The 72,089-nt window shown below is 43.3% G+C and overlaps 1 long non-coding RNA gene and 1 other non-coding gene across 4 annotated transcripts; both read left to right on the top strand.

The window, feature by feature from the left end:
* Positions 1-3,664: 3,664 nt before the first annotated feature.
* On the top strand, positions 3,665-36,232 carry LOC122215540. Of its 3 annotated transcripts, XR_006200432.1 has the most exons (6): positions 3,665-4,268; positions 16,887-17,198; positions 23,332-23,470; positions 34,831-35,002; positions 35,534-35,755; positions 35,833-36,232. It is a non-coding gene; the product is annotated as an uncharacterized LOC122215540 (long non-coding RNA). The 3 variants fall into 3 exon arrangements; XR_006200430.1 differs by having other exon boundaries at positions 35,534-36,232; XR_006200431.1 differs by lacking the exon at positions 16,887-17,198 and having other exon boundaries at positions 35,534-36,232.
* Positions 36,233-48,519: 12,287 nt separating this feature from the next.
* LOC122216758 lies at positions 48,520-48,650 on the top strand. Its single transcript, XR_006201100.1, has one exon. It is a non-coding gene; the product is annotated as a small nucleolar RNA SNORA27 (small nucleolar RNA).
* The last annotated feature ends 23,439 nt before the right edge of the window (positions 48,651-72,089 follow it).

The raw sequence follows: 72,089 nt of genomic DNA on the forward strand, positions 1-72,089 counted from the left end.
GGATATTGTTATTATTGTACATACGGGGGGGGGGGGGGGAGAGTTCATTTTTCCAAGATTTTGCCTGATTGCCCCAGAAAGAAAACATTTTCATTGTGTGGTCATGATTGGGAACACATGTGAACCACACCCCGTGTAGCTCAGCCCCTTTCTGTCCTTAGTCTGTCTCCCTCACTCCCTCTCTCTGTTACTAATTAGAAAGAAACCAAGTAGAATTTGGTGTTTCCTTCCCAGTCGTGGTAGGGGCGCCTGTAGTGGATTAATTACCTCAAGCAGTTCTGGCTTCCCTGAGGAACAATCAGCGATGGGGCTTGGGGTCCGGTGGCTTAGGGAGGCATGACAAATTTAAATCTCCACCCGAAGGGAACAGAAATTAATTTTAATAGGAGGCAGTGTGGTCTGAAGTTTAGTGGAGGAGGATAAGCAATCAAAAGTTATGTTTTCTGTCTTAGCTCAACCACTAACTTCTTGTGAGACTTGGCTCTGTTGTAGAATTTAGCTTGTGGGGAAAATAAATCTACCTTTCAGCTAAGCGGCGCTGATGGTGGGTAAGGACAGTGCTGACGTTTAATGAGTTGTTACTGGTAAGTACCAGGCATGGTACTTACTGTTTGTGTATATTTTGCCTATTTGACGTATAAAATACATACGGGTACACACAGCACACGTGTGCACACACAATACATGTGCACACAACACACACACATGCACACACAACAGATGCACACATAACACCTCCACATAACACATACATGCACATGCGATGCATCGTGTACACGTGATACACACATGTGCACGTGATACATAGAAACATGTGATACATGCATGTGCATGTGGCACCTATAATGCATATGCGTGCAAGGATGTGCGTGCATGATGTGTGTGTGTGTGTGTGTATGTAATATATATACGTATATAATAACATACGTGTATGCATTTAACCCTCACTGATAGATAGGGCTGTGATTATCTCCATTGTATAGTTGAGGAAACAGGATTACTAAATGATCTGTGGTTTTCCCAAGGACCCAAATCGGGAAAATGAGAGCCCACCTGTCACATTCAGTTCTGACATAAGCTCAAGTCCAAGACCCTAACGCCCCATCCTATCGTTTATTCATGCAGAGGTACACTCATCCATCTTCCAATTACCTCCGATAAATCAGGAATTGTATCTGAAGGGTTAATAAAATGGTTCAGTTGGCTGAGAAATCCATCCCTCAAACACCCTCATTACTCTGTATTACTCTGCTAATTTACTTTGGATATGATTTTTGGCTTTGAGGTTCTAATAAATGAAGCTAATTTTTAGAAAGTTTCCAGAAAACAGCTAGTTCCCATCCCTATAAACATAGTATTTTCCCCTGAAGGAGTAAAGGGGCACAGAGCTGGAGCAGATTCTGCACAAGATGCTCGGGCTGAAATCAGGAGGGCAGTGGAACGGGAGGGTGGTGGTGGGCACGACAGTGCTTCAGGGCCTTGCCCGACTTGAGGAAGGACCTGATGTCCCCTGGCAAATCGGAGGCGGAAGTCAGAGCGGAGTCAGGCTGGTCATCAAGAAAGAGGAACCATACAAAGGTTGGTTTGGGTCTTGTCTACAAATGATTCCTTTGCTCCCACAGTCACTTCTGATTGGCTTACAAATGAGTCCTTTGCTCCCAGAGTCACTGCTGATTGGCTCAGCTCTACATGCAAATCCACCGCATGGCCTTGGCCACCAGCTGCTTTCAGTAGAACATTGTAGCTATGTGTCTTTGTGGTATTACCATGGCTCCCGATCTGGAGCTCCAAATGGCTAGTGGCCAGATTCAGTCTCCCTAACCCCTTCTGTAAGAACAACTCCCAGTTTCCTGTTTTTTTTTTTTTAAGTTTATTTATCTATTTTGAGAGGGGAGGTGCATAGGGACAGAGAGAGAGAGAGAGAGAGAGAGAGAGAGAGGGAGAGAGAGAGCGAGAGAGAATCCCAAGCAGGCTCCATGCTGTCAGCACAGAGCCTGATGCAGGGCTGGATCCCATGACCCTGGGATCATGACCTGAGCTGATAAAAGAGTCAGACACTTAACTGGACTGAGCCACCCAGGGGCCCCTCCCAGTTACCTCTTACTCTGGAACCTTGCAATACGAGTATTATACAGAGCCTCCATTTTCCTCAACGTGCCCACTCACACACTCAGAAGAACTCAAACAGAACATTATTAAGGGATAAGGAATTCCCTGGGGACAGGAGGGAAACGAGGTAATTTCTTTACTGGTGGATATTGCGTGCCCCCATTAAACAGCAGCAAGAACCCCAGAGAAGAACGTATACTTAACAGTCTAAAACACAGCTCAACACGGGGAAGGCAGGCTTGTTTCAATCATCTGCCCCTTGTTCTGTAATAAAAATGTATTTTTTTTCCAGAGAACAATTTAGTGTGGCCAATAAAAGCCCAGCTAATTTCTAAATCAGCATGGAGCCAAGTCAGCCACCCAGGAGCTCTCTCCTAGGGCAATATTTCTGAGGCGCACACAATCTATACTAAAGCGATCAGCTTCCCTCCATCCTGCCAAGGGGATACGTTAGCGAAGCCCAAAATATGACAAGAGGAAATTTATGTGCAACTTTTACACATAATATCTCATTATGACTCTTCCCAATCTTTCAATTTTAAAAATAAACAGCCTTTGTAATGATTTTACCAGGGGAACATCTAAACTAAGATTAAAAAGGAAAGAGAGAAGGGTTCAGCTGCTGTGATTTCTTTCCTTTCTCCTGGTCTTCATGGAAATTCACTCCTTCCCTCTTCTTTCCTTCTCTCCTTCCTCCCCCCCTCCTCCTTTCCTCTTCTCCCTCCCCTTCCTTTCTCTCCGTTCTCTCTCTTTCCCCTCATGTAAGGAGAAGTAGAAATTTGGGGATCTGACATCTCACCTAAGGGCACGAGATCTCCGTTAGAAGCCAAAAGGACTCTGACTCTTGGGTAATTGAGAAAAGTTTCCACTTAGAATTCAGCGTCATTTGCCCAAGAGTCTGGTGTTAATTTGTATCCTATCCCCAGATTCTACTGTGTCAGTGTCCTCCTCTCTCCTGCTCTTCTGTCTCACAACAAGACTGCAGACAGACACGCCCACGAGACACAGGAGAGGCCATGGGCCTCCTGTGTTACATACCCCTGTGCTGTCTGCTCTGTTCATGCTGGGCCCAGGACTCCTGGCTTGGCATCCCCTTGCTTTGTGGGGCAGCCAGAGGAGCAAGAAACAATGGATTGTGGTCACTGGGTGGGGCCCAGCTCTTTAGAAAGACCCATCATTTCTTCCTCTGATATTGGCCTGCAGCTTTATGACTTTGCCCATTTTTATTTGGTGGAGACATCCAGCTCCTGGGCTCTCTCCTCCTTGAACATATGTATTTTTCCCTTCTGCCTGAGCCCTGGGGCCTGTATCCTTGGACACCCTTATCCCCCAGAGCATCTCCCAAAAGTAGGGCTCGGAGGCTGGTTGTTTATATTCAGTAACTTATTTGTTCAGGCATTGTCTACAAAGAGGAGACTCTGTCCGGGCTTGGAATCCATAGGTGGATTAAACAGCATAGCTGCCCTTTAAGAATTCCCTTTAGCTGGGGACACAGAGTCATAAACAAAAGTCATTACATCATGAAAGTGTCAGAATGGAGGGTGGACTGGGGTGGGGCAGGTGTGACCAGCTGTGCTTGGGAGTGTCAGGGGCAGCCTTTATTCGGAAACTATTTGCCTTGAAGTCAAACCTGGGTATAGGACTTTCTGATGAGCACTGAAGAAATATTAATGGAACTTTCCAAACACCATGTTTCCTTAGCATCTATGGCTCTGAGTTCTCAATCCGAGCTGGACTCCTGTGAGATGGGATTCTACTTCAAGCTGGCAAAACATGGTTTCCTGTGTGTATAGGAAGGAAGCGCTCTTTTAAGGGCATCCCAGGCATCAAACAGATCCGGTCAAATTAGAGGCAGATATACTGAGGCAGAGTTGCTGATGGTTTGATCCTTGACTTGGAGGTTTAAAGGCGTTGGCTGAAGCCATGAGAAGAGCAGGCTGGATAATGGATGTTACCCTGGGCCTCTGATGGAGGCTCTTAAGTCCTACAGCGTATTGCCTCTCTGCTCACTTCCCATTTGTCTTGTTCCTTGCTTCCAGTAGACTTGTTAGCTATGGTTAATTGAGCATGTCACATGCGGACTATCATCAAGATGGTACTTGCGTCCATGACCTCCTTTAACCTCCTTGGAAGGAGACCTTCTCACCTCTGTGATACAGGTGAGAAAACTGGCGTTCATAGATACTCAACAACTTGGCCGTGGCACCATAGTCATCAGTGTCAAGGTGAGGTTCAGCTCTGGGGCTTCTAAAAGCCAGGAAGTACCCCTTGAGGCTGCTTGCCACTCTCTTTTGCATCTGAGCGCTTACTTCTGGTTGCCTCCTTTGGTTACCCAAGTCCTTTCCCTGCCTCCACCCTTCAGCCTGATTTTTCTGACTCCCCGCCCACCCCACCCCCACCCCCAGATCTTCCAGAAATGTCCCTCTGTACAACAGCCTTGCCCTTTTGTGAAGTTACTTCTCAAACATTCATGGAGTCACTACCACCTGCTAGGCTCTGGTGCAGGTGTTTTCACGTGTGGCTTGGTTTTAGTCCCCATGTTAAACTTGAGAGATAAACCAGAAGGCCAGCCCCCACCACCCATTACAAAAAGTGGAGGCTGAATTCATGGAGTCCAACTGACATGCAGAACATCACATCCATGTAAGTGATGAGACCAAGCCTTGCATCCAGCTCTGTCTCCCACCCCAGAACAAAATTCACTGCCACCACCTCTGTGATGCCCTCCCAGCTTTGTTTTGTTTCAGTGAACGCCATGGTGTGTTGCATTCATAGACAACATATTTTTGAACAGTGAATGAATAAATGAATTAGTATACGTTAGGGAGGAGAAAAGCACATGGAGTCTGAAATTGGACTGCCGGGGCTCAAACACAGACTCTGCCACTTGGTAGTCATGGGATCATGGATAGGTGGGCTTCTCCTCTGTCTCATTGGCTGGGATACGGCCACCTGCCTACCTATGACCAATCACTAGCGAAGTCATGAAACTGGTCCAAACTGCCTCTCATTTGAATATCTGCCATATTCTTTATCACAGGGACACAGTGTAGCTCTATTATTATTGTTATTGATTTATCATCATCATCATCATCATCATCATCATCATCATCATCTCAATTTTCATTCAAAGGTAATGCTAGCTGGAATTTTTCCCAAAATGGAAAAATAAGAACAACATGGAAGGGGAAAAGGAAGGAAAGAAGATAGTATAAAGTTAATATTTGATAGGCACTTACTAAGTTTTGGGCTCCAGATTTGTACATAGAGGCCATTCTCTAATTTAAACGTCCCAACCAACCAGCTTTCAAGAGGAGAAATAATGTAGATGCAGAAGGAGAATCACGGAGAACGTGTATAATCTGTCCAAGATCGCAGAGCTATGGAGTATCTGGCCAAGATGAGGACGTCTTCCAATTCCAAATCCAGTCCGTCCTTAGTCACAGAATTGGGAATTTTTGCTCTCTGAAGTTCAGTGCAAGGGCTTGGGGTCAGAATTCATGGTCTGGGTGAGACTTGGCCGGCAATAAACTTTGACTCCTCTATTCCAGAAAGCAAACAGATTTTAGGACCCATCACCTGGAAGTGCTCTCCTGAACTTTTACTTCCTTGTATTTCTACTCCACCAAGCTAAAAGGCAAAGTCAGGACAGTCTTGCTCTTTAAAAAAAAAGGAAAAAAGACTTTATTTGAAAAGCCTCAGAGAGAAGGAGTTAACTGTGTGTCTTCTTTTTTCCCCCTTAAAGCGTAAACAGCCCCCCCCCCCCACCTCTTTAAGTGATAAATTTGAGTCTACAACACAAAGTGGAGCACATTATGTAGAAAGTGCTTATTTTCTTCTGATGTTTGATAGGAATTAGGATTGGTAAAACCCAAACTCTGTTTCCCCTTTCACGCAGCCTGTCATTTTTGTCAAACAAGAAGCTGATTAAGTTTCAATCAAAAGAACAAAAGGCTCCAGAAAGATTCTTCTTGGAAAAGCAGTGGCTCAGGCAATTACCCCATGGAAAGTAAATTTAGTGTTGAGCTTGTGACTTAACTCTAAAGCTGGTGTGCTCTTTCTGTGTGGGAAACATGCTGACCAATCACATTTAATCCAGCCTCTAACACATGAGAGAACCTTATTAATGAATAGCATCAAAATCTCTGCATGTTCCGCATGCATGTTGGAGAGATTCCTCTTTGGTAGTGAATGTAATTCAGGTCAGTCATTGTAAATGGAAGGAGGAGGTGATTCTGTCAAGAGGAAACAGGATGAGTGGAAGGGAGAAAACAGTTGTGGTCGATTGTACAAATGGTCACACGTGATCTTCCTTCCTCTGTCCATGGCTTTGGTAGTGCCTTCCCACATTGTCTCTGGACTACCTTCATGACATGGGACCCAAGCAATGCTTGGAAAGTGAATGCACATTAGGTCCTCTCTGGCCACACTTGAGAATCTTGTGACCAAGGCCATATGAATGAGCCTGAGCTAGCCTATTGGGCTATGAGAGACATGTGATCAAATCAACCCCATAGCCCCAGCTGACTTTGTGCCAACCACTAGATGTGCGGCCATCTTAGACCACCCAGCCTCTGCCAAGCCAACCCTGACCAGAAGAGCCCTCCCCTACCCCTACCAGAGAGTCATGAATCTCGGGAAATCATGAGAAATGATAAATGTTTACAGTTACAGAGGTTTTAGGGTGGTCTGCTATGCAGCAAAAGCTAACCAATCCACTGATCTTCTCTTTCCTCTCCAGATTCTAGTCTTAGTCTGTTTACTATGACAGAGTATAGTTGTAATCAGAATTCAGAATGCCCTGTTTTTGAGATCTACCATCAAAGACTTTTAGGCATAGAGCCTATACTTAGTAAATTCAAAACGTTGGCCCCTTTGTTTACATGGCTTGAAGTTTTTCCCTTTCAGAACTGGTACATTTTGCTTCTGTCTTATTGTTTGACTATAACGCATCCAATTTTCTATTTAGATAGTGCAGCCCTGATGCTTCCAGATAGGAGATTGTTTGCTAAGTGGAGCAGACTGATGAGACATCAGGTACCCAAGTTGCCTCTGTCTTGAATTTGAATTTTCTCATAATCATTGTCCCCAACCCCACACCCCCAATACTTTTTTTCTTCACCTGCCGCAGATACCCCCTTATGTTTTGTTGAACTACATTGGAAGGGGTAAAGTTGCAGGAATGGGTAAATTCCCAAACTCTTTGGCCTTCTCTATTATGAGTGATTTAGACATGTTTCATGAGACAATAGTTCCTTGTCTGGTCCCAGGGACTCTGAGTTCTGGCTTGCTTTGATGAGTTACCTTTCCTGGTACAGACTGGTGTTAATAACCAGTTAAATCCAGGATCTCTCCCCATCCGGTCTGCATTTCATGAGGTCTAGCAGTCATCATAATCAAATGTGTACTCTTTGGCTGAAATCAACTTTCATTTCAGGGTCATTCCCTGGCCCTGAAAAAAAAAAAAAAACAACAACAACTTAAAGATGGTGAACTCAAGCAGGTCAGGAAAATCACCAAACCCACACAGCTTTGAGAGTTTTCTAGGTACCAGAAACTTCCTACATTTTCTGCAAAATGTGGCAAGACTCCAAGCCCCAGTGCCAGACCAGATGAGCCCATTCTCATACAAATACTGGAAGAAAAGCTGTCACATTTGTTTTCTTACTGGCAGCCAGCCCTGATGATCTCTGGTCTCACCACAGCCTGCTTCCCCAAATCAGCCAGGAAGACATGCCTGTTCACAATCCCCCTTCATTTCTAGCTTTATTCATTTTTTTAAGAAAGTCAAATAAACTTAACCTGGGGTTTCTCAGGGGATGTTTCGTGTTCTTGCAGTTTAAAGCACGGAGTGTGCCAGTAACAACATGGGAAGGACACCAGAGTTATAGCAGAATGAATGGTATCTTCCTATTAGTCTAATGGAGAGGAAAGATGTTGGTGTGGACGCATCTAAGACCTCTAGACTTCATTTCTAGGGCAGAAAGTGAAAACTCCAGTTATTCATACCAGGAACCCACTTTTGTTATGGGCATGACATCATGTTGTTGGTTGGGAGATGCTGCTGTTTGGGAGATGCCTGGAGAAATGGCGTACGGTGTCTGACCTTAGACATCAGCTTCTGTATGACCCGTTTGGGAAAGCTCAATTCTGCCATAGTTCTTTCAATTCTCTTATCAGATAATTTCTCAAAAGTGCATTATAGCCTGAGTCCTGAAACAAGGACAGCTTTAGTTGGCAAAGCCATCATAAGGGGACTGTGAGTCAGAGTTGCTTTGTCTCTTATGGAGGAAACCCGTAGCCATCTTCCTCTCTTTAGTTTTTGCTTTAGATGTAATTCTGTGGAATTCAGTAACCGCAATGGATGCGGATAGAGCTGCAAAGGGGCTGCACTGGTATGTTATTGAAGTTAAGCTGGTATAAACTCAAAGTAAAGTATTAGAACTATAGGGCGCTTAATGGTAACCACAAAGGAAATAGTTATAGAATCCACAAAAGGAAATTCGAATAGAATTAAAACATTTCACTATAAAAAATGAACTAAATGCAAAAAGAGACCGTAATATCAATAATGAGGGACAGAATGCTATAGGGTATATGAAAAACAAATTGCAGAATTATAGAAGTCCCTTCTTATCAGCTATTCATTTAAATGCAGATGGATTAAACTCTCCAAAAGACAAATATCCACAGAATGAAAAAAATGATCCAACTGTGTGCTGTCTGTAAGAGATTCCCTTTAGATCCAAAAACACACAAATGGTTGAAAGGGAAAGGTTGGAAAAGACATTCCTTACAAAGAGCAAACAAAAGAGAGTAGGGGTGGCTGTACCAGTATTAGACAAAACCAATGTCAAGTAAAAAAGTTAAAGAGACCAAGAAGGACACACCATATTAATGAAATTTTCAGTGTAGCTAGAAGATATATAAATTATAAACATTTGCACACCTAATAACTGTCCATCAAAACACATCCAGAAATTGAATGAGTGGAAGGGAGAAATAGACAGTTCTACAATAATAGCTGGAGACCCCAATACCCGACTCTCAATAATGGATAGAAGAGCCAGGCAGGAGAAAAGTAAGTAAATAGAGGACCTGAGCAATACAATAAACCAACCAGATACCCAACAGCAGCACACTGGACATTTTTCTCAATTGTACTTCTTGGGACATTATCCATGATTGATGATACGTTAAGTCACAAGTTAAGTTTTAGGACATTTTGAAAACTAGGTGTCGTACAAAGTATCTTCTCTGACCACTGTGGGATGAAGTTAGAAAGCAATAACGGAAGGAAAACTGGCCATTTTGTAAATTTGAGGAAACTAACACTCTTGAACAGCCAATGGATCAAAGAAGAAATCACAAGGGATATTAAAAACGCTTAGAGATGACCAAGAAGAAAACATTCCAGAACTCATGGGACACTTACATCACATACGAAAATGAATTCACAGTGATTCAAAGACCTAAAGGAAAGAGCTACAACTATAAACCTCTTCAGAGAAAACATAGGGCAAAATCTTCATACCACTGGATTTAACAATGATTTACTGGATATGACACCAAAGGCACAGGAAACAAAAGAAAAATATTGACAAATTGGGTTTCACAAAAATAAACTTTTGTGCATCAGAGGACACTATTAACAAAGTGAAAAGGCAGCCTACATAATGGTAGAAAATATCTGTGAAGCTTATATCTGATAAGGGACTAATTACCATAATACATAGAGAACTCCTAAAATTCAACAAAATACAACTAATCCAATTAAATGGCTAAAGGATTTGAATAGATGGTTCTCCCCAAAACATCTATAAATGTCCAATAAGCACATGAAAATATGCTTAATGTCAAAAATCATTAGGGAAATACGAATCGGAACTACCACGAGGTACCACCTCACACCCGCTAGGATGGCTACCATCCAAACAAAACAGAAAATAAGTGTTGGTGAGGATGTGAAGAAGTCGGAATCATTGTGTGCATTTTGTAGGCACGCAAGATGGAAAACAGTATGGTGTTTCCTCCAAAAATTAAAAATAGAATTACCATATGATCTAACAATTCTACTTCTGGGTATATGGTCCAAGAATTTAAAGCAGGGTCTCAGAGTTATCTTTACATCCACCGTGATAGCAGCATTATTCGTAACAGCTTAAATGGGGGAGCACCTCAAGTGTCCATTGATAGGTGAATGGATAAACAAAGTGTGGCATAGACATAAAATGTAATGGAAGTCTTAAAAAGGAAGGAAATGTTGACATTTGCCGCAGCTTGGATGAACTTCAAGTACAGTATGCTGAGTGAAATAAGCCAATTACAAAAAGACCAATACTGTAGGGTTTCACTTATGTGAGGTTTCTACAGTAGTCAGATTTATACAGAAAGTGGAGGGGTGCCTGGATGGTTCAGTCGGTTAAGCATCTGATTCTTGATTTCTGCTCAAGTCGTGACATCACATTTTGTGGGATGGAGTCCCACATTAGGCTCTGCGCTGACAGCGTGGAGCCTGCTTGGGATTTTCTCTCTCTCCCTCTCTGCATCTCCCCCACTCACACACTCTCTCTCAAAATAAATAAATTTTATACAGAAAGTGGAATGGTGGTTGTCAGAGACTGGGGAGAGGGGAAAATGGGAAGTTACCGTCTATTTGGTATAGTGTTTCTATTTTGCAAGATTCTAAGAGTTCTGGAGATGGATGTGGGTGATGGTTGCACAATGAGTGTCCTTAATACCACTGAACTATGTACTTAAACGTGGTTAATGTACTAAATACAGTATAACCTTGGATTTTAAGTAACTTGTTCTGCGAGTGTTCCGCAAGACGAGCAAACATTTCTAATAAATTTTAACTTGACAAACGAGCGATGTCTTGCAGTACGAGTAGAACGTGATGCCGAACATCACATGATCACAACTGAGCCAATGGCTCTCGAAATTCACTTTGATATACAAGTGCTTTGGATTACAAGCATGTTTCTGGAATGAATTATGCTCACAAACCAAGGTTTTACTGTATTATGTTGTATATATTGTACCATAATTAAAAAAAAAATTAATGACAGAGCACATTATCCTGGTCCTAGAAAAGAGCTCATAACAGTGAGTGAAAGAGTCAGAGATCAAGCTAAGGGGTCTGCAGTTGAGGACCCCTGAGTGCATAGCAGCAGCCTTAGAGGAAAGGCTGATGCATTTGCTATCCTTCTTGTAGGAACACTGGGGATGATGACAGTTCAATGGGTATGGACGGACCAGTCGTTCACCTTGGGTAGACTCAAGGGCCCAAGGCAGCCAGACTTTGAGTTGAGGACCTTCAGTTAAAGTGGTTTGGGAAGCACGAGTTAACAGAAAACTTACCCAACTGGGGCTAGGACTCTAATCCTCGATATGTATCTCCCACCCCTGTTTTCTGATGCTGTTGTCGAGCTATGTTTTGTTTCAGGCAGGGACAAAAAAATCCAGAGATGCATTAGCCTTGAGAGTTGGATATCCCAAGACTCTGTGAGTGCTTAAATAATAAAAAAAATGACTCTGAATGTCCTCATCACTGAGGTGTATGGAAGGGCTAGGGTGAAGCTAGCTGAACCAACCCAGCAGGGAATTGTTTTAGGAAAATTCAGTCTCCTACTACGATTGCTTGTATTTCAGAATTAATCCAAACAGTCGCAGAGACATCATTCATGGATGTGAATCAAAACACTATAATTTGCTATCTTTTCCCTTGAGGAAGATCCTGGTGTCTCCCAAGGGCTCTTTAGAATTAGACAGATTTCTTGACAGATTTCTTGAACTAACATGAAAAGTTGCTACCTTGGCCTCAATCATTTTTTTTTTTCTTTGTTTGCAGCAAACACATTCTCCTTTGTAGCAGTGTGGGTTGTTTTTTTTTTTTTTTTTCTTCCCTTGACCCACTGTGTAGGATGAGGGTGTTTTGGAGTCTGGGGTGGCTCTGAGTCCCCAGATGGAGAGCAGAGGGAAGTAGAAGTGGGTGGATCTTGTTCACTTCCTGCAAGGCTCTGCCGCTGGATGTGGACCAGCTACAGATTTGGAGTGACTACTACAATTTCACTCCAGCTGCCAGTGGATGAGGCAAAGTGTGTTCCCATCGTACCCCCACCCTGCCATCGCCAGGCTCTGGGAAACAAACAAACAAACAAACAAACAAACAAAGATAGGGAGGATGTGGAGCCATCAGTGAAGGAAATTGCATGTTATAACTTCAGTAATGGATACTATGGCCTAGACAGGCTGGAGAGATGGGTGAGAATTAGTCTCACAAGGATAAAGGAAAAACAGTTGCCTCCAGTTACCATCTAAGAGGGAATTAAGAACTGTATAAGTCAGGGATAGCCGTAACAATTATAAAGTCTGTAACATTCTGTATTTGCACCTGCCTTTTATTTTATTCAATTTTTTTTAAGCTTATTCATTTATTTTGAGAGAGTGTGAGAGAGAGCCAGGGAGGGGCATAGAGAGAGGGAGAGAGAGAAGGGATCCCAAGCAGGCTCTGCACTGTCAGCACAGAGCCTGACTTGGGGCTCGGATGAACAAACCATAAGATCATGACTTGAGCCAAAATCAAGAGCCAGATGCTTAGCCAACTGAGTGATCCAGGTGCCCCTGCCCCTACCATTTTTTAAAACAGATTTTCTCCCCACCCTTCTGAAGGCTGTGTCTGATTCCTTTCCCCCTCCTTCCTGTTAACCTGATCAAACAATGTACATCAGATAGAGAGGCCTCAGTGTGGTTTTCTGGCACACATTTCAGTATGGTACAGCGTAGGGAAAACCTGTATGGATCAGGTTGATGTGGATGTTCTATTAGAAGATAATGGAGGCTATGGTACTTCAGTGAAAGATGGCATTCATTCATGAATCCATCTGTCTATCCATTCTTCCACCCCCCAACGAGTGCTCATTAAACATTTATTATGTGTAGACAACGGGGGCGAGACCAGGGTTGATGTAGAGTCCTGCTCCTTCAGAGCACACATTACAGGAGGGGAGGCAGAATTATTATCAAATATGTAATGGACAGTACCAGCATCCCATTGGTACGAGTGCTATACAGAGAAATTAAGCTGGGTCACATGATCAAAAGTAAGGTTAGGCTGTGTGGTTAGGAAAGATCTCTCAGAGGAGGAGATATTGAAGCAAAGCTCTGCATGATGAGAAGAACCAGAAATGAGAAAAGTAGAGTAAAAGCTATAAGCCAGAGAGCCGTCCGCACAAAGGCTCTGAGAAAGGCACTACCATCCACGTTTGCAGCATTGAAAGAAAACTGATGGTCTGCGGCATATTGGGCAAAGAGAGTGGTTAGTCATGACATCAGAGGCAGAAAGGAGCAGAAATTGTTACGTGTTTAAAGCTCAGCTAAGGAATCTGGCTTTTGTTCTACGCCTGATTGGCAACCATTAACGTATATAAGCTTGGGAGTGGCGAGATCTAATTAGTGTTTCAGAAAGATCACTCCTGGTGCATGGATGTAGAATGTAAGAGGGTCAGGAGTAGGCAGCAGGAGAGTTACTGCTGCAGGCATGAGAGGGTCTGTGGAAGTTAGAGATGTATGGAAGGGGGTGGGTTATGGAGAAGTAGTGGACAAGTTGGCCGCCGGTGGTAGAAATTATGAGTTCTCTTTCATTCTTTCCAAAGAAATGTGTTGAGCACTTAACTTTACTATGTACCTGCTATGCAAAAGTCAGTAAGTTAACCTAACATTGTGTGTCAACTGTACTCAACTACGTTTTTTTAATTAAAAAATCAGTAAGTTAAAATCCCTGACCTGAAGGAACCCAAATTCCTAGTGGGGAGGACTGAGTGGCAAACAAATAATTAAAATACATTTTGATAAATACAGCAATCAAGGGGTATACGTGGGGGCTGTGAGAGTCCAAAGGAAAGACTGATTAGCTATTTTAAAATTAAATATGTCAGTCTTTTGACAGACATTATATTTATTGAATTCTATCCATTGGTCCATTGGGTTGGGTTAATGTGAAAAAGCTCAATAAAATTTATGTCAGTCAAATGTTTGCATTCATGTTCTTGACATAAAATTGACAACTCTGGACAACTCACTTTGGCTTCTTTCACATCTGTAAGATAATTTAAGTCATTACCACCTCAAACTTTGCACGCTGGTGTAGACTGTGGTAGTCGCTCCCTGGTTTCACCTGCTCAGTGACCTCTGGTTAAAGTGGGAGCTTTGGGACGCCTGGGTGGCTCAGTCGGTTAAGTGTCTGACTCTTGGTTTCAGCTCAGGTCATAATCTCTTCGTGCTGTGGGTTTGAGCCTCTTGTTGGGCTCTGCGCTTGTGTCCCGCAGCCTGTTTGGGAATCTCTCTCTCCCTTTCTCTCTGCCCCTCCCCCCACTTGTGCTGTCTCTGTCTCTCTCAAAATAAATAAAATTTTAAAAACTAAAAAAAAAATTTAAAAAAGCCGGGAGCTCTGGAAGCCAGCTTGGTGTAGGGAATGCTCATTTCCTCTCTATGGACCACTGGTGATGAGAGAGAGGTTGCACTAGTTCCAAAATGTCCTTTCTTTACAGTTTTGAAATTAAAGTCTGGTGTTCCATATGGTAAAAATAACTCTTTCTGGTTATACAGTTCTGGGAGTTTTGAAAAATGAGTGACATCTAACTACCACCAAAATCAAGATACAGAACATTAACAACCTCCACAAACACTCCACCCACCTCCAACTCCAGGGTCTGCTCTGTTTTCCGTTCCTGTAGTATTTGTCTTTCCCAGAATATCATTTGTCTTGGTCCATTCAGCCTATTATAGCAAAAATACCGTAGACTGCATGGCTTATAAAAAATGAATTTATTTCTCAAAATTTGGGGGGCCGGGGGGTCCAAGATGAAGGTGCTGGCACATTCATTGTCTGGTGAGCTCCCCCTTTCTGGTTCACAGATGGCCAACTCTCACTGTGTCTTCACGCGGAGGAAGGGGGTAAAGGGGCTCAGGGCGGGGGGGTCTCTCATAGAAAGGTGCTAGTCCCCTTTCTGAGGGTTTCATCGTAATGGCCTAATCACGTCCCAAAGGCCTTGCCTCCAAATACTGTAACATTGGGGATTAAGTTTCAGTATTTGCAACTGGGGGACACCCTTCAATCCATAGCATCTTCTACACAAAACCGTATAGCGTGAAGCTGTTTGTATTAGTGGTTGGCTTCTTTATTAATACTGAATAGTATGCCAGTAGATGGATATACCACAGTTTATCTGTTCTGCAGTTCAAAGGCATTTGGGTTCTTTCTAGTTTCTGATGATTATGAATAAAACCACTGTTCACCATAGCTGTTTGGTTTTGTTTTTGTTTTTGTAAAGTTTCATTTCTCTTGGGTAAATACCTATGAGAGAAATTGCTGTCATTTGGTGTATATATATACATATATATATATGTATATATATATATATATATATATATATATACACATACATACATATATATATGTGTATATATATATACATACATATATATACACACACACATATATACGTATATATATACATACATATATATACACACACACATATATACGTATATATACATACATATATACACATATATATACATATATATGTGTATATATGTATGTATATATATACATATATATGTACATATATACATACATATATACACATATATATGTATATATATACACATATATACATATATGCATATATATACATATATATGTATATATATATACATACATATATACCTATATATATATTTAACATCATAAGAAACTGTCTATTTTCCAAAATGGCTGTATTATTTTGTGTTTCCACTAGCAATTCATAAAAGTTCCAGTTAACCTGTAAAATTGCCAACACTCGATAGTGTCAGTATTTTTTTTTTTTCCATTTTACCTGTAAACCTTGTTATTCAGGTAAACTTATGTGTGTTTAGTCTTCTCTTTGCAGTGCTAGAGATACACAAATAATTAAGTCTCGGGGTCTCCCCTCAGGAACTTCCTTCCATGCAATGCAGACAAATATATCACACTCTCAAATGTAATGGGAGTGGTTCTGTGCAAATTCTGAGTAAGGTAAGATTATAACCTTTTAGGACAATAGGAAAGTCTTCAGAAAGCACATAAAGTTTAGGAAGGCTTCAGAATTTCATTTTGAAGGGCATCCTGGGACTGGGCCATGGGAGAGTGCATCCCCAGGAGAGGTAGGAATCCCATTAATGATGGAGACAGAGAAGAAACGGACTATATTGGAAGCAGAGGGCTGAGTGCAGGACAAAGATGGGGAAAAGGAGACTACACAGAACATGAGCAGGGAGGTCCGAATTAATCAGGGAGATGGAAGTGTGTGACGGCTCAGAGACTGTCCTGACTACCCTTCCCCCCAGCAGGGTTCTCCTGCCTCCACTGCCCTTGCTCAGAACACCCTGCTGGGCCACACCCTCGGGGCAGAGATGGAACCGGTTCGGTTCATCCGCAGCTAAGATCCTTCCTCCCTTCCCCCTGCTCCGCCTCCAGCCCCAGCCTCCAGTCCGGGTGGCAGCCAGTTTGGCAATTTGCATCTTCTTCCCACCCGCCAAGGACCTCCCCATCTTCATCTCCAGCTGGCTGCCAGGGCAGAGGCTCCCTAAAAATGGAAAATTAATGAGGCACCTCCCAACACCTTCTCCACCGGAGCAGTTGCCGCTGTGTTGGGGCCAGGGCAGGACCAGGGCAGGAATCTACCGTAGATCCCAGTCTTTTGTGACAAAGTGGCCCTGTAGTTCACAGCATCTCATTTGCCGTACTGCAGAGACAAAAGGGCAGTGCAGCGGGAGAAAGTCCACGGACTGGTGGTCTGATCCTGGGAGTAGAGGATCTTGTCTCACCCGGGAAGAAGACTGAGGCAGAAAGATGAGACCTGCATGCTGCGGCCATAAAAGTCCTGAGCTGTGAGCTTGTGTCGATGGGACCACAAGTCTGCCCCCATCATTGCGGGCACCTTGCAGCTGCTTCTGGCAACCAGGTTCTATGACCGCAACGAAGAACAAGGTGGTAACTTGCATCCTTGTCGAAAAGCGTGACTAATGTGAAGCTTTTGCATTTTCCTTTGTTTTGGCACCAGGTAAGAGAGATGGCTATTACTAGCTGATATTTGTCATGTCCTTGCTCTACCATTAAGCAATTTATTTTCCTCAAATAGCGGGTAAGATTTATTTCTCCATTTTAAAGATGTAAAAATTGAGCTTTAAAGAGGTCAACTAACTTGGTCAGGGTCATCTTGAGAAAGAGACACAAATGGGATATAAATCCAAAAGATCTGATTAAAGAAAATACGTTCTTGCCCTCTACGTGAAATCACTTCCTTGCGATGTACTCCAGTCACCTCTAAGGAACTATGCAGACTTTTTCTCACTTTTGAAATAAGGTTATAGTGAAATATCAAAATTAAATGACCCATCACATCCGGCTTGAGATGTTTTTGAGTGATGGTTGTCATGTTCATTATACCCTGGCTAACTGTGACATAATAAGAAATACATATTTGGTCTCTGCCCCTGGTTGTTGAAGCATAGCCCTTAAAAACCCTGGTAATATCTGGAATGATAGGAGTTCTAGGAGCATCTTTTGTTCTTATATTTGGTTTTTGACCCTGTTCCTGACAGAGCTCCCAAATCCCTTGCAATCTCCTGGATGCTAAGAGGGTCTTTTGTTCTAATGAGGTGACTCATGGTGGGCTTCTGGATGGGAGCTGGTCACCAGAAAGACCAAGCATGGTTAGAGACTTGGAATTTTCAGCCCTACTCTCTATTCTTTAAAAATTTTTTTAAGCGTTTATTTTTATTTTTGACAGAGACAGAGCATGAGCCGGGGAGGGGCAGAGGGACAGGGAGACACAGAATCCGAAGCAGGCTCCAGGCTCTGAGCTGTTGGCACAGAGCCTGACGTGGGGCTCGAACTCACACTGCAAGATCATGACCTGAGCCGAAGTCGAATGCTCAACCGACTGAGCCATGCAGGCGCCCCTACTCTCTATTCTTTGGGAGGGAGATTGAACTTCTAATCAGTTATGCCTATGTAATGAGGCCTCCGTAAAAATCACATAACTATGGGCCTTGGAGAGCTTCAGGGTTGGTGAACGCATCCACGTGCCAAGAGGGTGGTGCACCTCAAGTTCACAGGGACAGAAGCTCCTGTACTCAGGACCCTTCTGGACCTCACCCTGTGTTCTTCTTCATCAGGTTGCTCATCTGTATTCTTGGTAATATCCTTTATAACAAACCAGAACACTAGCTATTATGTAGGTTATTTAATTGACTGAGCTCATTGTCCAAGTCTGTGGCTATATTCTGCACAGTTTATGTCCATTTTACTGTATCAAGTTTTTCATGAGGGTTATTTAAGAAAAAATCTGCCATAATTGTCTTTCACATTATTTTTTATAAATTCTTAGACATCTTCTATCGTTTATTGCTATTGAAAAAGAAATCCTTAACAACAAATTATTGTAAATATCTCTTGCCGGTTGTAAGGACGCCAGCTTTTATATTAACTGAATGGTCAGCTATCTTACTGTATTCCTATTGTGTCCACTGGGTTCAGCGAGGAATACATAGACCACTTCAGGGTTGCAAGCAAAACTGATTTTGTAGAAGCGACTGATGGCTCACAAAACCCCAAGAAAAGCTGAAGGATGTAAAATCAGGATGAGAGGAAACACTGACTCTCAGGTTTGGGTTCAGAACAGTGAAGAAGGAATTGTCTCACCAGAGATTGAAATGACAAATAATGTGACTGTAATAAAATCAGTTTGATACTGACATAAGCCAAGGGGGATCAGAGAAACAGACTAGAGTGCCCAAAACAATTCCAGTACGTATGACCACTTAATAAATTAAAATACTATTTCAATCCAGTGGAAATATAATAAATGACGCCAGCCCGACTGGTTCTCCATCATAAAGAAAAAGTGAGGTATTCACTTCATGTTACATTTAAAAAAAATTCTAGTTGGGATAAAAACAAATATTTTTAAATGTTATGAAAAGTTAGGAGACAATATGTTAAAACCTAAGGGTTTGAGAAACCTTTATAACTAAAACAAAACCCAAAAGCGTTAAAGAAAAGGCAGACATTTGACTGTATAAATAGTAGATCTTTTAAAATATTTTTACATCAATACTAAAGCAAATAAAAAATAATAAATTCTACACATGCTAGATTAAGGGTTAGAATATATTAAAAATATACAAGTTGAGGGGCGCCTGGGTGGCGCAGTCGGTTAAGCGTCCGACTTCAGCCAGGTCACGATCTCGCGGCCCGTGAGTTCGAGCCCCGCGTCAGGCTCTGGGCTGATGGCTCGGAGCCTGGAGCTTGTTTCCGATTCTGTGTCTCCCTCTCTCTCTGCCCCTCCCCCGTTCATGCTCTGTCTCTCTCTGTCCCAAAAATAAATAAAAAACGTTGAAAAAAAAAAAAATTTAAAAAAAAAATATACAAGTTGAAAATAAAAACATATACAAATAAGCTGGAAAAAATGGACAAAATATATGAAAAGACAATTGCAAACAAATGGCCAATGGAAATCAAAGAATGGGTGCTCAATCTATCTATTAGGACCATGCAAAAACAATTAACAAGGTGGTCCTCTATATACCCATCAGATGAGAGACAAATGTTTATTGTGAATAGGGTTATAGACTATGTGGAGTTCATATATTGTTGATGTCAGTGTGAATCAGGAGTATAGCTTTTTTTGGACAGTAATTTCCAAGGATCTTTAAAAATTAAAAGTATACATATCTGTTGGCCCAACAATCCCACTCCTGAGAATCCAATTTATGGAAATAAAAATACCAACATGTAAGGACCCATACATGGAAGATAAATATTTATTGCAGGATTTTTAACCTCAACAAAAAATGGAGGTGAGGGAGTCAATACTATTCAGATGAAGAGATTATGGTACATTCACAATAGGGAATATTATGTTATCCCTACAATAATGCCTTAGATTCAGACCAAGTGATTCAAAAGGATTACCATAATCTATGTGAGGGAGAAAATCAAGATGTTGACAAGCCTTATGGACTACGGTCATTTTTTAAAATAATAGCAAAACCTTTGCTACTTATATCTATATTGGTACTTAACTCTGTATCAACAGTTAAAGCCACAGCTGTAGGCACTGGATGTGTGATCATTGAGTAGGGAAGTATGATATGTAAACTTCATTGTTAGCTCTCTGGGGCAGGACGGGGGAACAGGAAAAGAAAAGCAGGAGGCGCACATCAAAACTGAAATCTGTGTTAAAACAGCTAAAATAAGAAACAACTTAATATTTGTATATATGTATATACACATATATAAAGAGGTTCATGAACAGATGATCAGTAACACTGATTTTGGTTACCTTGGTACAGCAGGAGTTCAAGGAACCATTACATTTATTTTTATATTCACTTTATTTTTACTGTAACACGTATTTACAGAATCATAAGAAACCGTGAAGCCAGTTTCGCTGTTGAAAAATAAGGAAGAAAGTTATTTCGTTTCTTCCAGTTGTCTCCACGAGCCTTCTTGGCCACCTCAGTGTGAACCCCAAATCAGTAACTGCTCATACTTGGAAGACAAGTCCCTCTACATATCTGGGTGCACGTCAGTGGATCCTAACAAATCTTCACCTGATAAACTTTCTACTTTCCTGAGTTATCTGTGTGATGTCAGCTCATCGGACAGGACTTTCCTGACCATTTTATCCACTTGACCATCACAAATCATTCTCTAACTCTTCACATTGACTTTTTGGTAACACTTAATGCAGACTCCCCTTTGTTCTTTTTTTACTGCATGCAGTTGAAATCAAAGTTTGTTTCGCTTTCAGGCTCCCTGTGTTAATAATAATTTTAAAAGTTTAGTTCAGGCTATGTGTTTTCCTCTGGGAAAAAAAAAAATCTAGCTTTAGCTGTGACCCACAGGTTTTATTTTGAGGGTTTTTTTCCCCTCATCCTCGTTCAATTTTGTAAAAATAATTTGTGATTTACATTCCCCCCTTTAATCTGTTGTAGTTTGAAAATGTTTTTTAAGTAGAAACGAGCTAGGTGCATATTTCAGGGGTAAACATCATTTGTTACTGATTTCCATTTTTCGAGGGACAGGGAGGAACGTATCAGAAATCAGGGCCTATAAAATCTGTCCTTTGGAGATTTATTAACTTTTTTTGTGTGACTAGGTATATTAATTCTTTTTCTTGAAGTATTCCAAGGGCATAAAAAGGACATTTTTTATACTTGGTTAAGATAACACATTCTATTATATAAATGTATTAAATTGTACTATTGATTGTATTTCTCAAATAGTCTGTTTTTACCCACATGAATTTTTATATTCCAAAGTAGTTACACAGAAATTTTCCAAATTTATTTTAACAAATGACCATGTTTTGAGTGTTCTAACCCAAAGTTTACATTTTGCTGCAATGTTTTTTGCTATATAAGAATGTACATCCTCTGTAGGTCTCTTTGTGGGTTGTTCCATTTTATTATTATCTAATATCCTGTTGAATGCACATGACCTTGATTTCTTTGTCCTGACATCAGTGTTTTCTCTAACCCTTAGGTATATTCATATTTGTCTCATAACACGCAATAATTACATTTTTCTCCATTCTCTCTTTGTAATTTAGAAGCTCTATTATATTTTTAAGTCTGCTAATGATTCTCCCCCTCTAATCGTCACAGTGAAGCCTGTATTTCTCCCACTGATATGTCACATATCTACTCCCCCCCCCCCCCATGGACAGGAATGCTCTAGACAGTGTCACTTTTCACCTTGCTATGAAACCTTTGGAATTGCAGTGAACCCTGCCAATGACGAACATGGAGATGAGCTATGAGTGAGTGGCTCCTGGCCTCTGTCTAGCTCCGGCTCCCTGGCAGGGGCGGGTTAAAGTTCTTACGCTTTAACAGGGTGGGTTGTGGTTGGAACATAAGGACCTCGCGACCATTTGGGACATTCTCAATGCAGGCACCTTTCAGTTGGATACACTGTACTTCTCACCATCTCCACTTTTATGATTTTTGACAATACAGACCTGCAGATACCATTGTATGATACGTTTCATCAAATTCATAATACCAATCGTCTGCATTTTTCAACAGTTGAATTGTTTGGACCTCACTTCTCCTATTATGGTGGAATTGTATCATTTTTTAAATTAAACTTTAATTATCTGCTCTTTGCTACTCCCTTCGATCGCCTCCCCCCACTACTTGATTTGGCTGGGAGTTGGGTTTTGGTTTCAGGGGGACAGTCTATTAAAAGGTCTTCCGTTGCTGCTCGTGTCCTCTTTTCCAAGGCACCTTACTTAGTACCTAAGTACTAAGTACTTAGCTTAGCACCTAAACTACCAATTCATAGCAGCATTATCATCATCCAATCACCCACTAGACCATATTTATATAAACATATATATCATATCCATCTACTTTTTCATCTATCTTTACCTGCTAAATATTTAGTCATTGCCCGTCACTGTTTCTTTCCCTTTTATATGTTCCAATATGTTGAATGAAACCTCTGATTTTACTGTACTGACATTCAGAGGGCACAGTTATCAATGGACACAGATTACATTGTCAGAGACCTTTCCGGATTCAGTTTTCTGCCAATGCATGTATGATATTTTCTCACATGTACAATATAGACATTGTAGCTATTCCTCTTAAGAGTCTGTGGTGTTGCAGAATAGGTTCCCATGTTAAAGGGAAACCTGATATTAGGCAGGTTTACTCTGCTATGTAAAAATAATCAGCTATTTATAACTGGGAATGTTCAGGATTTATATGTGGCTCAGAAATTAGGAGTTTTAAAGGCTTAGATTTCTTTTCAGTAATTTTTTTCTTGAGACCCAGTGAGAACATTAAAACTGCAAATTTGTCTTCCTTTAACTCTAAGAAATTATCTTGTGTTTCTTTTAAAACTATTACTTTCCCTCTCCTTCCTTTTTCCCTCCTGTTAATCTGATGATTCCAATCAGATATCCTGATTCTGCCCTCAAAACTCTCATTTTCCCTCTTGAATCTATGGCTATGTGTTTGCTCCTTCATCAACTTCATCTCCAAATCATGACAAAGTTATACTGCTTTATATAATTTATTGATTTTTGAAACTGCAAAATCATTAGCTGCTGAAATTCTTTTCCCTAATTTTACCTCCTTGACAAATCTTCCATAGACTAAGCACCCCTTCTCCAAACCTAGGATGAAAATTGACCCCTAATACGAAGAAGGCCTTGATGCACTTACTCCCACAGTTGGATAGACAGACCCAAAGTGTCGAAACTTCACAGAATCCAGCAGAAACAGACCCCTGCTGTTGTTAGATTTTTTTTCCTTAAAGGTAAGATATATTATTTAAAATGGATAGAGGGATTCATTTTAACTCCTAAAACCTCCGTGCTCAACTCCAGTAGTTTCAAAACACTGGAGTAATAGAAGCAAACATTTTACGCAATAATTCAGGAAAGGTTAGGAGACGGATTCTTCTGGAGCATCATGAAATACAGGAGCTATGCCAACAGAAGTTCTCATTTCCACTCTTAAAGTGTTTTGGTCCCTCACCCAGAGACCAGACCTAAAAGAGGGCTGCTTTCCTCTCCTTTCCACAATCTCAGCATCTGATAAGCCCCTTCTCCACTTCCGTCCTTCATTGAGCTGAGGGATTAGACACAGCAGTAAGTGACAGTAACTGACTCCAGCAGGCATGCCAGAGGCCGGGACATGGGCGGTGGGGCCTCGTGTGCAGAAGGGGAGCCTTAGGATAAGTTCAGACCGTCAGGAAGAGCAAATGGCAAAACAGACCAGGTCCCTGCTGCCCAAGGTCCACACAACAGGAGACAGGGCTCAGACCCTCTGCCTGTGGAATGAGCTCAGAGAAGAGCTGAGTGGATCAGCCCTGTAGCTCCAACTCTCATTTCCTTCAAGCTCTGCCAGGGTTGGGTTATTTTGTTACAAGTCCATTACTGAGTAAACTTTCTCCAGGATTCCAGCAAGATCTTTCTGTCACTGACTTGAACCACTGTTCTTTCATTTCACAATAAAAAACCATTTCCTGACTTAACACACAAAGCTTTGAGAAATGGAATTATAATAAATCACAACTATAATTCCTCCCATAAAGTAGAAAAATAGTGATTTTTAGTGGAGACATCTGGCATGACCTTAACCATGTGATGAAGGTGAACATCACCAGTCATGTCATGTGGAGATCATGTGCCCCTGTGGGATCCTTGCCAAAAATCCATAACCATGAGGAGAATTAGACAAACTCAAATTGAGGCACTTTCTATAAAAGCCCATGATCCTTCAAAATAGTCAAGATCATGAAAAACAAGGGAAGACTAAGAAACTGTCACAGACCAGGGTGGACTAAGGATGAAATAAGTATAGTATGTTTCAGTTGGTTCCCAAACAAGAACAAGAACAAAGGACAGTAATTGGGGGAAATGTGAAATCCAAATAAAGCGACAATTAAGTGCCAATGTTGGTTTCTTAGTTTTGACAGATATACCACAATAATATATGATGGTAACTTTAGGGGAAACTGAAACTGAGTGAGAGGTATATGGGAACTCTGTACTATCTTTGGTAATTTTTAAATCTATAATCAGAATAAATTCATTTTTAAAAGACCCCCCCCCCAATCTAAATACTGCAGTTTACTGCTCTTTAGCCCTAGGCTAGATGCAGTTTACTTCTTCTTTAGATCCAGTTACCTAGAAGAGCAGGTGTACCAGGAATATGGTGCTGACCCTCAGAGATATGTATTGAGCACCTACTGTATGCCAGTGATATGATCGTTCAACCATAATGTATAGATATTACCCATTGGATGTGGCAAAACCATCATCACTGGGGAACAGTTTCCTAGAGCTTATTTCTTGTTCTGCTGATTTTCTATCCTTCATGTCTCTAGCCATCTGAATGCTTAATCAAGATATTGAGGACTCTCCCCCACCCACCCACCCACCCACTGAAATTTTCTTTTTAGTAGCTCTTTGAATACATTCAGTGACTCTCATTTGGGTAATGCACTGAGTTTGCTACCAGCATTCAAGCTAAATGGGAACAGTCTCTGAAATGGTATCTCTTTGCAAAGATAGAGTTGTTCAAAGGACATGGGACACAACTGGATGCACACCTTCATTCCTGCCCTCAATCAGGTCCAAACCGGATGGTGGGTAGAACAATGGGAGGCAGATAGCATCAATTTCTTCGCCAACAAAAAGTGCAAGAAATAGTATTTCCCCTTCCCCTGAAACCTGATGGGAATTCAAGAATCAAGAATGATCCTGGGGTGAGAGGAGAGGGTGTTTGGGAAAGGAAAGAGGAGAAAAGGCAGAAGCTGAGCCAAGGGTCCCGCTCTCTCTTGCCTTCTTCCTCTGCAGGGATGCATGTGGGGGAAGGAAATAGGCCATTAGCAAGTGTGTGCTCATTCCTGACAAATTTGAGATAATTCCCGTCAGCCATGGTCTCATCATTGTTGGATGGGCCATTGGAAGTTGAGTGTGTCCTCTCTGCATTTAAAGTCAGAGGAATGGATTTGGGTCACAGCCAGATCCCCTCTGGCTATCAATGTATCCCGCCTTGAACTGCAGCAAGAGAGAAAGAATTTTCTCTAGGACCCCACGCTTCCAAGAGCTAGGTAGGCATTCATATGTTTTCTTTGTAACAAAGTCTTTAAACATTATATAAAGAAGCTTAGGTCAATTTAAAAATCTCTGACCAAGTAACACCCGGTTTTCCAGAAACAGAAAACATGGTGATTGCTAACTTCTTCCTAAACATGACTTACTGAAAGCTTTCTTGGTTAGGTGTCAGAAGATCTAAATTCTCAAGCTTTGCACAAAGTAGGTACTCAGAAGTCAATGGGTCCTGATGGCTGTAAAAATCCATCTAAAAATATAATACAGGCTGTTGACTGAGAGATTAATGTTCACCGTCTGTCGGGTGGAGCATGACAAGGGGTATCACCTAGGTGGATGATCAAAACTTAGAGGTGAAGGACAGAGTAGGTAAATTTCCAAACAATTGAAACAAGCCAAGGAAGCATCTTGGAGCCATTACCTACATAAAAAGCAGGAGGGAAACACCACCACAAGTCCTACCGTTATTAAAACTACATTCTAACCTGCTAGCACACATTCATTTATACAGCATGCGGTTCAACGTCAGACAAGGCTGAGACAAATCAACAAATGTGTGATAATCTCATTATATTCTACACCAACAGCTACAGGGCCCCAGACTAGGGGTGCAGCTCAGTAGAAGGGGCTTTTTTTTTTTTTTAATGAGGCAGGTTTATGCCTGTAATGCCAAGGAGGCAGCTAGCATCTTGAATGGTTTGCTACTTAGTGTTTTATTATAGAAAACATCTCTCCTCTGAAAGATTATTTCTGAGGTTCATACCCTGGAACACAGGGCTTCTTCATGTCAGTAAATTTCTTTGAAGGGAGTCCAAGATTATATTTGCAACTAGAAAATAAAACAAAACAAAACCTTAGAGGGATGATTGGAGTCTGCCTTTTCTATGCTAACAACATTTTATGGGTTATATAAAAACTCAGAAATTGTACAAGTATCAAGAGCGAGCCCAGGGGAGACTATACCAGAGAGAAGGACACAGGAAAAAGTACAGCTTCTCTTCCAGTCTCCTGTGAAGGCAAATCCAATCGTGGGCAGGGCAGGGGCGGGGTGGGGGGAGCCTCTCCAGATGGGCTCAAGAACAAACCTCCACATCTTACTGATCCCCAAGAATTAGATAAGAACTCTCCAAAATAGAAATTTTAGAATATTTCTGTTTAATGTTCTATAAGGTGTGAAATCTAGGAAATCAAAATAAGCATACATTAAGTAAATTGATCAAAAGACAGAAAAGATAGTTGAGGGGGAAGATTAAAAGATGCATTATTTGCTTGATCTTTGCATTAAGGACCCATGGTAAAAGTGGTAAATAATAGATTTTATGATAAAAAATTACCTATATTGGAAGAGACAAAAGGGAAAGGGGACTTTGAAATTTAGATGCAAACAAACACTAAGGAGCCTAGTGCAGTATAGGGTATATATATATATATATAAAATCTATGGTGTGTGTGTGAGAGAGAGAGAGATGTGAATATAAATAAACTATGCATATAAGACCCATCAGAAGTAATATTTAAAGGAATATTAGAAGACATTCTTAAGTAAAAGAAGGCTGCTGACTACAATAATTCATTAATCCTTGTAAAAAAAAAAAGTTAACAACAGAGTAAAGCTCAGGTAACATACTGGTAATTCAAATATAAAGCATACATCCTACGTGGAAATGGGAATAAAAGGTAGCTTGATTTAAATAGACCCCGAGTCATGGTAGCTTGATAGTTGGATACCCGCCACACAAGTGTCTGAATAAACCAACCGCAGAGTTTTGAGGGGAAAAGATAATGGCCCCAATATCCCATACCCAATTACTCCGTGAGGGCAGATGAAAAACATTCTCAGACAGGCATGGGCTCAGAACAGAGGCAATCCGTGTTCTCTTGCTGAGAAAATTACTCTAAGTCACTCTACCTGAGCAAAAGATAAATCAATATAAACAACTCAAGAATGAGGAAGTTGTGGTAATAAGGGATTGATGGTGTCCCTTTGGGCATTGTACTTCTTAGCCCTTATTGAGTTCTTTCCACGGCTTGACTAATGGTGGGGCAGATAGCATGTGGCAATCTCTTCCTTTTAAGAGGGAAAGGCATTGCAGTTGTAAAACAGGACAAATGGATGTGCCTCCTCCCACCGGCCCCAGAGGGGAACAGAGAACTCCATCAGAACACGCCGGTCCTTTCCATCTGCTTCAACTGTGGTCAGCAAGGGCACAACTCGGTCAGCCCCCAGAGTGAGCCCCGGACACCTCTTGCTGGCTTTGGCAACACTCCTCACAGGTCTGGCTGCAGCCCACTAAAATGGAAAATGAACGAGCAGGGATGAATTCTACGTCCGCAATTCTCTTTCTCTAGCTTTTTCTTTTTTTTTTTTTTAATCAAAAATAACTCCTCTGGATTAAACTGATGCAGTCAGGACCTGATTTTTCTCTCCCATTACTGCTTTCTCCTTTACGTGTCATGAACAAATAAATGATTTGGACAGTTAAACTTTGTATGAGAATTGCATTTATACGTATAACGAAAAGCTCGTTTTCACACTGTCCCAAGTTTTCTTATGCAGAAAACCCTATCTAATCATTGGGAAAAGTTCTTGGTAGTGGAAAAGTGCGTATTTTTTTTAAATCCCGAACACTAATACCATTGTACCAAAGTTAACTGATCTTCAGTGTGAAACTTCCCTGCTATTTTCAGTGCAACTGGGATAGACTGCATTTTAAATGGTGGCGATGCATTTACAAGTGTTTCTTCCTAAAGACACAGGTCGCAGCCAGTCAGGATCTGTATGATGATCCGGAGATAAATAGTCCACACAGCAGGAATGTGAAGAAAACCCATATGTAGGAAGTCTCCTGCAAATAAGAGAAAGCATCAAGCCTGCCTTTAACCAGTTGGAAAGGCATGCAGACTTCTTTGCACTTTGCGATTCTTCCCTCAGCACTTAATTCTGTAATCATCACACAATCATGAAAATTAGGCATTGCAATTTCATCCCTGGGGGAAATATGTGGACGCTGGCACCCTGACAAGTGTAACAGTATAAAAGGAAAATTACCTTAGGCTTACACTCCTTTTCCCCCCGCGTTTCCAAGAAAGAACTAAATTTTTGAGGTTCATAGCAGAGAATTCTGCTGTGACTTCATCGGCATGGTCTTCCACCCTGTTGAGCGCTTACAAAACTCTACGTGTTCCAAACTCGGTTTCCTGTCCTGGAAGGTTAACCATCCACCCTTCATTTCCAAACATTCCACAGATGTATTCCGAGCCCCCCTCTATACCAAGCCTGTATGTAGTGACCTTTGGGAAGCATTACAGCCTAGCGGGGAAGAGTGGGCACTCCAGGCACACGTAGTCTGGGCTCCAACCCAGCTGTCACTTACTTACCGTCTTGGATGGCCTTTCCTGTGTTCCTTAACTTCTCTTATTTCTTCACTCGTGAGGGAAATACGAAAGCCAGCCTAACAGGTTATCGTGAGGACTACAGGAGAGTATGCGTGTAGGGTGCTTAACTTCTTATTATTAGCCACAGTAGCAATGTTAGTAGAAATAGTAGTCTGCTCAGGCTGGCATTAAAAAACACCTCGGGTGGGTGGCTTCAACACCAGAAATTTCTTTTCTCCCGGTTTTGGAGGCTGGAAAGTCCAAGATGAAAGCCTGTAAGATCAAGTACGGTTTCTGGCATGTTCTCTTCCTGGCTTCCGGATGGCCACCTTCTGTAGCTGGAGAGAGAGTAGTGGAGAGAGATTGAGCAAGCTGTCTGGTGTCTCTCCTTATCAGGGCACTAATCCCACCAGTTCATGGCTCCACCCTCGAGACCACATCTAACCCTGATTACCTCCCAAATGACCCACCTTCAAATACCATCATATTGGTGGTAAGATTTCAACATATAATTTTGAAGGGACACAATTCAATCCATATTTTTTATTATGATGATGATTATTATGATTATTTCCACTTTTCAGCAGCATGATGGATCATTTATATCCTTAAGAGGAAGAACACACATTTTTTAAAAGATGTCAGAACCTACATGGAAGCGTAACTCAAAAGAAATCACCGTTAGACCTTCAAGAAATGATTCAGCTCCTCATTTTAATGACTGTCTATCTCCAAGTATCCTGTATATTTGGGGGACCGGTTGTCTGCCCAACCAGGCTCTTCAGTGACCAACAGCAGGTATGGCTACAGTAAACATCGTAACATAAGGATTGTAGACATTTCTGAGGCAATATTTAGAACGGCCCCAAGCCATCCCTCTAATTTGGCTGAAATGTGTCCACAGCGTCAGGATTTACCAGTTGGCTTATACCATGTGCACACAGGAGACTCCAACAACAGGGCTCCCAGCTGGCCTAAGGAGAAACTTTCTTAACCCATCCTTGAAAAGAAAAAGCCAGCCTCTCACTCACCTCTGGATGGGCGTATCAGGGTTTCTGGAACACCCATCTCACTTTATGGAAGGAGGCCGAAGATTCCTGATATCTGGGAAGAATGACACACTGAGTGGGGATGGGCTGATGTCATGAGTAGGGCCGTGTCCTCCTTATACCCTTCAGGGGAAGGTAAGGAACCATACAACAGTATGCTGGACCGGGCCAGACAGTCGTTAAATACTTGGGCCTTTTGCAACCTGATTGTTGAATCTCAGCTTGAAATTGGTCACGATGAGAATATTTACACCATGAGAATCAGCAAATACTACAAGTCAGGACCTTTTTCTTCCCTAGAAGTGTTGGTGTATTAGCATACCACTGGACTTCAGTGCCTCCCATTTCAAAAAGTCCTGCACTGGGATATATCAATACAGATTCTTGGTTTCCACACAAAATTTAATGCATTATACTCTCACTCCTGACTCGGCATGTGTATTTTGGAAGGAAAAAAAAAAAAGAGTTGCCACAAACCTGGAAAACACATTTTGGAGGAATTTCTAAAATCCAACTATATACGTGAATGATCTTAGAATGACAGTGAGGAATGGGAATAAAACCAAATAATAAAGAAAGTGAGGGATCTTGACCAGATGACAAAAACATGCCAAGATCCCTGATATTTAAATTATCTTACCATCTGCACCTGAGGTATAAAGAGTTTGGGTCCGAAGTGAATCGAAGATATTTCAGTGCTAAGTGTGGTCCACGCACACGTCCCTGTAATCCTGCAAGCCAGTGATGGAAGGAGTCACATCTTACTAGTTTCGGCGCTCATCGTATTTACCACAATGCCTGGCACGGAGAAAGCATTCAGAACATGGTTCTAGAATATAGGAGCATGTGAGTGAAAGAGTGAATGGTGATAATAATAACAATAGCCCCAATAATAATAAAACTCTAATGTTTGAGCAATATTTGTTCCAAATACGCATTAGATGCCACCACTGACTTGTTTAGGAGCTACTAATGGCTTCCCATGTCACCCACACTCACCAGCCCTGGCCCCAAGCCCCTTCCTGCACAGTTGCCTACCTGATTCTCATAGTCTCGTCCTCCGCGTCTCATTCGCTTGACTCTGGCTATGCGTAACCTTCTCTCTTCTCCTTGAATGTCCCTGGTTCAGATCTTTTAGACCTTGACTTGGCTCGCTCCTTGACTCATGCAGGTCTTTGCTCAAATGTCATCTCCTCACGGGAAATTTCCCTGGCCAATCTACCTAAATGGAATTTCCATCACCTGGACAACGTTTGATCTCCGTAACCTGTTTTCCAAAGAGCCCTTATACTTTCTGGCATTTGCTGATTTAGTGGTTTGTTATTTGTCTTCATCTCTCTGAAGACTGAGTCTTTAGGGGCCTAAGGACTTTGTCCACCTTGTCTTGGTGCTGGAATGGTGCCCATTATAGCAGGTTCTCGTTAAAAACTTGATAACTGATAAATAAATGAGTGACTTACTTTATTAACAAAATGCAAAAGAGTGACTGGCCAATGCAGCATGGGCTCGAGGTGAGTCCTGATTTGCAGAGGTGAAAAACAACCCTGCTACCTGCTCCCCGAGGCAAGCTCCTGTTTCCACATTGTTCAGTGCAACAGCTTTTCCGTCTGAATCTCCTTGTAATCTAGCTCCCGAGCCACAGAAACAGGACATACCCACGTGTGCGATGCAGACATGCCTAAAAGCTAACTAAATGCATTCCTCACCCCCAATTTCATTCTTATTCCAATTCATGACATTAGCAAAGCCAGAAAATGGGATATCATACGGCATTTTCTGATTTTCCACACTGCCACTCTCAGAGATAATATTCAGAAATGAGAGCGATCATACTATGCCCTTGGTAAAAACATGTTGGTGCTTATAGGTTAAAACCCAGATCCCCGGGGAAGGCATCAAGACTACTACTGCTCTGACTCAGACCTACCTTTCCATTTTCGTCTCCAGATTTGTATCCTCTTTTCTTGCCATTAGCTAGAGTCTTTACTCCAAGCATGCTGAATCTGGGTTTTGGTTTCTTGGGTCCACCATGCTCGTCCATGCCGCCATCTTTATACTTTCTATAACCTCTAGATTGCCCTGTCTCTCCCCAGCCTGACACGTGGACCGTCCCTCCCCCATCCCAAAGCTGCCTCTGGTAAGAAGCCCTTCCTAACAACCACCAAGCTCACTTAGTTGACTTCTCCTGCTATGTTCTTTGGAAATACTAAATGGGCTCTGGTTCTAACACACTTTCCCTCTTGAAATAGCTCCAATAAGAGTGTTAATCTCTCGGGTACACATATTTAACCCTCATCAACGAACCAGCTAAGTATACAAAGAAATTCTCTACAAATGCTGAGAAGAGAGAGCCAAAGGCCTAATTAATTTTTCAACACTGAAGTCTGAGTTTTACAATTTGTCTCTTTTTTATGGTAATAAATTTTTCTAAAACAAGCAGGGCCTAGTGATTGGGCAGGGGGCCAGCAATTCCCATTTGGCAAGGAGTTTTCTTGACTCAGACTGTGTATACTGGGAGAACAATGCCACAGGTCAAGTGTCAATGCTAGCCCAGTTCCCTTCTAATGAGAATGGAGGCCTTTCGTGTGTGCTATCTGCCAAAAGATAGCTGTGGACGTCCCGCCGTCTCTCACTCCAGTCTCTACAAGCACTCAGGGCCCTAGCGTATGCCAGTGTTTTCAAATTCATTTCACAGACTTGAGGAATAGGTGATCTGGAAGTGAACTTAAGAGTTAGTTAGTTATTCAGTTAATCGTTTATTTAGTTATTCTATATGCAAGAAGTACGCATGCTTCCAACGCTAGCCTTTGATTCATTCTTGCCATTTACCCAATCCTAGCTGTTCACAAAGATCATCTAAATGTCCACCATCCTCTCTCTCTCTATTCCTGGGTCAAGTCCCAATATTTCAAGAGGTCAGATTTCTAACTGCAAGTTGCAACCAGGGTAGAAATAATCCCTGCCCTTTTCCTAAGGCCGTAGGTGATGTGTGCCCACTCAATGCTGTAGGTGATTATCTGGATTAAAAAAACTTCACAGAGAGGCATTGGTAAATGATCAGGAAAATACCCACTTGAGTCCAGTATAGCCAGGACTTTTGAAAGTTGAATTTCCTTTTTGCATCAACCATTAGTTTTATAGTCCTGGGTAGCAGCTTAAAATGACGTAAATGTATGATCTCATAGTTTCCGTGGGTCACAAGTCTGGTGTAGCATGACTGGATTCTTAGTTCAGGGTTTCGCTCAACTGATGTCAAAGAGTCAGCGAGGCTCCTCTTCTCATTTGATGCTCTGGGTCCTCTTCCAAGCTTACCAGTGGTTGGTAGAATTTATTTCCTTGTGGTTGTTGGAATGAAATCCCTGTTTCCTTGCTGGCTGTGAGCCAGGGGCCACTCTTGGCTGCCCACATTCCCTGCTGCACGGAACCCCTCCACCTTAAGCCAGCAGTGTCGCATTGAATACTTCTCATGCAAATCTCTGACTTCCTCTTCTGTGATGCTGGAGGAAACATTCTATTTTCAAAGGGCTCCTGTGGCTAGGTGAGGCTCATTGGATAATTTCTCGATCAGTTGATATGGGACCTCGATTATACCATCTGCAAAATCTCTTCACAGCAGCGCCTAAATTAGTGTTTGACTGAATAACTTGCAGTAGATATGTGTAAAGCAGGGGCCACAGATCTTGAAGGGCCATCACAGAATTCTGTCTACTGGTCCTTCTCAGAGCATTCAAAATGTGGCTTTCAGAGAGAACATGGACACTGTTCTCCTACGCCCACCTTGAGTTTTCTCTTATACACATCTTTGCCAAGGTGTTGTGCAGGCATCCTGACGTCAGCGTGTTGTCATTTCAGATGGCTTGATAGAATAGAGTGGGATGAATTTGGAGAGATAAGGCAGATACAGCAGAACCATGCTGGTCATATCAAAGAATCTTGACTGCACCTATAGTGTGGTGGGATGTTATTAAAGGGGGCAGGTAGGCATGTAATATGGGATGCAATCATACCATAAATCAGCTGTGCCGGAAAGACGAATGAGTGCATGTGAAGAGACCAGGGTGGAACTGCCACGGTGCCCGGGCAAGAAATGACGATGGCCTAAACTAGATAGGACGGGGCAGGAAGGAGTCCTTTCCCACTGGTACAGCCTGACTAGGCGTTCACTTAGCATCCTCTACACTTCCCTTTCATGTTACTCATTCCATTATGTGGAACTGTTGCTTAGCTTGTCTCACTCCCTCTCCTGACTGCACTGCATCCCTGACATGGCACCAGGCACATGTAGGCCATCGGGTAAATGATCACGAATCACCTAATGGGTTCTCTACACCGCAGCAAACCCCAGCACAAAGTCCAGCTGCCTCCTTTTGCAAACCTCTGCTGGCCTTGCTCCTGCTTTCTGTGCCTCAGTTGCACGGGTGTGCTCCACGGGATGCAGTGGCAGCTGGGTCCCTGTTGTCTTCCCTCTGTGCCCGTTCAACCCAAATTGGGGTTCTCTCCTCCCGGCTCCCCTTGGCTCTTGTTTACAAGCCAGGACTGCACCGTCTCCATCGCGATTCTGGCAAACCTGAATATTTTATTGCCTCCCCCTACCCTAGAGGCTATAACAGAGACCACTTTTATTCCACCAGTGAACAAGGACAGGAGTTTCCATAGCCCCAGAATCACCAGGACAGAACAGTTCCATTGAATAGACCATTGCTATCCTATCCCAAAACGCCCCTGTGAGTTCTGATGAGTCCAGTTGCAAATGCTTCCGGTTTCCCCTGTTCGATCTTCGATATGACCGCTCCTCCCTGCTGGGTAAGTCCTGTGAAAATTACTTTGCTCGTAGACTTAATTGACTTCACTTGAATTTTGCTTTCAGTCCTATTAGAAGACGAGCCATTTGCTCCCACACCCAACCCTCCCCCTTCAAATGAGCGTCAAGGGAACTGTTTGTGTTTTGTTACTAAGACTGTTGTTGGACTTGAGGCTCCGGTAAGAGCAGGACCCTCTTGAGTCTTGGCAACCAAATCCCACACGGCCTCACTCTGTTGGTTTTGTCCTCTCAGCCCTGTTCCCTTGTGGACAATTTGTAAAATTAGGAAATTAAGAAAACAGAGACTGGAAAAAAACCTGAGAAATGCTTAGTAAGGAAAATCCCTTCCTAGAGATGAGAAACCTCAACAGCAGATTTGCCAATGGAATTTGCACCGTAGATTCTCATCTAGGATGCCGTAAATAATGAACATTCTCTCTCTCTCTCTCTCTCTCTCTCTCTCCCTCTCTCCCCCCACCCTCTTCCTGCAAAACACAGTAGATGCTAATTGGATATTAATTTATTTTCTCTAGATGGCTGGGAAGGAAGGACTTCCTTTGGATTCAAAATGGCGATTGATGCATGAACATCTTCCATAAACACTGGGACTCAGTTGGAGACTCACTCCAAGCTCTTTCTTGCTGTAATTTTTCTTAGAACCCTGCATTGTACTCCATCCTTCCCTTTCCTGAGTTCATGGAATCCACGTTCCCAATCACAGAAGTATGAGGGCTGTTGCTTGAATGAGCTGACAGGTACCTCTTTTCATGCCATTAATGTGGCCCTCTTCTCCACGTGTGAAATATCACACTTGTAAACATTTTACCCACAGGTTTATTTGAAAGGAGAAGCTGTTTTCAGGAGAAGAAACAGGCCCTGGTTCTGATTTTCCCCATGAATGTTCTGAGTCAGCCAAAAGGATACCTACACCCAATGGGCATCAAGAATGGGAAAGAAAGGAATTCCATATAAACTTCTGTAAGGCAAAAAACAAAGACGGGTTTTATCTTCAGTGTGACCACAACTTTCACTTTAAATAAGTTTTACTTAAATCACAGCGTTTGAAATTTACATCCAGGGTCTGCCAGGCATTAGGCTCTCTGCTTTTATAGGAAGATAGTTCCCTCTTAACTGGCTCATGGGGTACAAAGGGAGGCATCTGGGTACCATGTGAGGCATAGCTTTAATGTCACCTCTCCCAGGCTGAGAAGTCAGCTCTGCACTCTGGCACGGGTCTTGATTCCACCTCCTTGGCTACAAGCTAAAGAAACAGTGATCACAAACTGCTCTCAGTCTGTGTCCTCAAAGAGACTGTGAGCTCTTTGAGGCAGAAGGCTGTATCTTATTCAGTTGTAGTCGTTGGTCCTGTCCCCCTTGTCTGCTACAACTGGGGCACAAAGACCAAAAATGAAAGAGAGAGGGGGGGGGGGACAGAGAGAGAGAGAAAGAGAGAGAGAGAGGAAGGGGGCAGCAGGAAGGAGCAGGAAGAGAGAAGAAGAGGAGGAGGATAAGATAAGGAAGAACAGGAGACAGAGACAATCCCTACAGAACATGCTGCTATAGGGGCTCCTGGGCGGCTCAGTCGGTTAAGCGTCTGACTTCAGCTCAGGTCATGATCTCATGGTTCGTGGGTTCCAGCTTCATGACAAGCTCTGTGCTGACAGCTCAGAGCCTGGAGCCTGCCTTGGATTCTGTGTCTCCCTCTCTCTCTCTCTCTCTCTGCCCCTCCCCTGCTCTCTCTCTCCCCAAAATAAATAATCAAAAAAAAATTAAGAGTATGCTGCTATACAGGATCGGAAGTAAGAAAGGCATAAAAACAACTCTACTACAAAATTCCCCAAACCACCAGCAATGTGCTGTTTCCCTTCTTCAAGCAAATCTGCTACAGAGGGACAGTAACTGGTGAAGCCATGAGACCACCCTGCCGTCCTTGTCACTACACATATCCTGAGGTCCGAGAGGGCTCAAAGATCATCATCACCTTCTCCACCCCAGGAACTGGGGCAATGGGAGCTGTGAGCCTGTTACTTCAGGGAGAGAGTGGCAGGGAGAAGTGATAATGATGTATGAAGTGTAACTGTTCATTTATGCTCATTTAGTGAACAAATTAGACACTTCACATATCTTGTTAATTTTTGCAACTTATTCTGAGAGTTGAGATTGAGATATTTTGTTGACATTTTACATAGCATGACCGTAAACAACTCCCATCATACCGAGAAACATTATTCTGAATTACGGAGGGTCCTTAACGTTCCCAGAAAGACCTCAGGTACCTATTCTCAGTTCCCATGAAGGGTCTTTGTGAAGGAAGGGTGGATCTGAACTATCAGAAATAGAAGAACTATTTTCAGAGTACATTCTATGGGCTGGGCACTATGCCAAAGGCACTTTTTTTTTCCCCACTCTAGAGCATTTGAATTGCCCCCAAACCCAATTTTCACACCCGAGTACCCGGGTCCCAATTAGAGATGAGCAAGTGGAGACTAAGTTATTGTCCAAGATCATGCATTCTGGTGAAGCTGATACTTGAAATGAGATCTATCTGTTTTCAAAGCTCATTCTCTTTCCATCACATCATGCAACTAAAAATAAAGAACCAACTGGAATTTAGTTGACATGTGCTTCTACATGACCCAGTAGAGGCAAAGACTGTTCTGGGGACAGGGACTTAGAAATTCTGAAAGTCCCCACAATGTTGATCATCCTAGATGATGCAACTTTACATGCCCATGACTTCACCATTGACATAGCCAATACGTACGGTGAGAACCAGCATTCTCCCATGTAACATGATGGAAACTCTACATGGGAACCTGGATTAGAACTGATCTTGACACAAAGTGATCCTGAGATAAAAATAGCTATCTCCCCACCCTCTCCGTTTTCCTTTTCCTTCCTCCCCTTTTCTCTTTTGCCTTTCCCTCTCCCCCTCCTCTTCGTTCGTCCCCTCCTTCTTCTTCTGTCTGTATCCTTTGCTTTTCCCTATGTTGGTTGCATTCCTTCCTACAGCTGACTTCCTCTGTTTATTTGGACAAATGAGAAACAGAAATGTCTACAGAATGCTCCACACTTACGTCATGCCAGCCTTGCGATGGCAAAGGTTGGAGACATTTTCATTCTTCTGTTATCAATACATGAAATCCTCTGGAATTCACTTGATGGATCCTTTGGGATCATAGGCTCACCCTCTGTACTAATCTCCGTGAACAAGGCCTATTACTGGCAGCCCATGCTGTGGTCTAGTGCAGTGGGAAAATGTGACTTGTCATCCCCATCAGAGCCATATGGAATAGAAGAATGGTTATTTCTCGGGAGGGAGGGTAGGCTATTACCACAAAAAGGGATGAAGAGATTACAAGCAGAAAGTGATTGGCAAATGTCCACAAAGATTCATTTTGACCTAACCTCACTCAAATTCCCAGAAGCATGGTCTTTCTCTCCTTCCTTGATGTCCCAAATTTGTAGCTCTCTTCCAGGTTTGGAGTTAGTCCTTATAATTTATTTTAATATCATCATCTTATAGCTGGCACTAAAATATTGACGTGCACGCTGTCTAGCAAGGCATAGAGGCCCCTCACGGTTTGGTTAGCCATCATGATGATGACGAGGACAGTGATCACCACCACTGTTACCAAGTGCCTACGATATGGTTATGAATCTGGACTCTGAAGGCCTAGATAGATAGAGGTGGTTTCAAACCAGCTGGTCACTTGCGGTTCGTGGGATCTTGTTCCTGACTTCCGGTTTCCTCGTTGGCAATACGGTGCCAGGGTGATGGTAGCATAAGCCCCCGAGCGCTTCAGTGAAGTTTAATTAGAAATGTACTTATAAGAGTGTCGGGCACATTGCTTGGCACATGTGAAATACATCAATAAACTGTAGCTACTCTTTGTAGGTCCCAGTCCCAGCTCTGGACATGTTATTTGATCCTAAACAGCTGAGTAAAGGGGGAAAGTGTTTCCTAATTTGTTTCGCAGGGGAGAAAACAGAAGCTCAGGAAGAGCCGGATCAATTTGCCCCGACACATGTGGCTCATGAGTGGCAGCCTGGGATTTGAAGGCATCTCTTAGACTTCAGAGCCCTAGCCGTTTGACCGCCAATGGATCTCTGTCACTTTGGGATAAAAATGTAGGTCAGAGCCTGGTAAGGGACAAGACCCTGAAAGCCGGTTCTGTACCTGAGTATGCAGAGTGCCCAGCGGCCAGGACAGACGGCAGGCATCCCCGCGGTTCTGTGCGTGGCTCTACCACTGCTGTCTCAACATCCCTCTTCCTTTAATGTTCCATTTATCATCTTGCAGACAGTCTACGGGGTGGTTTTGGAACTGCTGCCTTGGGCGTTGCTACCCAGAGACTCCTGGGAGACGATGGGGTTGCTGCCTGGTGTTGTTATTTCTTGAACATGCTGGGAGCGTTTTGCGGGATGGGTGGGTTGAGACGAGGGCCCGTGCCAGCGGCCTGCGCCTTCCTGTCAGAGAGTAGCTTCTTGGGGCTACCCAGCTGCGGGTGATGATGCTGTTGAAAACAATTTCTGTCGAGCAGAATCCTGAGCGGGGGCCAGGCTGTGTCTGTCCTCCTTCTCCTGCCGCTCCAGTTTACGTCCGATCCCGGGGTAAGTGTTCCCATCTGTGTTATTCTGTTAACTGAAAAGGAAGGAATTAGCGCATGAACTTGTCACATCTTGTGACCTGTTGCACACTGAGATGGGAGGTGGTGGCAGAACGAATACCATTCTTTCTCTCAGCGCCTCGCAGGCTTGTGCAGGGGAGTCAGAAGAGCCCTTCTGGCTCCGTGAAACACGCCGGCACCAGCCCTCAAGTCAGACAAGGCCCCTCCGAGCTGCACCTTATGGAGAGCCGAAGGGAGAGGGTGGCACAACCTCAAAGGAAATCTCCCCTCTCTGCCAAGCTCCAGATGGAAGGCCTTCCCACGGAAATGCTTGCTGGAGACGCTTTGCTGACACAGAGCGTTGCCAAGGGAAAGGGCCTCTGGTGGGGCTGCTCTTGTCCTTTCTCACGGGGGGGCACAAGGCTGGGGAGGGGGCACAGCTCCTCCTTGGCGGAAGGACCCTACGGGAGGGCCCCGTGTGAAGGGTGTCGGGGAAGTTCTGACCTCGAGCTGCTGGTGGCCACTGACCCCTCACACAGAGGTTTTCAACGCGACAACACCTTGAAGGTGTCTTTGATCCGTGTTTTCTTTTCACAAGGCTTTTATAGGAATCCATGCTTGGCTAAGTGTTGGATGCAGATTCAGGGAAAGAACACACTCGGGTATGAAGTGTTCGGGAGAACTGGGCTCCATCTCGAGATTTCCTGATGGCGTCGGTTTGTACCCGTTTGCCTTGGCAGAAACTCAGTTAGGAAAGGAGAGGAAGAGGGAAAAAACATAGAAAAGAGAAATCCTTTTTGAATTCAACGAAATCGTGCCCCCGTAAATGGCAGAGACCAAGGGTCAGAGCAATCGTAGGCTCTCTCTTCAGAGATAGCAAGAGACGGGACCTCTCTCTTGGGTGAGTTGGTCGAGGCTGAGAGAAGGCTCTGTAGGCCCCAGAGAAGTTTTGCCCAGAAGAAGGGGCTCCCTGCCAACTCGGATTGCCACCAAGAGGCATTGTCTGTTTCCCACTTCCCATGTCCTCTCAGAAAAGAAACACTCAGCTCCACGAAGACAAACATTGATTCCAGGATCTCACAGACCCAGCCTATGTCATGACCTCTAGAAATAATTTCCATCAGCAAGAATATAAATACGCTTTTTTTTTTCCTCTCTCTCTTTGATTTCCTCTGTTTTTAAAATTTTACGGCACATGCTGGGAGCCACCGTTGAGGTAGTTCCAGGCAAGCTATTCTCTGCCTCACCCGTCACCAATAAGCTGCGAACCGGTGAGTCAGGGCTGAGGTCAAGGAGTTTCAATAAGCATCTGACCCACAGGACTGTGATGCCGATGGTGCATCGGCCTGCTTGGAAACACTTTGCATGGGGGACTCCATCTGTCTGTAAACCCACGGATAATACCTGATTCAGCCAAATGCCCCAAACCTCAACCTGAGCCCTCCTGTTGGAAGGGTGTATTGGATCCCAACGGCCCTAATATGCTGGAACAAGACAGAATAACATACCATCCACACTTTCACGCTCTTTTGGTACATAATGTCCTCAATAATTAAGGGCTCTCCTAGACTATAGATAAGCAGTGATTAATCCAGCAAGATTAATCCAAAGAACATTTTATCAGGCACATTTTTTTTTAAATACTGTGGTTGCCTTTGGTAACCTACAGATGATCACAACAAATGGTGGTCTAGAAGGAGTCGCAGCCTTGTAATAAATATTTTCAATTGGACATAATAAAGATATTGGGTAGTATCTAATTAAGCCTTTAATATCACTCAAGGGCTGTAAATATATTAAAGCATTTCATCAACTGTATGGAATAGGTGCCTGTGGTTATCCGCATTTTACTGATGAGGAGACTGAAGCTCCAAGAATTTGGGTAATTTGCTCACGAATATTCTACTGGTGATGCCACTCTGGTGTGATAGTTCTCTGGGGAAACTGGGAAGGTGTAGTGTATCATACTGGGACAGAGAGGGCAAATTATGGCGATTATTTCACACCCTGCATTTTCCTCTACGTATTATTTGGTAACCACCAAAGCCATGACCCCATCTCCACCTCTCGTGAGCTCCACTTACCATGTCCAACGTCCACTGCTCATCTGCACCCACGGGGCCAAAGGCACCGAGAAGTCAACACATCCCAACATCAACTAATTACCCTTTCCTCTAAATCTCTCTTTTCTCTCCCACTTTCTGGAAAAGTGGAAGACTTGGCTTTTTCCTTAAAAAGGAAAAAAAGAGACAACCAGCTATGGCTGTCTCCAGCCTGAAAATAAAGAGATCATAGGCTACAGCATCAAGAAAAGACATTCCCTTTCTTCCAATAAAGATAAATTTCCAATTTCCAATTGAAGTCAAATGACCACACATGTGTTTATTCATTTCAGGTCTGTTTGGCCTTGAGGGTAAAACTAAGTCTCTCTCTCTCTCTCTCTCTCTCTTTTTTTTTTTTTTTTTTACTATATCCATGTACCTAGTACAGTACCTTTAAATACTTAACAAATATTGTGGGACCAGTAAATGAATCCCTACATTGGATTCTGTACATTGTACAACAATCCCTACATTGTTGATTCTTCATAAAGCTGATGTAACACCTACCGTGTGCCAAGGGTTCTCTTGGTCTTGTGAATGCAGAGCCACAGAAGACAACAACTTATGCTTAAGAAGCTGATAGTTTTGGAAAGCCGTAGGGGTCTTTTAAAATCACAGATCAAGCTTCTTGTCTGGCTGCAACTCTCCAGTGGCTCCCCATGTTCAGGAAGGGTAACATCGGAACTGGAGCATGGTCTGCAAGGTGCTCCCAGCCCGTGGTCGGTGCTTCCCACCTCATGGCACCTTCCTTGTTGTTGAAAATGTACAAGCTCCATTGGCCTGTTGATCTTTGTCTGCCGTGAACCTGCTAAGCTCATTTCCCTCTTAGACCTTTGCATCAGCCGCTTCCCTGAATTCCCCTTTCCTGATCTTCCCCTGCCTCCATCCTTTGGCCATTCATTTACCAGCCTTAATGACCGCTCCTTGAAGAAGCCTTCCCAGATGATCCAACTAAAGTGGATGATTCTGTCTCATACCATCCCGTGTTGATTCCTCATGTAGTGCTCCCGGATATCTAATACGTCGTTTGTTTATAAGTTTATAATCTATCTCCCCTGTTAGCTTCTATGCTGTAATAAAAGTGACATTCTCTGACTTGTTCTCCATTGCATCCCATTATCAGAGGAGGACGAGATGCATTGTGGATGCCCAATAAATATGAGATTAAGAATTGAATTACTGACTAAAATCAACCTCCAAGCCAAGGTGCTGGGCATGGCGTTCCCTTCTCATTCTGTAGCAGCCTGAAGTCTGTTTGTTTTAATTTTCAAGAATCTATGATGTTTTCCGATCTCTCTGGTACTTGATGGTTTTGTTGCATCGGGTTCAAACTGTTTGTGGAAGTGCTGTTTGTAATGTTCAGAAATTAGAAGGGCTTTGTCATCAGTAAGGACTGGGTAAATGAACTGCCTCACCCCCATAAAATAGAAAACTGTGCCATCATTAAAATGCTCATGGATGCCTTTATTTATTGACATGAAAAGCTAGTCACATAGATTATTGACCAAAACATGTATAAAATATTAGTTCATTGAAATTGTGTGCTTTCAGAAAGTTCTTCAGTGAAATATTAGTGGTCGTTTTCTCAAGGTTGTGGGACTTTAGGTAATTTAGAAATATTATTTATAGGAGCCCCTGGGTGGCTCAGTCAGTTAAGCGTCCGACTTCGGCTCAGGTCATGATCTCATGACTTGTGGGTTCAAGTTGTGCATCGGGCTCTGTGCTGACAGCTCAGAGCCTGGAGCCTGCTTCAGATTCTGTGTCTCCCTCTCTCTCTGCCCCTCCCCTGCTTAGCTCTCTCTCTCTCTCTCTGAAACATAAGTAAAAAATAATCATTTATAATTTTTCTGTAGATTAGTATGCTTATAATAATTATATAAGATTTCCCTTGATGGAAGGACATTTTTAAAAGTTTTTTTCCATTTTTTTAAATTTATTTTTTAATAAAGTAAGAAAGCGATATTTGGAACAAAAAAAAACAGAGACAAACAAGAATATGATTTATTGTTCTTGGAGCTTTCTCACAGATCCCTATTTCCCACAGGGTGAAATCTGAACAACTCAGTGTGGCCTCAAGATCCTTCTCCGTGGTACCATCTTCTATAGGCTGGCTTTCCAACAAGGCACCCGCTAAGATTCTAAACCCAGGCACACCTCTCCTTTTGCAGTTTTCTAAGACGGCCTTGCTCGGCCATGACCTCATTTCCGTAGCTGCTCCCTTTGACGACAGTACCCTTCTCCACCTTGCTATCAGGAACACATCTGTGTATCTTTGCACCTGTGGACTCAGTGCCACACTCCCTTCCCTCTGAGACCTTCTTTTCTTTCTTTTTTTTTTAAATGCTTATTATTATTTATTTTTGAGAGAGAGCAAGAGGGATAGAGTGGGGGAGAGTGGGGGAGGAGCAGAGAAAGAGGAGACCCAGAATCCGAAGCAGGCTCCAGGCTCCGAGCTGTCGGCACGGAGCCCGAAGCGGGGCTCGAGCCCGACGCGGGGCTCGAACCCGCAAACCGTGAGATCATGACCTGAGCTGAAGTTGGACGCTCCACCGACTGAGCCACCCAGGATCTGGGAGACCTCTCTTTAAACCTTGCACGTGGCTGTGTCAAAGCCCTCCTTCTCTCTTCCGCCTACATCCTGGTATCTGCTTGTTCACATTCATGTCCTGTCTAATAGCTGGCTCTGTGTCCTGGTAATTAACACATGCCTAATAATTGTGGGAAACAGTCTTGTTCTTAATTCGTCACCACCCTGCAAATACTAGCATTGCCTCCAATTGACAGTATGGAAGGAACATTGAAGAGGGTTTCCCAATTTCACACAGTCAGTCATTCGGTGGGAGTGCCAGGATTCCAATCCAGCCAGTTCTGTTCCAGATTATTTGAGCTTAACCATGACATGCGGCTGCCACCCACCTGCCGTAGCACAAGACACGTTATGGGCCTTTATTTAGACTTAAGGAATGGCCAATGCCACAGAGGTATCCATTTTCTCACTGGGATGAATCTCCATCCTAAATACAAGAAATAAACCTCAACACTTACGTGTCCTCGCCTTTTTGTGGTTTAAGATACTCATCTTATACTACGATTCTTTTTTTTTTTTTTTAATGTTTATTTTTGAGAGAGAGACAGAACACGAGGCGGGAAGGCAGAGAGAGAGAGGGAGAGACAGAATCTGAAGTAGGCTCTGACACGGGGCTCGAACTCATGAACCACAAGGTCATGACCTGAGTCAAAGTCAGATGCTCAATCGACTGAGCCACCCAGGCGCCCCATAATTCTTAAAGTTTTCTCTGAAGTAAAACCTTTTGAAGATGCGCCTTCAAGAATATGTCTCACGGTAGAAGGCCCCAATCCTGACGCCTTGTTTCTATTTGACATTTTAGTTAGTCCCTTAGAAGTACACAGAGGTACAGTATAGTCTGTTACTAGAAATTTAAAAATAAAATTTGGTAACTGATAGTACAGAATGGTGTTTCTCTGTTGCATGCAGTACTTAAGAGCATAGAGCTCTGGACTCCACATTCTCCTTTCACCTCTTACTGTGGACCCTTGAGTAAGTTCCTTTTCTTTTCTATTCTCCTCTGCCCCATGAAAAAAACATGCTATACTACCTTCCCCACAGGGTTATTTTTAGGATGCAATGCAATAATGCAGGGGAAATGATTAGCATGGTCCGGAGCATAAGTGCTCACTCAAGCATCAAATCCAAAAATTAGCTATGGCTGTCACTATTTTCTACTCTAGGGACCATATCACACTGGGAAGAATAGAGGCCAGGTAAGACACTCAAAGCTTGAGGTCCTGAAGGAAATGTACCTTCCTTACTAATCTGCAGACATATCATACAAGACCAACAAATCCGGTAACTGCTAACATTTACCTCTTCCCAGACTATATTCCCCTGTATTTTTTTCTAAAGGTTTGCTGCCTCCCTTTTGCCTATTTTTTTCTTTCCAGTAACACTTTTCTCTAATGCTAGCTTGCATCGACCCTAGCCCTAACAGGTGAGGGGCGGACAGGTAAGCACTCTGTCCCAGGGCAAGGGGAAGGGATAGGGATCCACATCTATAACTTTCTCTTCCACCACCCTCCCTCTTGGACCACAACCAAGTGGATCCTGGTACTGTTCCCAGCCTAGCAGGGTCCCAGAGTGGGAGCCTAAAGTGTGTACATCCTGAATATGCAGACTTGTCTGGAAATGCCTGGAGGGTTAGCCTGACAAGCAGGATGTTCGCCAAGGAGTCTCGTGGGTGGGATTCCAACCTATGATTATCTTCCTACCTGGCCATCGCCCTGTTAGAGCAACTGTTCTGTTGCAGCTCTTAGCTTGCCTGTTGGTTCTTCCCTAAATCCTCAATTCACTGAGGCCTTCCAGGATGCCTGCCTTATTAATATTCATCCAGCACCCCAACAGAGAGCCTGACCCACAGAACACACGCACTAATCATGTGTGGAAAAATGAGTGAGTGAATGAGTGAATGAATGAATGACAAAGAGCTCAAAAGCTCATGAGTTTGACCCAAGGAAGATAGTTTTCTATATACAGGGGAGGCCATTTTGAATCGAACATAGCATGGTGAGTCGTTCAAGTGGAATTTGGCTACCCCTGCCCCTAGGAAGTGGTAACGATACACTGTAAGAAAACGACTTTAAGTGAGACAAATTCCCACCAATCTCCGTAAGCGAGGATAACACCGAATGTCCTAGCTTTAGGTCTGTTTCCCAGGAGCATATAATGAGAGGGCCTGGATAATTTCTTTCACTAGTGCTTGAACACTTGAGGATATTGGAGAACAGAAATAAGGAGAAGCTACAAACGTTCTGGAAGCTGTCAAAGAGGGAGACATCCCTGAAATGACCTGGGAATCCCCACGACTAGAGACTGAATAAGAATCCACAGGAAGGGTCACTGGAGAAGGGAGATGTTTCTGTGATAAAAAGGAGTGTTAACAGTACCAGCTCTGCCCTGCACTTATTCTGTGGCTTTGGGCATGAAAAGCTCCATTTTTTCATCACTAACGTGGAAGTTTTAATGGCATCCACGTTGGACATTATTGTAAGATTAAGTTACATAATATATGCACAGTGTTCTGCATGGTTGATAATTCCAGTTGTGATAGTTTAGGAAGCATGATGAAGTGGAGGGTGATGATGAGGAGAAGAATGATAGATGATGAAGTCACGTTGCAAAGCTTATCAGAAATACTGCATTCTGATCAGGGTAGGGAAGTCTTAGTGAGTTTTCCCAATTCTGGCATATGGCTAAGGAGCCAGAGAAAGAATGTTTTATAACCAGTCTGACAATCCAAAGGTATTTAAGACGATTGTGGTCAGGACAAAAAAATCAAGGATTGCAATTTTGAGGACTTACCCAGATGTATTTAGCAAGTGTCCATCTGGACATCAGCCAGTTTCTACTCCTGCTATTAGAGCCAATTCATCCTTTGTGAGCAATGTACCAGATAGTTCGCTGGTGTGAGACAACTCTGCGTCCTCACATATTTTTGTTTTTTTTCTCTAGCATGGGTGATACGAATGAGTTCCTCTAAAAGTCTGAGCAAGAGTTAAGTCTTGGAAAGTTGTTCAATACAGCAAGACATTAAAAGGCAGTTTTCTGTGAAGGTAGAGCTTTCTGTGAAGGTAGATTCAGTGAATATTCCCAAGAGTTTACTTGTATAATGGGAACCTAGAGAGTCCATGAGTCTCCGAAGAGCTGGTCCTTATTTATAGAAAAGGAGTTTCAAATCTTTCTAGAAAAGACTGGGTGCTTGCATGTATGGGAACACATGTATAGTGCCGACTCCAGAATGTCAGCAGAGAAGTGTGACCATACGGGAGGACAAAATAGAGACATAATCCACATTCTTATGAAAACCATGCCCTAAGGAAAATTAAACCAGTCCGAGGAAGACTTCCTTGAAATTCAGCAGGAGAAAACTCTTGAAACATAGCTGGCTAGATGACTATTCATTCTTTAGGTGTATCAGGTGTAGCGTACAAGTTTGTGTGTTCGTATCACGTTAATAAAGCCTTCTCCCTCCTTATTTATTTTGTCTATATGATGTGTCTAGTTGAGAGTAATGTATATATTCCAAACAAAACATTTCCTTTGAATTTCTAAAAGATTAATTTACATATTTATTTAATACTCAGTCATTGAGACTAGCAAAGAATATTAGTTATTTGTTCGTAACGGGATCTAACTGCAAGTAAGTTCACTCTTGTCCTCTTTGTATATTTTTTCCGCCCGGGAGTCTACTCTGTCCGATATTAATACTGACACATCTATGTTGTACTTATTTGCACTTTCCTGATACACATTTTCCAAATACTGTGTTTACATCTTATGAGACATTGGAAAAAAATTGTTTTTTCCAGGAGGTGTGTTTTTGTTTCTCACCTGAACCGGTGGTTTCTAAATATTGTGGTTTTACAATCATTTACAGTTATCATCATAAAAGATAAATTCCCACTTCCTTCTGCGATCTTATGTTTTCTGTATCTCATGCTTTCCTACCATTTTCCTCTATTTCCTGTCTTTTGCTAGTTGAACTCTGATTTCTTTAATCTCCTACAGTAATTTGGGAGGAATCATCCTGTTTTTTTGTTTCTACAAAATTTTGCAAAATAACATACTTGATCTGATATTCCTCTAATTATCAAGGTCAAGAAGAAACAATAGCCTTTGACTCCATCCTATTTTAGTCAAGAAATTTAGCACATTTTATTTTTTCGTCCCTTCTCCCGTTTCCCGGCATTTCGCAGTGTAATATGTGATTCTAGACAACTGTTATTATTTCTAAAATATTTTATATTTTGAGTTAGAAAATCCCCCTTCTTCAAATTAAAAAAAAAAGTGGGGCAAAGGAAATATCCTTTTAAAACTCAAGCATACTGGGTGTTTGCCTTGTATCCTGTCAGAGGAAACAAATTGAAAAAGAAAAGAAAAAAAAAGAAAATCCCCCTTCTTGTTTCTTTTAGAAACATTCTTCACACTGTCTCTCTCTCTCCCAAAAATAAATAAACATTAAAAAATTAAAAATAAATAAATAAATGAATGAATGAATAAATAAATAAAAAGGGGCACCTGGGTGGCTCAGTTGGCTAGGCATCCGACTTTGGCTCAGGTCGTGATCTCACGTTCTTGGCCTTGTTCTCATTAGTTTCCACTTTAAATGTTCTCATTCAGTTTGCTTTTCCGTGGTCTTGCAGGGTGTTCTGATGTGGCAGTTCCTTAAATGCGATGGCCCCGGGTCCCTCTGTTCTGTGCCTTTTCCCTCCCAATCTCTATAGCCTCTTAGGTGATCTCCTATATACTCGGGCATCTGGTCATCACCTCTGTGCTTTTGACTGCCCGCATCTCTGTCCGTCTATTTCTCTGGTCATCTGGGCATCTGGTCATCACCTCTGTCCTTTTGACTGCCTGCATCTCTGTCCATCTGTTTGTCTCCTGACATCGAGATGCGTGCACCCAACCAGGTTGCTGGATGTCTCCACCCAGTCTTCAAGGGGTGGCCTCATGTAGGAAAGGAAACGTATGGCTCGACCTTGCCCTAACTCTTGGGTGTCTCTTGAAACTCAGTGATTGCCCGACCAGCTGACTTTACTATTAACAGCTCGCAATTGCCGGTCGTGCACCAAGACCTGTCAGTGTCAGTACTTAGATCCAGGCTGATTGGAAGCCAGAGCCTCAGACAGCAGCTTTTAAAGTATGCAAATATATACAGGCTGTCTACCAAGAAGACGACGAGGCTGTAAAGCAACCAAAAGCGTTTATTTGGGGTTTTGGGGATTGCAATCCAGGAGACACAGAGTCGACTGAAATCGAAAGTGTGCTCCGAATTCCAAGTGGGGAGTGCAGGCGCATGAAAGGCAGAAACCACAGGGTTACATAACTTGTTGGCAAGGCATTGTGGTTGGGGCTGACGGAGTTAAACTGACCATCTAACACATGATTGGCGATTTAGCTACCAGGTGTCACATTATCTCTGTTGTGGTCCAAAGTTGAAGGATGTGTTCCAGAAAGCGGTCCAGGTGCAATTGACAAATTACAATTGACAAAAGTCAAAAGTCCACGGTGTTCCAAAAGTGGAAACAGGATTGAATAGGGATTGCGTAGGCCTGCTTCCTCAGTATTCTCTAGAACCTACTTTTTGTGATGCTTATTTATTTGAGAGAGAGAGAGAGAGAGAGAGAGAGGGAACACGCCTGCACATGGGGGAGGGGCATAGAGGGAGGGAGAGGGAGAATGGGTTGTCAGTGACAAGTTCAACCCGGGGTTTATCCCATGCACCATGCGATCATGACCTGAGCCGAAATCAAGAGTCAGACGCTTCACTGAGCCACCCAGGAGCACCCAGACCCTAATTTTAAGGACTCTCTTAGCACTGCTTCCTTCACTTTGGAATCTTCTCTCACAGGTGCACCTCATTTTATTATGCTTTGCAGATAATTGTGTGTTTCGGTTTGCTTTGCTTTGCTTTTTACAAACTGAAGGTTTGCGGCAACCCTGTCTCCAGCAAGTCTGTTGGTGCCATTTTTCCAAGAGGGCTTGCTTACTTCATACCCCTGGGTCACATCTTGGTAGCTCTCACAGTGTTTCAAACTTATTCAGCGTTGTTAAATTTGTTACGGTGACCTGTGATTACAATTCACTGAAAGCTCAGAAGGTAGCATCTTTTAGTGATAATGTATTTTTTAATTAAGCGATCGATGGACGTTGTTTTGGTTTTTAGACGTAATACTATTGCACGCTTAGTAGACTACGGTATAGTGTAAACATGACTCCTATATACACTGGGAAACCAAAAAATTCGTTTGACTCACTTTATGGTGAGATACACTCGATCACAGCGGCCTGGAACGGAACCCTCCATATCTCCGAGGTGAGCCTGTACAGTGCCGTGGGACCGCAAGCCCAAGCCCTGCTGGCCACCAGACCATCAATGCCGTCCTTCCAAGAGATGCTCCCAACAGCACCCCCCCTCTCCCGCCTCACTCCCCGCCCCGCCACCAGACAGCTTTAGGTCAGAAAATAATTCACATTCAAGACTGGGTGTTTTTCAAGTGGCTGCCCCTGCATCGGGCCCTGGAGTGAGTGAGCCCATGTGAGCCTTTGAGAGGTACTTCACAGTTTGCCTGGGCCGTTTGGATCTCAGGGAGGCGGGCCCCACTGGTTTTCAAGGCCAGATGTTTCGGGAGCTCAGGTGCAAGTCTTAAAAGTTGGGGTGCCTGATGCAGGGTATGAACCCTTCGCTCCTGAGGGAGAAGCTCCAGGGTTTTGAGTTCTCTCCCAGTTGTGGGTCTCCTCAGGGTTGAGGGGTATGGCGGGACTGAGTCACAGCCTCTCCTGCCTACCTCAGATGTGTCCCTTTTCACATTTTCCCCGTGGGAAGGAACCGCTCCACAGCTGTCAGGTGTTTCGCAGAGGTGGTGGTTCCATACGTAGTCGTATATTTCACGTGTCCTGGGAGGAGGTGAGTTCATGGTCTTCCTATGTCGCCATCTTGGACTGCCTTTCCTGGATATCTTCTTTAATATCTCAGAGACACACAAAGCTTTTCAATAGGAACGATCACAGAAATAGAGACTTCTCGCATTATTCTGCTGTTCTCTTAAGTCAAGGGAGTGTGCGGAGAGCTGACTAATAATGAAGACCTATTATATGCCTGTCACTGCATGAGGCATTTTTTATACTCAATCCCCACTTTAACACTCTGGTCTGAGGACTCAAGTGTCTAATGCTAAGAGTGGGAAAACTGAGTCTCGGGAAGGTGAAGAAACTTACCCAAGACTCAGTTTTTTGTTTTTAAATGCTTGCATTTTCTATTTCATCCACATCAAAACTTTGCTCTATTGTTCCTTTGGATCCCCTTTATCTTCACGGCTCAACTTCCTTTCTTTAAGGAGACAAATCTTGGGGCGCCTGGGTGGCTCAGTCGGTTAAGCGTCCAACTTTGGCTCAGGTCATGATCTCACCATTCCTGGGTTCAAGCCCTGCGTCGGGCTCTGTGCTGACAGCTCAGAGCCTGGAACCTGCTTCAGATTTTGTGTCTTCCTCTCTCTCTGTCCCTCCCTTGCTCATGCTCTCTCCCTCTCTCTCAAATAAACATTTTAAAAAAATTTAAAAATAAATAGACAAATCTTACTCTTTCCATTTGGACTCATCCTTGTAGGCTGCCCATTCCTTTCTGAGGTTGTTTCCAGGTTTGGTTTAACCGAAAGAGACCCTGACAGTGGAATGACTTCACCCTACGGTTAGCCAGGAGACCAGCTCCACTCTGTAGTGGGGGGAAGGGGATGTCCTAGATCCCAACCCCTGTGACTCTAGTGGAGCAATCAATCGGTTGCCAGGACCCAGACCTTGAGGTGAAAGGAACGGTGGGGATTATATCCTATGGGATTCTGCCTAAGAGATTCATTGGCCTTCAGCACTATTTTCCTTCTAGTCCTTCCCATTTCGCTTAAGAAGATGGGTGGGACTAGAACAGCATACAGTTTTTTTTTGTTTTTTTTTTTTTTTTGAGAATGGACTACTGTGTTTGAAGTGCCATGTGGAAGGTTCTGGTTTAGTGTTAATCCTGGAGGATTCTTCCACTGGCCCTGTTTGTCCGCAGCCAGGTTTCTTGTCTCTGGCACTCCAGGTCAACCTAAAACATGGCAGAGTATTTACAGTGATCGAGCTAAAGGAGCTCTCAAATTTCCATGTAAATGGAACGGAAGACTGGAACTTTCCTACCTATACTTTGGGTGGTACAAAATGCCCACATTCCTGTAGTCCCGCTTCTGCAGACCAAGGCAAACAGATTGTCCTTTGAATGTCTCAAAAGCTCTTTATTTTTTTTCTTGTAATGCCAAATGCAATATTTGTTTGAAAAGACTACACCAGAAGTTTCCCAGCTGAGAAAACAGGCTTGTGAAAAATGGTTTCAGAAAATGAAATAAACCATGCAAAAGTTGTTCAGGGTGTGTTTGAAATGAACATCTGGATATGAACTGCTAAATTACCTCCTTCCTCCTCCTCCTCTTTCTCACAGCTGTTTGAAAGAGTCCTGAGGGCAGGGAAACAGGTCAATGGACCAAATTGCACCTTTCCCCCACTGCTGATCCCTTTTGCACCTATGCAAGGAATCTAGTGCACATGTGTGTTTAATAAGTGGGCACAAATACAGGACAAAAATTATCTCAATTCCTGTTGACTCTCTACAGCAATACCAAAGGAAAATAAACTCTGGATTTTAAAATTTCTCAAACAAAACTTATGGTTCCAATAAAATATCACTTTTCAGTTGACTTTTTTATATCAAGAGCTGAACAGACCACTCATTTCTCTTCATTTCTTCAGAAAGAAGGAATGATTATTACGTCACACTTTCCCCAAAGTCAAGAAAGTCCAGTTCCCAAAGCCCTGCCTTTTAACTCATGATGGAGGCACATGAGAAGTTCTGCATGTTCGTGCCATCACGCAGCCCCCTCCATAGCCACCTCTTCGACACACGCATCTAAAGAAGTACGTTGGGAAAGAACAAGTTGACGTTTGTCGATCTTCACGAGACTATCAGTGGCCACAACTAACGCAGAAAATATGAAATAATTGCCTCATGTTAGAAGAACGTGTAGGCGAGTCTTTGGGGAGATATGATAGATGTTTTCACATAAGAGGAGGCTGGCTGGTGAACTCTGTACTGTCAGAGGCCAAAACGGGCCTGATGAGAAAAGGAGACGCCATACGGAAACAGGTTTTATACTCTGTTTCAAGTGTCTGTTTCCGCTACAGCCTCTCCTCCTTTCTAGGATAGGAAAGGAGCCTCGCTCACCCTTGGATCCTGGTGCTGTGCGGTCAACTGTATACAGTGCATTACAGGTGCTCCTGTGATGGACGAACGCCTAACTGACCGACTGAATGCAATTCCTTGTTTAGGTTTTCCAGAAGAAACAGGAGAAAACTCCCTTATGAATACACAGATGAATATTTGCAGGGAAAGTTGGAGAAGGCGTTGGGAGCACACTTCTGAGATCAGATGGATTCCAAGGCTCTCCCATGGTTTGGAATCTGAAATTCTAAGTTCTCCTTCTGTATTGTTTAGAAGGAGATGTCCATCCACATTCCAGGGCTCAATCTCAGCCATCCTCCTTTCTTATATCCCCTAGGCTCTACTCGATACTGAGCTGGTTCTTGGCTAGGACCACTGTAGAAGGAGTCTTTGAACTTGACTCAAAGCTGCATGCCTCTAATCTAGGCATCTCTTTCCAGCTGATTTTATTTTGTTTCGACCTCTTGTTCTGTACCAAGAAAACTGTGCGTAGTAGTGGATACCTACTGGGAAGCTGTTAAATTGCATGGCAAAGAGAAATTACCCAGCCCAGGAGATCAGAGAAGGCTTCCCTGAAGAAGCAGTGTTTGAGGCAAACAAAAGCAATGTAGATGAAGAAAGCATCCAGGAAAAGGGGCTTGGAGTACAAAAGATCATGAATGATACCGCACTGAGCAGGGGTACTATAAGCAGCTGTGGCGGGAGAATAGAACACCAGGGAGAGAATGTGTGATGGGAAGTAGGGAGCGGAGGCCATGGTGGGGAGTCTGTGTAAGTTCCCCTAACTCGCACTTGACAATAATCCAGCCTAAATGGATGACATTTACTTCTCAGGTCAATGCCATTCATCAGGCTGTTCCGTCTGCATAGTACCCTTCTAATTTCTACCTGTTTAACATTTTCTCTCTCCTCGAAAGCAACCCTAATGCTCCCTTCTCCGGGAGCCTTTGATGATTTCGTCCAGTGGACACACTTCCCCCCATGGGTGTTTGTACCTCTCAGAGCACTTCCACATTCTGCCTCTCTGCTGGCTGGACTTGTGACATTCCATCCCAGACACCTTGAGCTTCATGACAGCAGGGGGTAACTCCTACCACTCTTCCTGCCCCATTCGACTCAGTAAATATTTGTTGATGAGCTGCGGACAACATTCTGCTCAAAATAGAGTGTTAGTCAGGAGGCGCGCGGGCCAGGCTTCTTAGGTTAGAATCTGGACACTGTGACCTGTTCGACGTGGAATCTTGGGCAAGTTGCTTCATTTCTTCCAGTGTCATTTTCTTCAACTGCAAAGTAGGGATGGTGACAACACCTATCCCCTAGGAATTGCAGGGGCATTAAAAATAACATTTGCGAATAACTTGGCCAAATGCTCAGATATGTTAGTCATGATAAAATCCCGAGGAAAGATTACAGAGACTGAATCGTCAAGCCTGATTCATGCTCATTTTTTTTTCCAGTTAAGTCAACATCTTCAGAGGATTTTGTATGTCTTATGTCCCATTCTAGTGTCTGTGTCCTCAGCCAGCCTACAAGAATGCAAATTGGGAACTGACATCAAACATTACATTAGTTGCAGGTGTACAATGTAAAGGCTTGATATTTGTATATACTGCAAAATGATCACCACAGTAAGACTAGTTAACATTCATGGCAATAGTTACAGATTTTTTTTCCTTGTGACGAGAACATTTAAGATCTACTTTTTTTAGCAACCTTCAAATATGCAGTATAGTATTACTAACGGAAGTCACCATGCTGTACATTATATCCCCGGGACTTACACATTTTCTAACTGGAAGTTTATACCGTTTGATGATCTCACTTGTATGTGGAATCCTAAAAAGAAAAATCTGAGCTCATACAGAGACCAGACAGATACACAGAGCCTAGGTTGTGCTTCCTCACGTGCATGTACAAACAAAAGTTGAGCTAAAGGAACAAGCTGAGCGAAATCCCGGGCACACGAGGGTAAGGGATGCTTGAGAAATGGTGAAAAGCACTTCTTACTTGAGCCCCCGTTCTGCCTCCTGGTCTGTATTCCCTGTCGCCATCTGAAACTGGGTCTTCCTCAAGTGACTGGTTTGCCCCCAATGGATTGTATCCCATCCAGTCTCTCATTGTAGTGTACCTAGGTGTATAAATTACACACTGACTATGTAATGTGTAACTAGGACACTTTTGTGGGGGGTGGGGGGGGATAGGCAGAGGGTGATCTGTTAAACTTTACACTGGGACCGCAGATGTGAATTGGGACAGTCACAGGCAGTTCAAGCTGTGCAATCGTCTAAGTTAGAACCAGCAGTCATGCTGACTTGGGTCACACAGCCTTCAGCGTCTTTCAAGTTCAAACCTCTAGCTCCCAACCAAAAAAGAGTAAAGGTTTTTTTTTTGATCCACTTTATTTTTAATTGTATCAGAACATTTTCAACTCAGTGTTGCACATAGGTTTCCTGGAAGGCTATGTCAATATATTGTGAAACATCTGGGTCTTTGCATATTCGGATGTTGGACTATAATGAGCAGTTTTCATCCCAAATCTTTAGAGTCATGTAGATAAACCGATTGGTTTCGATTCAGGGAACTTAACTGCCAGCTTCAATTAGCCTGGGTTCTTTAATATATTCTTTTTTCTAACATAGTAGGCAACTTCAATAAATTATTATTTATAGAGTACTTATTAAAATGCTACAGGGAAATCGTTCCTGGAAACATCTCGCTGTGTAACTGTAAATGATCAAGCCCTTACTTGCTGATTGAGTGTTTGAGGACTGAAGTCAGATCATAGGATCACAGCTACTCATGCCTGAAGACCTCAGACAGCACCCACGCCAACTCTGCATCCAATCCCTGAACCCCTTCGACAACATCACTGCTAGATAGGTGCCCAGGAAATATTTGATGTCTTGGTGATGGAGGGATGCATTCCTGCTCAAAGTAGCCCTTTCCATTGCTGGGTGGCTTTGCCAGATACAAAATCTTGTCTGGTTTTAAGTGGAAATCAGCTTCCCAAATTGCCATGCACTGAGCCCCGTTCTCTAATAGGAACTCCATTCTCTGACAAAACGAATCGCCTTCAGCCCCTTTCTGTTCTCCTATCATGAGAGGTAGTGCAGACCTGCATCATCTGAGCCAGTAAGAAACAAGCACAGCCCATGAAGTGAAAGACAGTACAGCAAAGTGGTTTATCCCATCCACTAGGGCCAAGTAGCTTGAGTTTGAATCCTGGCTCCACCTGTAACAAGGCGAGGCATTTAACCTCAAGGAATCTTAGTTTTCCCATATGTCCAATGGGAGATGTTCCTGGGTATCTTCTTGAGGCATTCTTGAAAGATTATAGGAGGTGGTGTAGGTAAAGTCCTTAGAATAGTGTCTCCTGGCACATGGTAAACACTTCATAGACTATTATCACATAGAATCCTAGCAAATAGAGTCTGGAAACCATCCTTCAGTTGTAAAATCACTACTCGGTGGGTCAGAAGTTATTACTGGACACTTTGTGACCTAAGATGCAGCCTCCTCAGAAAAATCCATTAAGCATTCCTAGTTCTTTGGATTGAATGATACATTACTTTTTGGAGGGGATAAATCCTGGCAATTAAGAGTCAGGGCCTGGGAAATTGTATTCAGCACTGGGTATACATTCAATTGATTGGACAGGTTTGTTTATTTTTTAATAGCCATGAAATGAGAAATACTGAGGGTTCAGCAATGGATATTTTCCCAAAGCTCCTCATGAAATGTGAATGTGCACTCAGATTAAGAACAACAGACTTAACGTGAATCTCTATGGGTCAGGGTCTGGGTTCCTTCAATAACCAGCTGCACAACTGTGGGGAAGTTTCTTCATTTCTTCAGGGCCTCTGTTTCCACATCTGTAAAATGGAGATGAAGATAAAAGTTCCTTCCTCATAAAGCTGTAATGACCCTTAAAGGAACTAGCACATATGGAGAGAAGAGTGCTCATTGGGTATTTATTCTATTTGTTTCACTGTAATAAGTATCTTCCATTCTTAATTCTTACCCCATCTCCATCTACCACCTTTGCCTCAACCTTTTGGCAGGTGTCAAAGAGTACTGAGCACCATCTTGGCTATGGGTACAACCCAAGGTCCAAGACTAGGATTTATCAAGAAACCCTTTCCTAGCCAGGGTGCACTTCAGGCTGATGGTGGCCCAGTTTTCTTTGAGTAATTAAGAATGACTTGCATTTATACAGCACTGGAATAGACCTGGGTCCCTAGTGGCAAAGCAATTAAGAGAGATGACAGCATGATTATTGTCTTAGGCTATGGCTTACATCAGCATTAGAATCATCTGGGTGATATCTGTCACTTAAGGATCTGCTTCAAGATTGGTAGAAGGGCTCTACATACCTGCTGCTCACACTCTGGGACCCAAACCAGCAGCATGGGCATCACCCGTGAACTTGTTAGATCTACAGAGTCACTGGTCTCACCTTAGACCCACTGGTCTCACCTTAGACCCACCAAATCAGAAAGGGTCTAGTTCACTGAATCCCCAGGTGGTCAATGTGCCCATTAAGGTTCGGAAGCATGATTCTTCATCAGCATTGAGAGGAATTCATACCCAAAGTTTGTGAAATGTTCCAGAAACCTTCATTCTACCACCCACCAAAAATGAGGCCTAGATAAAGCCCTTCACAGCCCTTGAATCACAGTCCCTCTAAGTTAGCAGCTCTCTCCATCTCCCCACCATCCTGTACCACTGGTTTAGCACTTATATAAATGCCTTCTTTGAATTATTTTCTGGTTTGGATTTTCTACCTGATCCTTGGTCCTTGTTGAGAAACGGTACCTGATATTTGGCATAATGGAGGCCCCCCCCTAAGACCTGTTCACTATTCTAGACATAGAAAGAAGGTGTGCTGTTAGTTATTCCAGCTTCTATCACTGATTGGTATCCCTTTCCTATGATGTTCCACTCTGGGGAATGCCATCTTCAGGAAGGGTTTGGAGCCGAATTCATAAAGAAACAGAGAAGTCTGGCCTCAGGTAATATGTGCTAAAGGCTTTCACTAAACAAACAGACAAATAAACAGAAAACCCACAGTAAAGTCAGAAAAGAGTTTGCCCCAATTATCATTTGGCTGTATGTTGACATCAATACATAATGAAATCCCTGATTTCACTGGATTTCAAATAGCTGGAGAAAAGATGGAAGGGGGTTAGTGAATAAAATTCTGGGATAAGTCTTGGGGTGTAAGAGGCACACACACACACACACACACACACACACACACACACACAAACACACATACACATATTGAACATCTGTCATTATGCCGGACAATGGGGATCCAAAGATGAGCAAAACCAAGTCCTGTCTTCATCTCTCACCCTTGGCCCTTGTGGAACCTTGAGAGAAAATAGACATGGTCAAATAACCACCAAAGTATGTGTTACATCCTAACAGCGATCACCACCCATAAAACTGAGGCACAAGTGCCTTGAGAACGTGAAAAAAGGAGACAGATCTATTCAGGACATTTCCTCTGAAGAAGCAACAAAACTGTAGGGTGGGGAGGGTTCAGAAGGACAAGGCGGGTGTGACAGGGAGGGGTGGCCCAGCTGGTGCTCATGTCGTGTGACCAGGGAAATCTGTGCCCCTTGAGGAACTGAAACAAGCTGGAGTGCGGGGAGCCCGGAGGAGAGAAGGAAGGGGAAGGAGGATTGAGAAAGCTGAGGCTGGAATGATGGTGGACGCGCTTTGGTCCTCGACCTGAGAGCACTGGGAAGAAATGAAGGGGGCAACAGGGCCATATTTGTGTTCCCCAAATAGTGATTTTTTTCTGCCAACATGGAGAACAGATTGGAGAGGGACGAGAAAGGATGTGAGGCGCAGACCGATTAGGATTGCATCACGGCCCCCGGGGTAGGGACATGGCACCTGGATTGTGAAGGTGGTAGGGGCGGTGAAGAGAAGTGGGATATTCCAAGAAATAGGTGGGAAAATGGAAAGGACTCAGGTTAGTTTGGCGGGCAGGAGCAGGGGAGAGGGAGGTGTTAAGGATCACAGTTTGCTGAAGTTCCTAGATGCTGTTCTTTTGGCTAAGGCGGGGAGTGCTGGGCGGATATCGGATGGGGAGGTGGGGTGGGTCATGAGTTACATTTTGAACATTTTGAGTTGGAAGCCTTCCCTGACCTCCCAGACAAAGCTATGCAGGACTGGAGTGTGGATGAGAGTCCTAGGCTGGAGGGGACTATTTTATAATAATAATTTAAAAAGTAGAAATAACAAATGTTACCACTCATTGAATACTTACTCAGTGCCAAGGCTAACCATCCATTATCTAATTTAATCTCGCAGGACTCCACGAAATGACTGATCATCCCCACGTTACAGATGAGGAAGTGGAGGCCCAGGGAGAGCGTCCTGTCCAAGCTGTTAACCACTGTGTCACATTGCCCCCTGCTGAGCACCTACTAAGTGCCAGGCTCTTAGAAAACGATGGTGTTTAAGACCTCCCCAAGGAGGGGCTTCTATTCTGGTAAGGTAAGTTCACGGATGTGTGTGTCTTCCCTAGCAAACTAAAGGAGGAGAAGCCCCGAGGTAGGAATTTCTGCCTTTTGTCAAAAATACGGTCACTCGCCTACAAGCCACATCCCTCTGGCATTCACGTGCACAGATTCGGGGCATGCCCCTGCCTTCTCTCTAAACTTTTTGTTCAGAAACTGAAAGAACAATTTTGGGTTGTTTCTGCTCCCTGGTTTTAGGTTGCCTAAGGGCAGGTAAGTTAAGTAAGAAGAGTTTCACCATGCATCCACCGGGCAACCCACCCCCGTTAGCCTTTGATTTCAGGGTCTCAGACACACAGGAGGGGAGGGCAGCCCCACACTGCTCTCCTTTTGGTAAGGCTCTTTATTTGCCGCGAGCGGCTTCTTGTGTTTACCTGTCTGGGCATTGTTCCGAGGACTGTGAGAATGACACTCCTCAAGCCAGCTCTGAGATGGAAACAGACTCACCACAGCAGCTAAAGAAAGAACGTGTATGCAAAATGATCTCTTCCAGCACGTTCTGCTTTTGCCCAGGCGTTGCACATAAGCATGGAAGAATTTTACTGCTCCTGTTACCCAGAAGAGCTTGAGATTTGAAACTGGGAACCTTTCCAGAGCTTACATGGAACGGAGCATACAGATCAGTACTGAAAACATAAATCACTCTTCAACCCTTGATTCTTATTATTTTAGTAACAATAGTCTAGTTGAAATTTAACACTCTGCGCCTCCGTGTGTGTGCGTGTGTGTGTGTGTGTGAGTGTGTGTGCGTGTGTGTGTGTGTGTGTGTGTGTGTGTACAGGAAAATAAATACATTTTCAATAATCTGCGTTGGATTTAACTAAACCTCAACTTTATCTATTGTCAGGTGTGCTTCTGCTGTTCAAATAATATCAATCTCCTAAAAAACAAAAAAACAAAACAAAACAAAACAAAAAAAACCTGGGGCCCCTGGGTGGCTCAGTCCATTAAGTGTCCGACTTTGGCTTAGGTCATGATCTTGTGGTTTGTGGGTTTGAGCCCCGCCTTGGGCTTTGTGCTGACAGCTTGGAGCCTGGAGCCCCCTTTGGATACTGTGTTTCCATCTCTCTCTGCTCTCTCTCTCTCTCTCTCTCTCTCTCAAAAAAATGATTTAAAAAATTTTAAAAAAGCCTATTTAGGTTTGGTACAAGTGATGATAATTAGTGCCAATTTGGGAAGTGAGAAGTCCCAAGCAATTGTGCCCCTTACTGTGTTTCACTTTTACACACACGATAAAACTTTTCTTTCTTGTATAGAGTCATGCTTTTCATATTTTGTGATTTTCCTTAAACGTATATCCCAGATCATGAAAGAAATGGTATTTGGATTATCCAGTGTGAGGCAATTCAGAACAATGCTGTATTTGAGCAGATAATCAATGCTACCCTCAAGGACTGTCTGAGGTTATGGGCCTTTTGCAAACAACAGAGAATATGTAAACCCGAGCCCAGAGGGGAGCATTTCATTTTGAGCGTATTTTTCCAGAAATATTATAATGATTTATTTTTACTCAGAGAGTAAAATATATTCATCAGAAGTCTTTTGACTATTAGGGAGAAATAGAAAACAGTCCTGTTGGGAGGGTGGGGAAATAACTGTTAGCAGTTCCCTCCGTGGCACCTCAAAGCAGAGTTTAGGATAACTCATCCCCCCCCATCATATAATTGTCCACACATTTGTGTGCAATAATGTTAATGACATCAAACCCAGATTAAAAGCAATTCTAGGAATTTCTGTATTTCTACCTGAGGCAGTTCCTTCATCTGTGCCCTGGATGACATTAATTTCTGCTTTTTCAATAACTTTGCACTCTCTAGACTGTGGATCTTTCCAGAATATCATTTGCTCAACAAATGATTCTTAAAATAAAAAAAAAATTCTTAAAAAAAAAAAAATCTTCCTTGATTTTACTTCCCCATTAACTCTTGTGCCGCGTGCCCTCTGCGAACAGCAACATTTCTCAAAAAGTTGCCGACCCAACTAACACCCGTTTCCCAAGACTGTACTCACTTCTCCAAACTTACCGAATTTGGCTTTCATTCTTATCAGTCTAGGAAATAGTCTCTTTTCACCACCACGGGGGGGTCCGTACCACTAAACAAAATGGACACCTTCGATCTCTTTTTCATGTGTTTACTTATCCATGTGTTTACGGAGTGCCTACTATGTGCCCAAGTTCTGTTCCAGGTATTGGGGACACGGCAGTGAAGAAAACTGACAGGAAAGCCGTTCTTTTGGACTTCACCGTTGTAGTGGAGATTACGGATAATAAACTTAAGAAGTAAACTTGCATCTTCTGTATCAGTGAGGGATCACTCACCAGACTTCAAGAAACTTGGCGATTTCCTTCTGGGGACACTCGTGGCTTCTGTGATCCAAACTCCCTCTTCCCAATCTGGTCGTGTCTCCTCTTCCCAATCTGGTCGATTTTTTTTTTCTTCAGTCTTTGTCAACTCTTTTTTTCCTTTTTTTGTCGGTTACACCATCCTGGAGTCCCTCAGGATTTTGCTTTAATTTACTTCTTTGTATTCTTTCATTCATTTCTTTGGCCCTCACTTGTGTATATTCTATTTTATTCCTAGGTGATTAAAAAAATACTCCCCATTGTTTCAGCCACCACCAGACCCCAGTGATGCTAAAAATGATGAATCAAAACCCAGAAATGGTTGTAACGGGTTTATTGCAAAGCTAAGGAGGCTATACTTACTTCTGTCAGGCCATTCTCTTCATGGGCCTCTGTGAGTGTTGCAAGTTCCCAGGGATTATATAACATCTCAGGTGTGAAGGGAAATAGAAGTTACAACCAGGGAGCATTTCCTTGGAAGCATTCCTGGAAAATTGCCTAAAGAAATCTCAGAAGGAAAGAAACTGAATCTTCAGGATTATAGTCATTTGTTGTGACTTCTTTTCCCAATCCAAATAAATACTACCTTTTATACCTAAGTTTGTGCTTGTAATTCGGTTCGTTTTTTTTTTTTTTCTGAAAGATGGTCCCCCAAATTGCACAAACTTTAGGCCCTATAAAAACTGGATCCTTCCCTGTCCAGAACTGGCCTCTCTTCTGAGGTCTAGTTAGTGCCAAAGTCTTTTTAAGTTTCTACTAATTCCATCATTAGCCTCTAATCCACTCCAGAATTCCTTTCTTGCTTCCTAGATTATTATAATATCTGTCTACTTGGTCTTTCCAATCACAGGGAAGCTCCCAACTATTTTCTCTACACTTTGTCAGCTAAATACAATCTTCAAAGTATAATTTATTTATTTATTTTTTAAAAACAATTTAAATGTTTTTATTTAGTTGTGAGAGGGAGAGAGAGAGACAGAGCATGAGCAGGGGAGGGGCAGAGAGGGGGAAGACACAGAATCTGAAGCAGGCTCCAGGCCCCGAGCTGTCAGCACAGAGCCCGATGCGAGGCTCGAACTCTTGAACCACGAGATCATGACCTGAGCCCAGGTTGGACACTTAACCAACTGAGCCGCCCAGGAGCCCCAATTTATTTATTTATCTTTAAAGATTTTATTTTTTAAAGTAATCTCCACACCCAGCACAAGGCTCGGACTCACAGGCCCAAGATCAAAAGTCACACGCTCCACCAGCCAGGCCAGCCAGGCGCCCCACCAATGTAAACCTTTATAAACAGAAATCTTCAGTGCTACGTGGATCTCAGAACTCCTCAGCAGTTATCCATTGTTCTTAGAATCCAAGGACTTACATTGAATCCAATATTTTTAACACTGCACCCACCTGCTGTGGGGTCTCGCCCTTGCTTCCATCCCCATTCTCATTCCTGTCTCCCCCTCGATGAGCTGGTAGGTCTTTCCTCGTTTCCTCCCAAAGATAGCATTCACTCCTCCGCTGGGATTGTGCTCCATGATCTTTCCACTTGTTGGGACTCTTCTGCAAGGTTTTCACCTGGCTAGCTCTTAAGATCTTGGCTTAAACATCTTCTCTTTAGAAAATCCCTCAGCCCCTAGAGGCAGGGATAGAATGTGCTTCACTAAAAATATATGGGATCAGGAGGAGGTGAGTGGTATACAAGGCAGGAGCAGGTTGCCACTGCCACAAGAAGGTAGATGAACCCAAGGGAGAAAGGCTGAAATAAACTGGTGTAGACAGCTGCGTTTATCATGCCCGGTTTCTTCTTCATCTGGGGTACATAGCCCTATGGTGGAATGAGAGTGGTTCAGATCTGGCCCCATGCAATCCTCCAAGCCCATTCTCTCTTCCCTTATCTTCTGGCAGGATGCAGCTGATCTACTGTTAAGACTCGGGGGCCCTAGAACTTCATGGAAGACCACCTTCCAAATACCCAACTGAACTTTTGATGATCAAGAAACAGACTTCAGGGGTACCTGGGTGGCTCAGTCAGTTGAGCGTCCAGATCTTGGTTTTGGCTCAGGTAATGGTCTCACAGTTCCTGGGTTTGAGCCCCACATCAGGCTCTGTGCTTATGGTGTGGACCCTGCTTGGGATTCGTTCTCTCTCCCTTTCTCTCTCTGCCCCTCCCCCACCTGTGGACGTTCTCTCTCTCTCTCTCTCTCTCTCTCTCTCTCTCTCTCTCAAAATAAACAAATAAACTTAGAAAAAAAAGAGGGCACCTGGGTGGCTCAGTCAGTTGAGCGTCTGACTGGTTCACGTCACAATCTTGCGGTTTGCGAGTTTGAGCCCCATATCGGGCTCGCTGCTGTCGGCCCAGAGCCAGCTTTCCAATCCTCTGTTTCCCTCTCTCTGCCCCTGCCCTTCTTGTGCACAGTCTCTCTCTCAAAAATAAATAAATAAAAACATAAAAAAAAAAAAACCTTCACTAGATGACGCCTCTGGAATGTGGGGCTTGTTTGTACTTCAGTTAGTATCACTTGTTGTAATAACCTCAGACAAATTAAGAGAGAAGCACCCACTGTATGCCCTCATCCCATTTCACTTTCTGTTCAAGTGGAAATGTTTTATTTAACCTCCCATACCCCTACATGGAGATGGACTGTCTCAAAGAACTCATCTGAAAGGCCCACTGGACTATACCCTTGCAGAAATCCCAAGACTCAGAAGGATTGTTCGTTTTGATGGGCAATAGACGTAGTGGTTAAAAGCTAGGACTTTGGAATCTTTCACAAGCGGGCTAATGCATTGTGGCCTGCCTGCATGCATGATCGCTGTCCTTTACTTTGTAGTCCCTTCCCTTGTTGGCTCTGGGTTCAACCATGTGACTTCCTTGGTTACTGAGTTATTTGCAAACCTGATGCAAGCGACATCTTGAAAAGCACGTTCATATTCCTCCTTTCTCCTTTCTTTTGCCCAAGTGGGCTGCTTCATTCTCATACTTGTTTCTTTCCAGAAGCAGGTGCCGTTCTAAGCTCCTGGAAGTATGTGAGGGATACATGGAGAAAAGCCAAGGTCATCTTAGATGACTTGATAGCTAGCTGACTCCCCCACTCCCCCGAAAAGTGAGAAATCCCAGCCGAGATTAGCAGAGTCACCTACCTAGCTCCCAGTTGACTTCGGAGACATGAGTGAACCAGGCAAGACCAGAAGAGTGTAGCCTACTCGAACCTCATTAACAATACATGGCTATTGGTTTGAGCCAGTAAGTTTGGGGTGGCTTGTTGCAGGGTATTATGGAAGTGATAGATCAGGGTGAAATAGGTCCAAGTGAAAATCCCAGGGCTGACCTTTATTAGCTCTAGGACCTTTGACAAGTTACTTAATCTCTCTGCCTCAAGTTTTGCATCCAATAAATTGGATCTGGCAGTGTTTATTTCAAAACACTGTTGTGAAAAGTGATCAAGTTGGTGGGTGAAAAACACAGCGCTTAGTTACCGGTGTGTTGAAGAAAATCAGTAAATCTTAGATGTGATGTATAGGAGACGTGAAGGCAGAGGAGAAGGAAAAATAGAAGGGCAGTGAGATCTTCTGTGGGTCAAAAGTTTGGGTTGCTCAGCATTCTGGGTATCTAAGAGGGAAAAAAAAACATTGAGAAATATAAACCATTAGGCAGCCCATCCATTCACTACTGAATAAACTAAGCTCTGTGTTTTATAAGATGTGTCACTGGGAGGTTGGTATGCTTAGTCCTTGTGAGCTTACTCCCTTGGAAGACATTCTCCACCAAATCTTGCTTCCAGATTTTACCTTTGGTATGTATCAAAGCTGTTTCCTCAAATAACCATCTAAAAACCACTTTTGTCTTGGTTCCAATGTTGCCATAAGGGTGTTTTCCATTTTACCTATCAATACCCCCATTAGAAGTTGTCACGTAACATACTTCTTTCCAATAGAGCAAAATACAGAGAAAGAAATGGGGCTTATTATATCTCCCTAGGGATCAACTTATGCCCTCCTTTTTGATAGACTTTCCTCTTAACCCTGACCACCAGGAAGCTCAAATATATTACTCATCATAACAACTACATTACTCTTAAGTTTAGCATTCTGTCTGATTCTCCAAAGATTCTGGTTTCTTACGAATACAGAGTTTCTCTAATGCTCTTTCTTATATGTCATATGTTTTAGCCACCTCAAGTTGTGCATAAGCAAATGGGCCTTTTCTAGTGTGTGACAACAGTCTAGAACCAAATGTTCACAAACATTTGTAAAATCTAGATGAGAAGCTGTTTCCTAAGGGCCTCAGCTCAGTCTCTGAAACCTGTTTTATGGTCGCTCAGCCTTGGTTTTGGAAAAGTCATCAGGTTGCTAACTGCTTTGGCGATCATAAAACAAAGTTTTCTCCTAAACAGAGGAAAAGGCTCCACGAAGGAAAAACTTGTTCACAGAACACAGAGTGAGAAAAGGCCCCTCAGAAGCCTTGCTGGCATCAGTCCCAAGCTCATGTTACCAGGAATATTTACATTAAAAATATATCTCCAGCTTGACCAGCAGCTCTGAGGTCAAGCTCAAAATCCTGCCTGGGAGTTCTTTGGTTTTATTACCATTTGTCAGCTCAAGCTTTGGCTATGATTTCCCTGCCTTCTGAGGCATGAAGGCAAACAGAGCAGAGCGAGGGCTGGGAATAGCAGCCCCGATAGTGTGAGGTGGGGATGAGGGGCTTCTGAGGTTTTTCAGCAGGAAGTATCTGGTTGAAGTCCTCTTGGCCAAGAACTTTCCTTTTACATACTGGTCTTTTATACACAAGGAAATGCCCACAAGGGAGGTTAGTAGGACTAAGTAGGCAAAAAGATTGCCTTCTTTTCTGAGACCTTCTCCTAGAGATAAACTTACTTGGTCCCCTTTCCCCACCCATCCAGAGCCCCCCCCCCCCCTGAGAGGCCTCACCAGCTGGAGGAGTGAGAAGGAGAGATTTATGAAGTTTCCTTTGTAATTAGAGCTATAATTGTATTTTGATTTTCACTAGGTTGCTACTCAGCCTGACATTAACAAACACCTGCTGGAGAAACGTGTAAAATATAATTTTATCATTCACACTGTTTTGTTTTAAAATAGTTCAAGGATCTATGATTAAAGAAAAATTAAGTGAATAAATAAACCATTCTAATTTCAGTCCCTCTCAATAACAATACCAGCCAAGGTAATTCTGTGAGAGACATAGTACAGGAAAAAAAAAAAAAAAAAAGATTATTGTCACACAGAATTGAGGTCAAATAATTCCATCACGTTGCAGTGACATATAAATAGATTTCCAGCTCTCACCCACATTCCAGTCCTGGTTCTGAACATCTTGTCCCAAGTCATGCCTCACCTTTTACTCAGTGAAGCTTCCAGGCTTCTTAGTGGATTGCTTTTTCACCAGTGTTAGTTACCTGCTGTAGTTTGGATTTGACCTTAGGGCAGTAATTACCTTTTGACCTTTCACTGCTGCATTCGAATCTGTTTTCCAGTTCACGGATTCTCTCTTCAGCTGTGTCTATTCTGGTATTTAATTTGTTCATTAAGGCATTTTAAAAAATTTGCTTTCTCTATTTTTTCCTAGAAGTATTATTTGGCTCTTTTACAAACATCCTATTTTTTATAGCATGTTCCCATCGTGTTTCTTATTATGTCATTTCATCTTTAACCACATTTAAAATTATCTGATAGAATATTGCAGATTATCATCGTCCACTCAAATCTTAGAGTTACCTGTGTATGTTGCAGACTCATTGACTCTCCCTTATGAACTTTTAGGCTGACTCTTGGTTCCGCCCCTGCTTTGGGCAGCCCCATAGGAAGAGCACATTCCCTCTGGGTCGTGATAAGGAGACAGAAAGTTTTTCATCTTACAACACCACAATCCTTCTGGTCAATCACACTGATGAGCTGAACACAGAATAGAATGTGGATGTACAGCTTCATGATTAATAGCTACATCCTCTTAAGATGGCAGGAGAAGCAATAAATAAACAGCACCTAGAAGCTCTTTAGAGCATATAGCCTCAGGTTAATTCTTATCAGAAAGTATGACCTCCTCCCTTGATGTGCACCAGAGACCTCCCCAGTACATCCTCCATGGGGTGCTCACCAGACTACAGGTGCCTCTTCCTACCACCGTTGCCATGGATGGATGATAGGAAACCTTCTCCCCTGTTTCCAAATATAAGGAAACGAAGGGTCAGAACAATGAAATAATTTTTCAAGGTCATATAAGTAAGTAGAAGCGTTAGAATTTGAACATTCTTTCCGATTCCAGGGCCTATGTTTATTTTCCCAGCAGTAGAAATCAGAGGGGAGTGGACACATCAGCCTACTGAATCAGAGGCCCTCCCAAAAATGCATAGTAAAGGCAAGTTTGCTTTGTGTCTTTTGTTCTATGTTAAAAATTAATATGAGTCTTATATATTAATTCATAAAATTTTGTGTCAGTTTTTTTTAAATTTTTTTTAATGTTTATTTATTTTTGAGAGAGACAGACAGAGCACGAGCAGGGGAGGAGCAGAGAGAAAGGGAGCCACAGAATCCAAAACAGCCTCCAGGCTCCGAGCTGTCAGCACAGAGCCTGATGTAGCGCTCGAACTCACGAACCGTGAGTTCATGACCTGAGCCAACCCGGACACTCAACCGACTGAGCCACCCAGGCGCCCCTGTGTCAGTTTTAAAGTGAAGACGAGAAGATATTCTGAGTTAAATTGCCTAGCTTTCATTTTAATCCCTTTGCCTTCGTAGATATTTTTCTCCTTTTTGTTGGGGCCTGGGCTAGCTGTCCTCTAAGAATCCATGCTCCCTCACCATGATAGTGCTGTTATGGGACTGTGGCTACCTGATCAGGAACGGAACTTCCTGACCCTTTTTGGGTAATATGACCAAGTTCCTTACATCCAAAGGGATATGGGTAGAAGTGATGTTCCATTTATAATCATGACTTGTAAAAATGCTCCAACTGCAATTTTCCTCCCTCTCCATCTGACACCCCCATGTGGATGTACATGACACCCCCATGTAGATAGATTTCCCAGGCAACCTCGGAAATTATTCTCTAAAGATGGCCAAGCCTGCATCAGCTCAGTCCTTCTCAGGGAACAGAGAAGGACTTGCCTCTTCCTTGCCTCTTCCAGTTTCCCCTGGCTTCTAGGCTTGCTTGGCTTAGAACTCGCATCTCTACTGCCCTCTTACAATAACAGGTGATTCGATTTAGGACCCACTTGGATAATACAATATACACCCCCCCACCACCACCAAGTCAAGACCCTTAACTTAATCACATCTGCGAAGACCCTTTTTCCTTATAGGGTAACATTTACAGGTCCCAGGGATTAGGACCTGATCTCTTTGGGGGCTATTCAGCCTAGCACACCACCAGAAACGGCTTGAGTGGACCCAGAACCAAAGACCACGAGGGAGGAAAGGGCTCTTAAAATGGGGAGAATGTTGAATTGGGGGCGACTAAGATCTTCCAGTGACTTCTTCAGTAAGGATCAGAAAATCCAATCTGCACACGCACAAACATGCACACTCGGTGAGGAGAGGGGTTCACAAGCTCTCAGCAGTGGCTCAGGCCGTGCAGAGAGCCTCACGGTTACCCGGTGTGTGCACTGAAGCCCCGAGGAACGTCACCGTGGGGGGCTGCAGGCTTACCTCCATCCCCCCCTTTTACTTACTCGGTCAACAAACGTTATTCAGAACTGTGTTCTATGTGCTGGGGATACATCAAGGGAGGAGATGAAAGCAAGAGTCCCCGTCCCTGTGGCGGGTTTGGCAGTGAATAGTACTCTTGGTTGATGGCGAAGTTAATTGTAAATAAAAACATTCCAGTTTCCAGCCTTCTGGCATCTCTCCTTGTTTCCTTGACTCCCCAAAGATGTAAAGTAGAAACCAGTAAGTCATCGCTGGGCACGTTCTCGTCACTCAGGTTGTGTTTGGTCCTTTTCTCAGAAGTGTTTTCGATTCCTTTTTATTTGGGGTTGATTTTTTTTTCAGCACATAGTAGGTTGCTGCATAACGTCCTATTGATTTGCAGGTTAGAATTACTCTCCAAGGACTGGGGCACCTGGGTGGCTCAGTCTGGTAAGCGTCGGACTTTGGCTCAGGTCATGATCTCACAATTCGTGAGTTCTAGCCCCGTGTCAGGCTGTGCTGACAGCTCGGAGCCTAGAGCCTGCTTCGGATTGTGTGTGTGTGTGTGTGTGTGTGTGTGTGTGTGTGTGTCTCTGTTCCTCCCCCACTTGCGCTCTCTTGCTCTCTCTCTCTCTCAAAACTAAATAAACATTTTAAAAAATGAAAAAAAAAGAATTACTTTCCAAGGACAAAAATGTACTCTGCGCCTGAAACTTCAGCTGCACAACCTTGTGCCTTAGTGTTTATATATATATATATAATAAAAGTATATATATATATATATATATATAAAAGTATATATATATATATATATATATATATACTTTTTATTTTTTTAATGTTTTATTTTTGAGAGAAAGAGACAGAGCATGAGCAGGGGAAGGGCAGAGAGAGAGGGAGACACCGAATCTGAAACAGGCTCCAGGCTCTGAGCTGTCAGCACAGAGCCCCACGTGGGGCTCGAACCCATGAACCATGAGATCACGACCTGAGCCAAAGTCGGATGCCTAACCAACTGAGCCCCCTGGGCACCCCTAGTGTTTATATTTTTGTCCATCTTTCCTTGCGGTCAGTGCATTGCCTCTGCCCTCCCCCCACCCCACCCTCCGCCCCGGTTCTCCCATTTAAGCTCACACGGGGCTGTACAGGCAGCCAAGAGACAGACAGGCAGCTTATCACAGCCCCACCGACACCCCAGCCTCTCCCGTCTGGCCCCACTCTCAGTACAACCTGATGAAAAGATGTCACACCGCAGACAAGCGGTTCACCTCCTCACCTCTCCCCTTTGCCCTCTGCCTTGTCTAAGCAGCAGTGGGGGGAGCTGGGGGGGAGCAAAGAGATTAAATCAGGTAGTTGAAAGCTAACACCGTCTCTAAGCAACCCTCAAAGCGAACCCAGGAATTTCAACTGTAATATTATCCCCCAGGAAAAGGAGCAAGAAAATGAGAAAGTCAGTGCCTTGCTGGGCTCAGCATTGGGGTGCCCAGGCCCAGCTGGCGACAGGGAAGGGACAGCAGCCTGGCCTTAGCTGGAGAGCATCTGGGGGCAGAAAGAAAAGTGGGGCTCACACAGACATCCATGTGGGAGCAATCAGGAACATGCCTGCCAAGGCTCCAGGGCTCTGGGACACATTCACAAACTCCAAACAAGTGCATGGGAAAGATATACTTTGTTTCCTTCCCCCCAACCCCACCTCTTGCTGCCCCGCTGAGAAATGCTGGGTGTTGTGTTTCCAGGGGAGGCTTTTGTGGCTAATTTTGAAAAATGAAGCGAGCAGGTAAACTAGAGCTAATGGCCCCAGGCCGGGGGCAGACATCTGGGGCAATGTTGACTTTGCTGTGGGAGAGCCAGCTGGCCTTTCCACCGCTCTCCCTCCAACCCCTTCCCTGCCCGCCTCCAGGGGGCCTTCAGCTCCTAAGCAGTCAACAGCCCAGCCCCTTGCTTACAGCACCAAAAATGTTTGGTTTTTATGCATGACCTTGGCCCGAGCACACCTTGTCCCTCATCCTGAGGGGCAATGGCTTCCCACCATCCCTGCCCATG

Source organism: Panthera leo, chromosome A3, assembly GCF_018350215.1.
Source record: "Panthera leo isolate Ple1 chromosome A3, P.leo_Ple1_pat1.1, whole genome shotgun sequence".
Classification (NCBI taxonomy): Eukaryota; Metazoa; Chordata; class Mammalia; order Carnivora; family Felidae; genus Panthera; species Panthera leo.